Raw genomic sequence first — 71221 nt, forward strand, 5'->3', positions numbered from 1 at the left:
GCCCAGCTCCACGGAGCGGCTCCAAGAGTGAGGCCGCCTCCCCTCCAACTGCTCATCCCAGTCTCGGGTACTGTCCTCTCCCCAGACTCAGAGGAAGCAGTTAATGTTAATGTAATGTAATGTTAAACTGTCATCAGGTATTCCATATTACCTTTTTTGTTGATGCCTTTGTTCCAGGGAGAAAGTAAGAGAATAAAAACACGCATGCAAGGCACTGCACATACCGGAGGCCTCTGAGAGCTGCTGCCAGACCTCTGTGTCCCCCAAAGCAGATGCCCTCTTGTAAGCATCCTGGGGCAGATGTAACACCCCCTGATATCTCCTGCTCAGGTGCATGTGGGTCTCAAAGAACTGGTTCTTATAATGGTCAAACATGAGTGATTTGAGAGTAACGTGCCTTAAAAAGTAAACTAGAATTCATTCCAAGTGATCCCTAGAGTAATGTCCCTCTAACCCACTTGCATTCCAGGATGCTTTCTTGAGTGGAGCAAAGCATTTGGAGTGACTACTTGAGCCCTGGGAACTGTACAGAGCCCCTGTCCCCCACCCCTTGGGGAGGTGCAGCACCAGTATCTGTTGGCCGTGTGCACATCCACTCACTTGTTGCAATGGAAGAGGACTGCAAGGAAGTATTCAGTACATGTATAGTGAAGTCATGAATGAACAGCGGGGTGAATGCTGCCTCCCTTTTGGTTGTTCTTACCAGGAAACAGCCTACAAGACAGGGAATGCATTTAAGCCTGTGTGAAATTATTAACAAAGTTGTGTTCCTATTGCTCAAAATTCTGTGAACTACTTTAAGTATTATCTAATTTCACAGCTTATTTTGAATAATACAACAATGCAAGCATTAGCTGAGAACATCAGTGACTTCATTGCTGAGATTAAAATTGGTCTTATAATGAGGATGCAGGGAATGCTGCCATCTGAGCAGAAACCCTTCTCTCTGAAAATGTTCCCCCTAGCATGTGGAGTGAAGAGACCCCCCTCACCCTAGACAAGGGGGACACATCTTTGTACTCAGCTATCTGCAGTCTCTCAATTGGCACAAGTCCCTTGGAGGGCACCAGTCACAGTTAAATCCTTGTTTGACATAGAGATGGAGGAGGAGCCAGCAGGCTTCACCAGCAGTGCAAGAGGTTTAAGGGATAAGGACGGCGACCTTGCCGACAGCATGTGACAGCCTTGGTGGAATGACAAGAGGAGGCTACGGAGTGAGCATCAGCTAATGGTATGGGGTGGTTGGGATTCAGCCTTTCTAGAACTCCAGTCAGTCCTCCCATCTGGGTTTTCTGCACAGCAGCCTGGGGCACAGAGCTGAAGTGCCAGCCCTCTCGGCTGTTGGCCTCAAGCTGTTCCACCACAGCGTCTCGTAGTTATAATGTCCCCTATGCACCACGTGGGAAAAAATGTTCTATAAAAGTAAATAAATTGGGGTAGGGTGCAATTGTCAGTAAATAGTTAAATAAATTATTATGTAGCAATAATTTTTATTTGTTAATTATACCTCAAACCTGGAAAAACTGGTGGTGGTAGAGGAAAGTGCTTATGTTATACTGTGAAGAAGAGAATACAAAACTCTGGCCACATTATGGTTACAACTGTATAAATTTAATGTATAAAAATGAACAAGCATTAGAAAAGCACTTAAAAAAAGAAATCTGTTCAAGTATTAGGATGATGGGACTGTAGATGCATTTTCTCCCATTTTGGATTTTTAATTTTGCTGTTACATTATTCCTGCAAAAAAGCCAGGCAGGAAAAGTTCCCATCTCCAGGCCATCCCATCTAGCAGATGTCTCAAGGCAGGAATGGCCTGAACTCTCCTACTGAGGCCAACCTCCTCCTGCTCCAGGCTTGGTTCTCAGGCTTTGAGAACCTCAGGGCAGGACACCTTTTTCCACCCCAGAGAGGAAAATGAATAGGTAACAGTTGTGCCCTTGTTTTGAGTGACAGGAGCAGATGGGACCCACACTAGTGCGCTGGCCTGGGAAAGGTCCAGGGCTGGCTTGGTCTGGGCAGCAAGGCTGGAGAAGGTGGCGTGGCCGGGAGGAGACCCCAGGGCTGCAGCCATGCCCTGAGTTACCCTCTGCACCCCTTTCATGGTCTCAGGAACTCTCTGTGGGATGCTTAGAAGGCCTGCTGACACGCTGGATAAGGCCAATGAGAGAGAGGGAATGGAGAAGAGGGACGCCTGGGTTCACAGGCCCTAAGAAAGAATTTAGTTACTTAGATTAAACGTGTCTCATGCATATAGGTCTGGGAAATGCATTATTAAAAATACACAGTCCCATAGGAACACACTCAATGAACTCCAGGGTGCAGAGGGGCAGCACCAGGATACGGGTGATTTGGGGCCCTAGAATGGCTTTGGTTGTGTGTGGTACAAGGGAGAATGTATGCATGGATTACATATGTAGTTTTTTTAAATACACATATAGAGGAAAAGATGAGTCAAGTCTGATGAGATGTCAACAGCAACAGTTCTTAGTTATGGGTGCTGTGGGAAGAGAGCCCTTTAACTGGGCATGGTGGTGCTGGCCTGTAATTTCAGCACTTTAGCAGGCTGAGGCAGGATCACTTAAGCCCAGGAGTCCAAGATCAGCTTGGGCAGCACAGGGAGACCCTCATCTCAATAGATGGATTAGATGGATGGACAGATACAGATATTTAGATAGATAGAGATATTTAGATAGCTAGATAGCCTTGATTGTTGGATGAATGGATAAGCTGGATAGGTAGAGACAAATGGATAGAGATAGATGGATGAATGGATAGATAGAAATAGATTAGATAGAGATAGATGGATCAATCCATTGATTAGATAGGTAAGATAATCCTCGCGTTCAGGGAAGCCGCAGCGAGTGCCACCTAGCGCAGCAGCCTCCGCCCAGACACTCAGTGCGGCAGACCAGGAGGGACGCCGGGGCCCCTGGGGGCCGAGGGCTGGGGTGAGGGAGAGAGGGGGCGGCCCAGAGGAGCAGCGGGCACGCCTCGGACTAGGTGGCGGGGCCGCCTGTTGGCGTGGGTGCGGCGGGGGGAGCGTGCCCTGGATCAGCTGAGGACCGGGCCTCGGGGGCGCCGCCGGGCTGGACTGGCGCTCTTGGCCGGGTTTGCTCGTTTTTTGGGAAATAAGGCCACTGGGGACGGTCACTACCGTTTTCAGGATCCGCTCAGCCCCTCTGAGTGCCCCGCAGGTGGACCCGGCGGCGCTCCTGGCTGTGGCTGACTGGGCTCCGGCGTGAGGAGCGCCCCTGCGGGCTGGGCGGGCGGAGGGCGGCGCGGGCGGAGCCTGGGGGAGGAGGAGCCTGGGACCCAGGCGGTGGGAGCGCCTCCGCCCCCTTCCCGCTGTCGCCCCGCAGGCGCCCGACCCCTGCCCTCGCCGGTGCACCCTAGGCCGGGCCCTTCCCTCAGGTTACGGGCGGTCCCTGAGCCCATGCTTCGTTTCCGCACAGTTGGACAGCCGTGTATTTTTGCCACTGATTCCAGGATGTCCCCGCGTATCTCAGGAACGGGCTGTGTTGGACAAACGCGAGGCGCGGTATTTCTGTCGCTACTGGCGCTGGGGCCCTCGGAGGCTCAGTGATGGCCCAGCCCGCCCGTTTCCAAGAGTACCCCAAACGCGGTCTCCTCCCCACTGAGTTCCCGCTCTCCCAAGACGGCCGACAGCCCCGCCCCGCGGACCCTGCAGACAGACACACTCTGGGCTGAAAAGGGTACCACGCGTGCTTTTTTTTCCATCACGCGTGCGGCCTTGGAAAGTACCTTTCCTGAGGCCTGTGGCTGGCCTGTCGCCTTGTCAATCTGGCCAGACGTTTTTGAAAAAAGATACTAAGCCACTAGATACGAAGTTGCAGCTGCCCTGTGAATAAGCGGACTGGAGGTGACACTGGCTGTAGGGCGCGGAAGGGCACTCGGGCTTGGGCAGGGGCGTCCACCTGCGAGCGCAGCCGTGCGCCTTTGCGGGAGGCTGCAGGGCGCCGGCGGGAGGCCGCCTCTGTCAGGGCTTCCTCAACCCAGCCTGCCCGCGTCGAGCGGCCACTGAATGCGGTTGGCCCGTCACCTTGAAGCTATTTCAAGCACACAGGTGTAGAGAGTGAGCCATATTCCACTATCTCATCTGGCCAGGAGGTCAACTTTTCCATGCTTCTTTTTGTTCACAACCCTCCATGTAGACATGAGATCTGAAAAGGGACCGGCTCTTTCTCGTTCCACATTTTGAGCAGATCCCCGTTTCCAGAAGTTGTGGTTCATGTTTTTAGATGCTGCAGGGCTAATGATTTTCTTCCGTTTCTTGTTCCCCACTCTCCTTCCCTTCCCCTCCGCCAGGAAGAGTGCCTGTGGCCTTCAGACAGCGCCGTACCGCGGCCGGGCGCTTCGGAGGTAAGGGGCCCCAGGAGGTGCGGGCTGGGGTGGGGAGTGAGGGGGCATGTCCCTGCCAAGTCGGGTGGAAGGGGCAGGGGCATTACCACGTGGGCTGATACTTTTGGACGAAGGCATTGCCTGGAACTTTGGTCAAAAGCAGGAGGGGATTTTTCCTAGAATCTTCCAAGGATTATTCGTTCTAGTCTAAATCTCCTTACCAAAAACAATTTGTGAATTACTGATCTTTACATGATTCCATAAGCTTCTACTAATGTGCCTTGGCAAGTGTGGGCATAGTTTATAAATATCATAGCGTGATTCATTCCCACATCTCCAAGTGTAATAATGCAGATTTTAAAATAACATTTTTTTTGCTTTCAAGTTAAAAATAATGGTGTGCGAGAAATCAATATCTTTATGTATGTGTGTAGATATGTGTGTATATTAAATGCATGTATATACACATATATTACACACACATATACATCTATGCATATATGCATGTGTGTGTGTATATATATGTATATAAAAGAGCCGTCTCCTAGAAACTGGGATGGTAGAACAAATGAGAAGATATTGTAAGAAATGTACAACCTGGGTTAATTTTGGAAAAAGAAATTACTATAATCATATCTACTTGAGTACAAAACATTTTTCATGTCAGTGACTAAAAATAACTATAGGAAACTTTTATTCAGATTCCAAATAACTGGAAAAGTCTAGGAGCCAGAAAGAAAAAACAGTCATTGGCTGGGCATGGTGGCTCTTGCCTGTAATCTCAGCACTTTGAAAGGCCGAGGCAGGCGAATGGATCACGAGGTCAGAAGTTCAAGACCAGCCTGGCCAAGATTGTGAAACCCCATCTCTACTAAAAATGCAAAAATTAGCCGGACACAGTGGCAGGCACCTGTAATCCCAGATACTTAGGAGGCTGAGGCAGGAGAATCATGTGAACCTGGTGGGGGGAGGGAGCGAAGGTTGTAGTGAGTTGAGATGGCACCATTGCACACCAGCCTGGGCAACAGAGTAAGTCTCTGTCTCAAAAAAAATTTTTTTTAATAAAAATTAAAAAAAAGAAAATGCAGTCATTTTGGGGGGATTCGTTTAAAAAAGTAATTGGTTGGGCAATAATCTCTAAGTAATGAATAAATCGACCCAATGCTTTGTATCTGCTCTGCATATCATTGTGTGAAGTTATAACTTCTGCTTACTTGGAGTCCTGGCCAATGGTAACTCATGCCTGTAATCCCAGCACTTTAGGAAGCTGAGGTGAGTGGGTCACTTAAGCTCAGGAGTTTGAGACAAGTCTGGGAAACATGACAAAACCCCATCTCTCTTTTAAAAAAAAATTAGCCAGGCCTAGTGGCATGCACCAGTTGTCCAGCTACTCAGGATGCTCAGGTGGGAGAATTGCTTGATTCCAGAAGGTTGAGGTTGCAGTAAGCTAAGATGGCGCCACTGCACTCCAGCCAAGGTGACAGAGCCAGACCCTGTCTCAAAAAAAAAAAATTAAGATGAAAAAAATAAATAAAAATAAAAACTCAGAGCGCCTTGTTACTTTTCTGAATCATAGGTTCTAGGTTCTAGCGCTGGCAGGGACCTGAGAAAGTAGGCAGCCCTGTCCTGTCCTCATAAGTTATGGAAAAGCTGAGGCCTGGGCGAGGCCGCTGATGATTCAAGTGCTGGCCGCAGTGCTCTTCACCCTGTGACTCTTGGAGTTCCTAGTGTGTTCTGTTTGAACCCTTGGAAAATGCACACGTAGCACGCACAGTAACTCCCAGGAGCCCAAGCTTTCAATTACCCACAGCTCTCCATTGCTCAGCCCTCCTGGATGCGCTGGGATTTGGCAAGGTGAGTGGTCTGTCATAAGGAACATAAGGAATCAGAAAAGTAAGCTTTTTTCTGGAATTGGATTTTCCTGCTTTTTCTGGGAGATGGTGTTCAAACTGGTAAGAACACAGACCAAGTGTGACTCTCCTTGATTCTGTTACATTTATGGTCATCATTGCACCCAAACTGCCTTCAAGCCTCTCCTCTTTTCCTTCCAGATCATGCATGCCCTGCAGTCCAGGGACAGGTTCACAGCTCCGTCCTTCATCCAGAGGGATCGCTTCAGCCGCTTCCAGCCCACCTACCCCTATGTGCAGCACGAGATTGATCTTCCTCCCACCATCTCCTTGTCCGATGGTGAAGAGCCACCTCCTTACCAGGGGCCCTGCACCCTGCAGCTCCGGGACCCTGAACAGCAGATGGAACTCAACCGAGAGTCCGTGAGGGCCCCACCCAACCAAACCATATTTGACAGTGATTTGATAGACATTGCTATGTATAGTGGGGGCCCGTGCCCACCGAGCAGCAACTCGGGCATCAGTGCATCCACCTGCAGCAGCAACGGGAGGATGGAGGGGCCGCCACCCACATACAGCGAGGTGATGGGCCACCACCCAGGTGCCTCTTTCCTCCATCACCAGCGCAGCAATGCACACAGGGTCAGCAGACTGCAGTTTCAGCAGAACAACTCAGAGAGCACAATAGTACCCATCAAAGGCAAAGATAGGAAGCCTGGGAACCTGGTCTGATTTCCTCCAATGTGCACTTCAGCTGGAGAAAGAAACCGAGGAGGGAAGCGGCCGCTGGGCCCCTCCTGCGCACAGTGTTGTTCAGTTTTACGTGGTACAAATAAGTAAAACCAAATGAGCAAACATGGCCTTTGTTTCTGATTCCTTTTAGGGGAATTGCATGCAAACTAGACTGAAATGATACAAACTTCCACCTGGTCTGACTGCAAACAGTGTTTGGGGACAGGGGTTGGGATGGGGGTGTGGGCAGGGGAAAACAGAGAAAGGGATGCTTTGAAGATATCATGAAATAAAACCCACAGAGATACTTGGTTTATTTAATTCTGAAAGGAGACTTTGCAGATAAATGAGGCCAGAATGGCCTGTTTTATAATTAATTGAATGAAGAAGGAAGGATTATTATATATTCTTGTGGGGAAGAACCAGCCAGTTTGCTTTTTCTCCTAAGATGTGGAACTTTTATTTTGCTTAAAAAGTATGAATCAAAATTCCTGTTTTGTGTGCCAAGGCATAAAGTGGAAGAGTTGGGTGAATGCAAGGAGCTCCTTTGTGTGTGACGATGTGTGTTCAAAGTTGCACTATCTTAATGTGGAAAATATATACGAGGGAACTGTTTTACGTGAAGTTCTGTATGTCGTCTTTTCACCTGTGGATTGTCATCAGGCCCAAGGAATATCCTGGAGTGGTCCCCAGAATCATCTAAGAACAGATATTTCGGGATGTAGCCTAATATTTTACCAACCTGCGTAAATCAAAAAAGTCATTATTGTTGCAGGAGTTTGCATCAAATAGCAGCGCATCGCTGAAGCTTTTGGAGACTTTTGGATGGAAGATAGGGAAGATTAAGTTCCAGCATTTCTGACTTGTTATTTGAGTTACTCTGCTAATCTTAGGCTGCATATTTTATGAGAAAATGAACACAGGCGTTTATGGATCCAGTATCATGCAGTACTGCCCTCATCCTTCAGCAGTGCAATTTCTTCAGTAATTTAGATATTTTTCACTATAGCATGATGGAAGAATGCCATGTTGCTGGTCATAATAAGCCATTGTATGTCACTAGTATTAGCATAGCATTCTTAGAGGAATGCAGTGCTCAAAACCTACCCAAACTCCTGCAGGATTCTACCAAACCCTTCTCCAGGCCAGCCTTTGTACTGAAGGCAAGAACTGAACGGTCAGAGAACAGTGGAGGGGGCAAGTGATTTAAGAGCACAGGGTAAAAAGCACAACATGCAGTTAAAATGCAACTGGAAAACTGATTTTAAATACCATTAATTTTAATACTCCTGACATTTACAAACATTCATTCTTACGTACAATTAAAAAAATAACTTTTTTCTGCTGATGTAAGCACTGGCTTTTATCAGAGCAGCAGCCAACACGTTCAGCAGACACTGCGCGTGGAGAAGGGCTTATCTGCAGAACGGTCTGCCATGTGGAGGGTGGGCCTCTGTGGCCTCTGCACATAACAAGATGAGCTGGAATGATGATTCTATGACTGATCTATGCAGCTTTAAAGCCAAATCAGTGTGTGTGTTTGTGTCTGTCTGTGGGTCTCGGAGGTGATCCCTCAGTGCGGTGGCTCTGTGCTATAACTGCAGAGACTGTTCCAAACCCCAAGTCCTGTCTGATCCCGGTCTGTTCCCTTCTGCTTCTTACCTCTGTAGGTAGGTCGCTGGTTTTTGTTTGTTTTGAGGATTGGAATTTCCATTACATTCATCCATTCCACACAGTAACATCCACAGAACTAGTCCGACTCTTAAATGCAGAGAAAAAAAGCACGGGCACCAGTTGTCAGCTCATGCCTACAACCCTGTGTGGAAGTATATACAGTTGAAGGCCACAGTGGAGCTTCCGAGACTGTAATAGAATGTATAGATGATATCAATTTTAACAGAAATGGCATAGAATTTGTGAATGCCTATGTGCTTTGTCCTCTTTTCCAAGGAAATTTGCAAATGGATGCATACAGATTAAAGTCTATGTAGTTTATTTTCCTATTAAATATCCATATTATATCACAAGAGAAAGAAGTGTGAACAAGCAACAGTTTATGACCAGCGTATACATAGCAATGGAAAGTTGCATCTTTGCTGTGAAAACACTTTAAAGAAAAGACTTTTTTAAAAAATCCAACAGCTGTTTGGTTGCCACTAGACGCTTCTTATTCAATCATTTTAATAATGCTCAGCTGGACCAGTATTAGTTATATTTGAGTCAGAAAAATGTTGATTTTCAACTTGCTTTATAATCTCCTGCATCTGTCTCCTGCTGTAGCATCATGAAGGTGTCAGGCCTCAGTGAAAAGTGCACATTTTTTGTTGTTAATACTGCAGAAACTGTGTCAGAGGAAAAAGTAAAAAAGTCCTGCAGCAGAGGACTTTGTTCAGCTCCAGAGGCATCTGTTACCATCTGTGTCCAAGTCTCTCTGTGCCTTTTTCTTTTACAAACTGAAGCTGTGGAGCCAATGAAGTAACAGTAGAGATTGTAGGGAAAGAATACCTCAGGAAAAACAAATCCAACTACAAGGAGGCCCTGTTCTTGGAAAAAGTGTTTAGTTATGGGTTAGCACTAGAAGAGACTTGGCTGTCAGCCAGCCAAGCGAAGCTCTCATCCATTCCCATTCGTGTCCTGTTATAATCCTAACCCAAAAAGCAAGCTTGGTTTTGCCATCAGTTAGAAATTACATTTTGAATTGTATATTGTTACATCTCTCTTCCAGTTTAGTTTTTAGTGTCTGATTATGACCTCTGCATTATCTTCAAATGCCCTAATTTAAAAAAAAAAAAAAAAGTTTATAACACCGTGTTCATTAAAACCATGGTTGAATCTTGGGTGTGGGTATCTTTTTGAGTGTTATCCGTAAGGGCAGTCCATGGAATTTGGCCCATCTGATCCGTATCATCAGCTTATTCTGCCATCAGAGGATAGTCCAATAAATTCCAAAGTTTCTATTTGCTCCATAGTATATGGTCTGACTTTGAAAATGACAATGGAATCATACCCCTAACATCCAGGAAACAAATGACAGATTATCCTTAAACTGAAATCGACTGTACAATGCAACTCTTAATGCTGAATGGATTAAAAGGCAGCCCTTTTAGTATTTGTTTAAAGGGACCATGAAAAGTTGACGCTCTTGTGTGTTGTGGATCCCATGTATCTAGACCTGTGTGTTGGTTCCATCATGTACTGCACCCCTTGTGATTCTGCATTAAGAACTGAGGCTCATTACTGTCAAAAGCAAAGCTCCCACACCCCAGGTTCAACCTTGTGCAAGAATTGTTGAGCATGAGAATGTCCTAGACTCAGAGGTACTAAAATTTGTTACCACATCATTGCTTCCTTTCTACAGAATGAATTGAGGCTTAAACTTTACTGTTAATTATACTTGTTCATTTTAATGTGCTTGTTGATATGTTGCTATTTTTCATTTTATGGCTTTCAAAAATCATGTTTTCTAGTTGTATACTTGTCTAGTTTAAAGCTATTTTAAAATATGTACAATACTATTCACAGCATTTAGTTCATTTAATTTTTATTATAAAGCAATCTACTAAAAAGTACAACTGTATTTGAACTTTTCAATAGTTGGTTGTGAGCTAAGATACAAGTCATTAAAGTCTTTTTAAACAAATATTTGTGCTTACTTTTCAACATAATTCCCAGTTCTATACAGAAAAAGATTTCCACCTGTCATGTATCTGCCTCTTTTACCCGAGCAATGGTGATGTAGTTCTTAGACCTAAGGTCTGTAATTGCAATACTTTTAAAGAACGATGTTGCTCTAAGTGCTGTTCGTTAGTTATGAAATCAGATTTTTCTGCTTGTTCTTAATGCTGTGGTCAAACCATAGCACAAAATCATTAAAAATAATCAGTGGCATACATTTGTCCCTTGGGTTTCTGTTTTGTTTTTTCTTTATCTTTCAGCAACAAAGCACATGCCTGGGGGGAAATGCTGTGTGTTTTAAGACCTGTCGCAAAGAAACCCTTCTTATGGCTCCCTAGCTAACTTCTCATTCAGCTTGTCGTCACTCTGACTTTTCAAAAATCACTGCTTCATATTCTACTAGAAGCAATTCTGGTCTGATCATGATTCTTTTCCCAATGCTGGGTTCTACACAGGGCATTCAGACGGTCGTCAGGTCCCCTCACACAAGGAGTTCCCAGGGAAACTGCTCACCCCAGGAGGACTTTCTAGATGCCTCGAAGTCTTTGGGTGGCTGTCACACAGAACCGAAATGCTCAGTCCAAAATATGAACAAGATTCCTAACCTAACAATGACAGCTATTCAACAGTGGAACAGACCAGACCCCTTGAGTGTGTGTTTTAAATTCCTTGGCATTGGAGGTCTCTAGTCATAATGTAACAACAGAAAGGCTCTAAATTTCCTACACCGAGAGACGAGAATAGTATTATCTCTATGCTCTAAATACGTATATGGGTTCACAGATGATGACTGTGTGTGCACAAAACCCCACACAACCTACCAAACTACTAAAGTGGATTTAGCGTGGTGGCAGCATATATAATTTATTTTTTGCATTTGTATGTACTTGTGATGAGCAAATGGAAACTGAAATCTTGAAAATACCATTCAAAACGGTATGGGCCACAAATTCTAATGGTACACCCATTTTAGATTCTGAGTTAAATTCTTTAAGATTATTTTTAAAGGGGGATTCGAAGAGAGCTATAAGAAGGAAGAGAGCAATAGGAAACTTTCCTGTAAAACAGCAAGTAGTCACTGATAAACCACACCATACTCTGGAATAAATTTTGCCATCTCTTAATTAAGCAGACAATTATAGAAATATCAAAGAGAGCCCCCAAACTTGCTAACACTAGTGCAAACTTTGTTCTTGGAGACAGCTCTGCACAGAAGGAATGAGGGGAATCCAGGCTTGGGATCCCGCTTTGCAGACCATAAGCAGCAAATCCAGTAAACCTCGGGGCTTTTTCGTCACAACGGAGACACAGGACTCCTCTCTGCCCCACTGTCCCTGTGAGGCTGTACCAGCTGTCACGTTGGAAGCTGTCTCAGAGCCAAGGATGTGAGAGCTGTTAGCAGAGGAAACAGGCAAATGAGAGCGGAGAGAGAAACGACAACAAAAGGTGCACGCTGAGCTGGTTCCCTCTACCGGCGAAGGGGCTCAACCACACTGAGAAACCATGCAGGCTGCGCCTCTGAAGGACAGGAGGCTGGGACACCCATCTGTGGAAAACAGTCCCCAGGGTTGAGGAGTGCCCTTACAGGATCATCTTCCCAGCCACGCTGGTTGTAGACAAAACAAGCTCAGATGGCTTCTGCGAAAGACCTGAGACAGAAAAACAAAGGCTTGGAAGTGCTTGGAAGCTACTGGTGCATAAAGGAACTGCCCGATCTGGCTGGAGCTGAAGTGTGGGAGCCAAGAAGCACCGTGCTCAGATGCGTCTGGGACAGCGAGGACCAAGCGACAGAGAGAACGGATGAGGGTGGAGGGGATGACGGCAGGGAGAGAGGGCAAGTGCACATGTCCAATGCCCATGCCATTGCTATCTGAACCCCTTCCTTGATGATCTCCCCAGGCATGGGGGAGAGGAATCCACCTGGCCGCCCTCTCCTCCATGCCCGGTGTGTGTGGGGGGGAGCACCACCTTGCCCTGGGCCTCCTTAATGCTCAAAGGTGGCGAATTTGGGGAGTTCTCCGTTGTACTTCAGTGCCACCTGACTGTTGCCAAACCCCTCCAATTTCTGCAGTTAAGCAATCCTGGCTTTCTTTTTTAGACATTCGTTTTGAAAACAGAAGTGTCGACAGCTGAGTAGAATCCACCTGGGCGCCCTCTCCCCCATCCCCTGGGGGGACAGTCAGAAAGGCATGCTCGAAAGGATCCCTCGGAACCTTGCAGAGGCCCACCCAGCCTGGGCCATGGCATAACAGCCCCTATTCTGCTCTCCGTGATGACACATGCACGGCATGAGTCTGTTACTGAGGACATTCGAATTAGATTCCTTCACTACACTGCCTTGTTTTGTTTGAATGGATTCTAATTCAAAGACACATTTTAAAATAGCTTCCAAAAGGTTAAACCTTTGCATCTGTAAAGTTTTGTCTTACTGTCATGTTTCTGTCAAGACTCTGGCTTTTGCCTTAATAATGCAAACCTCATTCACCTTACTTTACACTTTCATGTTAAAAATATCAGAAGTGCAAAAGCTCAGTTGTTGAACATAGAGTAACTAAAAACACACTTTCAAAAGGACTTACTTGTAAGCACATACATTTTTTTTTGTTTTAAAAAAACTGCAGCTGTATACAGCGACTCTTATATAACTTCCTCAGTTTACAAAACCACTTTCATTTACAGAGTTGTATTTATCTCCACTATTACCAGTCATCTGTAAGCACAAAGTGTTCTAGCAACCTACACTAGCACCTAGAGCAAGGCTGCAGACCAACAGGGCCGCTCCACACAGGCCCGGGTGCCAGTGCTTCCAGCAGTAGGTGAGGTGCTGTCTTTGGCGAGGGATTCCCAGGTGATCTGGCTCCTTGAATATTTCCTGCTTATAGCTAAAGGCCAGCACAGGCTTTGAAGCTTAATAGACCTGGGTGGTCTGAATATTAGCCTCACCTCAAGTTAATTAATGTCCCTGACAGGCTTTCAAATCTCATCTATAGAACGGCAACAGGCAATCTCATCTATTACTCGCAGGACAGTTGTGAAGATCCATGGAATGCACACACCATAGCGCCTGACATTTGGGACTCCTCGTGAACAATGGCTGTTAGCGCGCAAACTTTCGTGTTTTAGATTTAATTAAAACATTTTTTGCCCAAATACAACAGATTTGTAAATGCCCTTTGCCTTTAGAATGCCCTCCACACTAAATGACTGGAGCTTAAAATCCCAGTGAAGTAATCCCAGCACTCTCAGAGGCCAAGGCGGGTGGATCACCTGAGGTCAGGAGTTCAAGACCAGCCTGGCCATCTCTACAAAAATAGAAAAATTAGCTAGGCATGATGGCAGGTGTTTGTAATCCCAGCTACTCGGGAGGCTGAGGCAGGAGAATCACTTGAACCCGGGAGGTGGAGGTTGCAGTGAACCGAGATCATGCAATTGACCTCCAGCCTGGATGACAGAGGAGGCTCCGTCTCAAAAAAAAAAAAAAAAAAAAAATCCCAGTGAAATAAACAGGTGCTGATTTTATGCCCAGGAATGAGTACCACGGGGGTTTAGACCACCCAGTGACAGGGGAAAGACCAAGTCACTGGGCCAGAACTTCCTTTCCATGAGTTCAAGACCAGCTTGGCTAACATGGTGAAATCCTGTCTCTACTAAAAATACAAAAATTAGCCAGGCATGGTGGAGGGTGCCTGTAATCCCAGCTACTCAAGAGGCTGAGGCAGGAGAATCGCTTGAACCTGGGAGGCAGAGATTGCAATGAGCTGAGATCATGTCACTGCACTCCAGCCTGGGCAACAAGAGCGAAATGCCATCTCAAAAAATAAATACACATAAAAATAAATAAATAAATTACATCTGCTTCTTCTACTCCATTACTTTAGCTATACAGTTGTTTTAATGAAGCACACTGCAGTGGGGGCAGGGTTTATTACAGCATTTGTAACAAAATGTGAAACCCAGAAGGACTTAGGGACAACATATGGTTCAAAATCATTTGGCTTCTTGCCTTGCTTCCCCCACACCCTCTCCTGCCCTTCCCACTTTCCTCTGGCCTTCCTTGTCTGAAGGATTTGGCGAGAGCCCACATGGATCTGGGCACTGTCACTCACCATTCTCTCCCTTTGCCTAGCTCAGTCCTGAAGCAGCCCTGGAGGCACCCAGGCCCTTGGGCAGCCTCTCCTGCTGATGGGCCTTCTCGTTCTGCATTCCCTCTGCTCACACTGGCCCACCCACCTCCTTTGGGAATATGTGCAAGCACTTAGCCTTGTGCGTTACTGACAATTTCACTCTAAACCCCAGAACACATTCTTCCTGTCTCTCACTCTGACACTTCTTTCACCATCTGCTGGTCTCTCTCTGCGAGGGTTCCAGCCAAGGAGAGCTGGAGATGGGAGTGGCAGGGTGCCTCAACCTGCTGGGTCCTCAGCAGCCTGATGGAGGGGCAAGGCACTTGCTGTTTAACCACCATGAGTACCAAAGGCAAATGCCACACAGCACTTCTAAGTCCATCAGGTGCGTGAGACACTGAACCTGGCACACAGACACTACGAGGGCACAGCCTGGCTGTGCAGCAGGTACTGCAGTGCAGAGCAGCCCACACAGTGTATGAAGGGCCAGGGGTTTTGTTTGCTTTGCATTTTATTGTGGTAAAAATACTTATGAGAGCTACCCTTTTAGCACATTTTTTTTTTTTTCTATTTCCTTGATTCTTTTTTTTTTTTTTTTTTTTTGAGAGAGAATAGGAAAGAGGAAAAAGGAAGAGAAAGAGAGAGAATGGGGAGGAGGGAGAAGGAAAAGAAAGAGGGAGAGAGAATGGGAGTATTGCTTTCTTGCCCAGGCTAGAATGCAATTTAGTAATGGGTATTGAAAAGTTCTTTTATACTGATAATTATACTTAATGATGTAGTCAGGAAGGAATAAGGGAAGAAGATAACAAACAAACAGCCAACCAATATTTAATTTAAACCTATGAAATGCTATGCGATTACTGAAGAGTGATTTACTTCCAATTATATAGTCACCTTTGGAATAGGTGTGAGGTGGTAATGTATGTTTTGTGTATTTGAAGTGGAGAGTTCTATAAATGTTTATTAAGTTTACTTGTTCCGGGTCTGAGTTCAAGTTCTGAATATCCTTGTTAATTTTCTATCTCGTTGATCTATAGAATCGTTAGCTCTTCTTGTTGCATTGATCCTTTTGCCATTATGTAATGTCATTCCTCGCCTCTTTTGATCTTTGTTGCTTTAAAGTCTACTTTATCAGAGGCGAGAATTGCATCTCCTGTTTTTTGTTTATTAGTTTATTTTTACTCTCTGTTTGATTGGTAAATCTTCCTCCTTCTCTCTGAGTCTTTTTGTATTGTTGCATGTAAGATGGGCCCGGATGCAGCATACCGATGGGTTTTGGCTTTTTATCCAATTAAAATATATATAGGTTTAATACCAGCGTTTGATGCTAGCTGGCTGTTTTGCTCATTAGTTGATGTAAATTTTTTATTGTGTTAAAGTTCTTTGCTTTTTGATATATTTTTGGAAAGGCTGATATTGGTTGTTCCTTTATATGTATAGTGCTTCTTTCAGAAGCTCTTGTAAAGCAGGCCTGGTGGTGGTGAACTCTCTAAGTACTTGTTTGTTCGCAAAAGATTTAATTTTTCCTTCGCTCATAAAGTTTAGTTTGGCTGGATAGGAAATTCTGGGTTGAAAGTTCTTTTCTTTAAGGATGTTAAATATTGGTCCCCACTCTTTTCTGGCTTGTAGGGTTTCTGCTGAGAGATCTGCTGTAAGTCTGATAGGTTTCCCTTTATGGGTAACCTGACCTTTCTCTCTGGCTGCCCTTAGTATTTTCTCCTTCATTTCAACCCTAATAAATCTGGCGATTATGTGCCTTGGGGTTGGTCTTCTTGAAGAATATCTTTGTGGTGTTCTCTGTATTACCTGGAGTTGAATATTACCCTGCCTTGCCAGGTTGGGAAAATTTTCCTGAATGATATCCTGAAGAGTATTTTCCAACTTGGATTCATTCTCTTCATCACATTCAGGTACACCTATCAAACGTAAATTAGGTCTTTTCACATAGTCCCATATTTCCTGGAGACTTTGCTCATTCCTTTTCATCCTTTTTTCTGCATTCTTGTTTTCTCGTTTCATTTCACTGAGCTGGTCCTCGACTTCTGATATCCTTCCTTCTGCTTGATCAATTCGACTGTTTAAACTTGTGCATGCTTCGCGAAGTTCTCGTGTTGTGTTTTTCAGCTCCATCAATTCACTTATATTCTTCTCTAAATTGTCCATTCTCGTTAACAGTTCGTCAAACCTTTTTTCAAGGTTCTTAGTTTCTTTGCATTGGGTTAGAACAAGTTCTTTTAATTCACAGAAGTTTCTTATCACCCACGTTTTGAAACCTGCTTCTGTTATTGGAACACACGTGTAATCTATTAAGCCTTGTTCCGTTACTGATGAGGAATTGCAATCCCCTGTAGAGGGAGAGGCATTCTGATTTTGAGTATTCTCTACCTTTATACGCTGGTTTCTTCCCTTCATTATATATTTGTCCGTCTGTCGTCTTTATAATTACCGGCTTTCTAACTGGGTCTCTGACGTCCAACTTGTTGATTCCCTGCGCCGAGATCTGAGCAATCCACTGAGCCGGCCAAAACAGTGGTGTTAAGATTGATGGTGCTTTTCTGCCTGGGAATCTCCGGACTCTGCACCAAGAACTGGCGTGCTAAGGCACCAGCAAAACCACCACGCCGGCCACAAGAGTCGCCCTGGCGACCCGTGGGGCTCCTCCACTGGGAATCTCCTGGTCCGTGAGCAACAAATATTCGTCTGAAAGTGTGGCGTCCTCTCGTTCTTTGCGCTTTCACTGGGAGGTACGTGCCCGAGCTGCTAATCATCAGCCATCTTGGATCTCTCTCCTTTAGCACATTTTTAAATGTGTAATACAATACAGGTTTTAAGGTTGGTAATTTTCATGGAATTCAGAGGTCAACCTCTGTATTTTGGTGAAAACTAACAGATATTAATCAGCACTAAAATTTTCCACAAATGCCAGCTTCTGATCACTTCAGATCTTCCAGTGATTGGCAGCAATTAAATGCAAAATTCCAATCTGAGCCGGCCTCAAGTATGCCACAAGTACAGGGTCAGATGCTATGACCACTGTCTGATCCTCCTCACAGCAGCAAAGCAGAAAATGGCAAGCTCGTTTTGTACCAAGGGGGCAATGGGGAATTTCCTGAGGTCAAATTCTCCTTGGATGTGTGAAATATTTAAGGTTAGATGTAAAGAAACTAGATTTAATAACTGTTTCCATTACTCGCCCTCTAGTATGGATTTGGATGTTTCAAAACAGTGGCCAGGCACAGTGGTTCACACATGTAATCTTTGGGAGGCCAAGGTGGGAGGACTTCTTGAGGCCAGGAGTTAAAGACCACCCTGGGCAACATAGTGAGACCCTCGTCTCTACAAAAAGCAAGCGAACAAAAAACAAAACCGAAATTAGCTGGGCTTGGTGGTGTGCACCTGTAATCCTAGTTACTTGGGAGGCCAGGGTGGGAGGATTGTTTGACCCCAGGAATTTGAATTATGCGGTGAGTTATGATTCTGCCACTGTGCTCTAGCCTAGGCAACAGAGCCAGACCTTGCCTCTAAAAAAAAAAAAAAAAAAAAAAAAAAAAGAAATAGCTACCTAACAGCTTTGCCAACACCAAGCTCACCTAGAAAGTGACAGACATCACTGAACTGGCTCACATAAGTTTCCCATCTCAGGGTCCATCCCAGGTGAAGGGGAAAATGAAGCTGGAGCATGAGAAATTTTAATGAATACATGTTTCCTTTCTACAGTCAGAAACTGAGATCACAGAATAGCGACTATCTTCCCATCCCATCACTTTAAAGACAAAAAGATGAAAAGAGTTCTAAAAGAAGCTGAAAGCCAAAGATGAAAGCACCAGCAGAGAAGGAAGGTAAGGAATATTTATAATAAATTGGCTTGAGTGGGCTGGGCGTGGTTGTGCACTCCTGTAATCCCAGCACTTCAGGAGGCCGAGGTTGGCGGATCATGAGGTCAAGATATTGAACCATCTTGGCCAACATGGTGAAACCCCATCTCTACTAAAAATATAAAAATTAGCTGGGCATGGTGGTGTATGCCTGTAGTCCTAGCTACTCGGGAGGCTGAGGCAGGAGAATCGTTTGAACCCGGGAGGCAGAGGTTGCAGTAAGCAGAGATTACGCCACTGCACTCCAGTCTTGTGACAGAGTGAGACTTCATCTCACAAAAGAAAAAAAAAATTGGCTTGAGCTTCTGTCACCAAAAATACAAGGGATTTCAGAAGTCCCAAAGCCTGGCCTTTTATCTACATAATTGGCACCGAAGGAAAGCACTAAACTGAAAGTTGAGATCCCAATTTTAAATCCGGTTCTCTTGTGCTTCTTTCTTCAACTAAAAATATTGGTTCTAATGTGACCGATGAAATGTCAAATTCATTGGTTCTATAAGCCTAGGGTTTGATTTAGGATGCAAAAAACTATTAATCTAAAATGTGTTTGAAATACAATTAATATTTCTCAACAAAAGTTGCATTAGGCTTTGTGGACATATTTGTTCAATAATATTCTCAACTTTTTGTTGGAATGTGAGACTTTTATTTTGGGACCAAAAGAAATGAGGAATGCAAACTGTGACCCACCATATCATGCATCTTCTTGAATAATGAGAGCATAAGAAGTGCATGTTGATGCAGCACTATGGCAACAAAGCCCTGTAATTCCAGCTCCAGGCTGCAGCTGAGATCAGCCAGGCTGGTATGTGAGGACTTTTGGCACCCTTAACATAAGAAGGAGAACCACAGTCACCACTATTCTTAGAGAAGCAAAGCAACTGCACTAATTAAGTCACCATATTAAGTGTCCAAAGAAAATACTGACTCAAAAGGAATAAAATACACATTAGTCAAACTCTGCTTCAGCCATTACTATAAAGTCACAAATCTTGTATATAGAGGAGCACAGACAGTAAGGCTGAAATACACATGTATGTGAAAATGCCATGTGCTCATTTAAAAAAAAATGCAGGTTTTAAAGAGTTAAACATCTAATTGGTGTAAGAGAAGATACAGAATTGCCAGTATTTATTACATGCTTAGAATAGCCTTTATGGAACTATCAGAGGATAAGACTGACTTTTGCCATGTATTTGATTAAAAAGTGAGGGGAAGTTCATTTTATCAAAATAAAAAGGATGAAGTTTAGGTTTTAGTGTTGTTGCTCTAAGTATTAAAAATGGCCTAGTACCAGTCAAATGCAGCTCTGAGTTCACTGTCCTCCTCTTTCTGGAGACAGTGTGCCTATCCTCCCCTAGGGACCACAACAGGGAGGTCCACACAGAAACGTCAAGCAGAATGCATACCTGGCATGCTCAGGGCAAATTTGTCTTTTTCTTTCTCACTTCAAAGTTTTTCTAACATTTAAATTATTTAAAATATAAAACAGAAGCAGCTGGACAGAGGGAGGGAGAGAGAAGGAAAAGAAGAGAGGTTATGTTCAATCCTCACTTTCAAGGAGAGTGAAAATCGGCTTTGGCAGCAGGCAGGACGTGTCTAACTGTACTCAACTTTTCCTATTGAGCATGTTGTCCCAGAGAAAAGACACTGAAACATGCTTCTCCATCAGCACCCTTCCTCTGTAGAGACATGATACTCTTGAGAATGCCTCTGGCTGCCTGTGCATCTCTCCACTACGATGTCCAATCAAGTCATCAGAATAAACAACAGGCTTCACGTTATACTCTGCCCTGGTTTCTGAAATCAGGATGCCTTCTTTCTACTAAGAAAATAATTCTTATAATAATTGCCACAGGATAATTATGATCTATAATTATTGTTAGTGACTGTCAATGATGCATAAAGAATAATACAGCTTGATTTTCAAAGCCTAACCCTGAAGAAGCAAGACAATTAAAAGCTTGTTTTGACTAAAGTGAACAAACTTGACACAAAAGTCACAAAGGAAAAAATCTACAGAGTGAAAATATTATCAATTGGCCTGACTCAGCATTTCTCAAACACAAGTTACAAGCTCCAAGTGCAGGAGAGAGATTTTTCAAGAACCAGAAGGCCAGGCCAAAATCATGACTGCAGATGAATTCTGGGAAGGAGCGTGGTCCCCCAGACCATTCAAGCCCAGAAGGGAAGAATGAGGTCTTGACTCTTATTGTCCTCAGGGAACACAATGCAGTCCCTTCTGCAATCTCGTTTAATACTAACTTGATACTATGTAACACACAAATGATCCAAAAGAGAACATTAACATCTGCACAATTAATAAGTAAAATTCCCCACCTCTGGCTCTACAGATTTCTGGCTTAGGTGCTTGAATTCCAAGGCAGGCAGCGAAGAGGCTTCCACTCCTGCGTGCGCAGGTGCCACTCAGGCATGTGGGCTAGTATGATCTGATGCACTGAGACCTTCATGCTCATAAGGATAATGGAGTAGTGAGCTTTCAGTACCAAAAAATATAAGTGGCTTGCAAAAAAGATATTTAAACAGGTGCAGACAACTTTGATAACATTTCATCTATTTTATTTTAGGCCTTATGGAGACTCAGTTTTGAAAATCTGAAATAAATGAAGGCTCCCATTTCAAAAAATGAACTGTAGGCAACAGAAAAAAATGTGTCCACATTACCTAACAAGTTATATTTTCAGAAGGAATCTTTTAATTCAGAAATGCATATCTCACAAAAACATCTTCTCAACATAGTATCATTTCAGAAAAAGCAGGAAAGATTACTCATTTTTTTTGCCTCATTTGCTAAAAATCATCTTCTGCCCATTTCATCACCATTACTGTCTTCTACAGTAGCCTGGTTTACATCTGAATCGGTTAAAAAATCCTGAATGACCCAAACCCAACACTAAGAACACAGAAAGAAGCTCAATGTGTCGAATACACAATTTCCTTCTTTTCTTCAAGCACTTTTTTTCTCAAACTATAAAGATCTTTAAAATTCCTGGAATTATCTTCTAAGATCATTGAAACAAGAGAGCCAGAATCTATCTCCATTTCATCCTGAGCATAAAGCACTTGTAAATAAGTGGAGACAGAGTCTGTGACAAATAAACACAAGATTATATTTGAAGGTATAATTTTATTGTTTTCACTACTGGGAGGTAGGTAATCTCAATACAAGCATTCTTTTTCTCCTTTCTTGAAATCTGTAAGCAGCATCCTGTTGTATGCACAAAAGGCTGTCTCAGTAAAACACACTTTTTGATGCGGTTGGTTTTACTCTTATTCCTGAATAAATTATGCTTTTACCTAATCCAGCTGTCATTTCAAATATCAATTTGCTTAGCAAACCCTTTTTGCGCATTTTATATAGGCGAATCTCAGTCACAGCTCCCTCCCCACCCGGTCCACACACCTCGCATAAATGCAGACATGAGTTTAGCCAGGCATGGTGGTGTGCACTTGTAGTTCTAGCTACTCAGGAGGCTTAGGTGGGAGGATCATCAGAGTCAGGAGTTCAAGACTGCAAGTGAGCTATGATCGTACCACTGCACTCTAGCCTGGGTGATGGAGTGAGACTCTGTCTCAAAAAAATAAATATAAATGTAGACATTCATGAGACATGGGGCTGCTTCTGCTTTACTCCCAGTTCACAGAGGTTATAGGTGAATTAATCCCAAGTATCAGATGTACTGTAAATGAAACGAGGTCTATTACATGTAGCAAACTATATTTACTATATATATTCTCAATTATTTAACTTGACATATTGGTACTATATTGTTGGCCTGCTATTAATACTCCAAACTCAACAGATTACAGGGGTCCCCATTTAAACTATTTGAAGCTTGTTTAAGGACTAGGTTAGCAATATGCTAGCAACAGCATTTTTGTATCATTCCTGGTGCCAGGTAATACTACAGAACTTCCCATATCTCCAGAGAATTTTTTACTAGAGAATTTCAAATCACTCAAGCGGTACCTCATTGTCTATAATCAGATAAACACAACGTGATTATGAAACTGGATGGCAACAAAACTCAAATGGACTGAACAAAAGACGTCTACACAGAAAAAGCAAATTTTAGTCTCAGGATTATTAGTAACTTCTAAGAACCTCCAATTTATCCCTATTAGGAAATATGCAACGTGAAAAGTAAAAGGAAATTGTTTTAGAAGAATTCCACGTAACACAAGATTTTAACATAAGGCAGTCTCCAGTGGTTAAAAGGAAAAAAGAAACAAGAAACGTGTTTAATATCTTAAAAAATAGCAATTGAATCTGCAAAAATGTCAATTATTCCATACTTAAAATATGTTAATCATGTCTAGATTTGAAAATGTGGCAATAATGAGAAGTAGTGCATTCAACCCTCTGTATCAAGAGACAACGGTGCTGCCCGCCCAAGACTGCAGAGAACAGAGACACAGCTGCTGCTCTCAGCACTCTCCCCGGCCCCCATGAAGAAAGATTCCAATCACAGCAATTCATTTAAAAAGTATTCTAATAATAATTAGACTCATTAACTGCAAACTTTTTTTCCCCTTTAAACTATTCTCTAAATTTGGCCAAACTAAGTACTTGATACAAAAATCCTGGCAAAGAGCAGGGGTCCCTGCAGGACTGTGTGGCAAACTCTCTGACATTCTCTTGCCTTGGCAGGTAAGTCAAAACAAGGACAATCTAAAAAGAGGCCATTCCCTCCTCCAATTAGCAATTCAAGGGTTAGAACTGAAATAATTATGAGCACAGGAAACAGACACATACATACTCAAACATACCCCCACCACCACGGCAATGCTCATAGCTGACAATGGCTGAATTTCATTACAAGCAAATGATTTGGCAGCTTTGTCATTAAAAAAGAAAATCAAGTAGAGGGCTGGGCACAGTGGCTCATGCCTGGAATCTCAGCCCTTTGGGAGGCCGAGGTGGGTGGATCATTTGAGGTCAGGAATTCGAGACTTGCTTTCCCCCCACCCCCGCCAAAAAATCAAGTAGAATGCTCAAGCGAGGGTATTTCCCTTCAATGTCAGACAAAAATCAGCAGCCACAATTTAAAAGTTTACTCCATAATGAAATCAGCATTAATTCTGAAACTAAGACACTGGGAAACTGCATTGGTTTGCTGCGGCAAGGACCGTGCCTACCCCAAGGAGTTAGCCAACTCCATGACAACCTGACTCCATTTTTAGTCTCCCAAACCTTTTTCTGTTTGAGAACCATGAGCTTGAGTTGCTGCTGAAAAATACTTGATTTTAACAATAAATTTAAGGTGTAAAGATTTTTTACCTTTCCTCTGAAAGATTAGTTGAAAAGGACACAAATGATTCACAATCAAGGTTACGTTTGAGGTGATCACCACCAATACACACGGTTGAAAAGTACCATCACCATATATATATTTGCTTTAAAAAAATTATGACAAACTTCAGGTAAAAATAATTTTTAAAGGATCCAATTTTCATTTACATACAACCAATACATCTTATTTACATATAAATGACTAAATCTTTATTCTATTTTCTTCATATAAGGTATTTTAACTGGTAGGTAACTGTCTATTCTGTTTCTATAGAAAGACTAAATATCCTCTTATTCACAGGCAGTTTTGATGATGCTAGTTTGTCTCCAAATTACATACTGAATACAGTTAAAACCTTAATGAAGAACATAAAAATTAAGATCCAGTATTAAGAGCCTGTTTTATGGGTCACATTGGTTATTCAAGGAGTCAACTGCCTAGTCTGCATAAATTACAGCTGCAACAAAACAGAAATCAAGTGTGCTTCTGAAGACCTTGAAAAAGAAGTCTGACTTCTAAGTCATTACCTCCTGCTTAATACTGTTATCGATGGGAAATTCTTATATTGGGTTCATTTCTTTCCTTATAAAAACACTGATTTTTCTAGTGATATTTAACTTTAAAAAGGTATTTTACTCTTTAACCCTCAGAGAACTAGTATATTTCGGCAACTAACCAAAAAAAGAAAAAAAAATCAGACATGTATCTTTGCCCATAGTTTCCAAGGGTAAAGGTACAGGAATTTTTCTATACTGTTATGTAAGGCACTTATTCCACTTTTTTCTTAAAGGAAACTTTTTCTTTGGTTTCTTGTAACTTTTCAGTGAGTCTATCTTTTGTTTCTTCCATTTTCTCTGTGATAAGCTCCTTTGTCTCTTCCATCCTGTCCTGTAGATACTCCTTGACAGGTGGTGGTGTGGACATATAGCCATGACTGCGCAGATACTTCACAGTGAAGGATGTTCCTCCCAAAGTCACGGTATACCGGGCAGGTGTTGCAATCTTAAGCAAAAAGCAAACAGAAGCAAATCAAAGCCTGTTTATTATTGCCATCTTAAGCAAAGACAAGTTAAAATTATTGGTAATAACCAATTAGCCAATCACAAAGCTAATGTAGTAACATCCCATATGGTTTTCCCTAACAAGAGACACTTTTGTAAACTCATTTCATGAACGTTTGTCCCCTACACAATCCTGACCCAGATAACAGAATCATAGCACTGACGTCCCTAATCAAAGGCTAGTAAACCTGTGGGGTAGGTCAATCTGGAAATCAGAAAGAGGGCTCAGTATCACTAACAATAACAAAGAAGCACATGTTTCTATTCCTTAAAACCCCTGCCATCCTGCCTGCCAAATGCTTTCTATCTGGAGCTGAACTAGAACTGAACATCTTCAAACGGTGAGAGGCAGAGCGTGAATCCACTCTCTGCTGCATTTAGGTTAGCTTCACTTCAAAATCCCTTTCCTTTGACTTTCCCAGACCTATGCTACCTTCTCATCACAATCTACTCTGAGTCTCAAATCTTAGTCAGTCATTTACATGAGGCCAAAAGTGGTAAAATGGCACACCTGCCGCAGACATGCACAGGTTTAACGTTAATCAGAGCTTTAAGGACCAATACTAAATAGCAGATGACTAGTCAAAGAGAACCATAAAAGCAAAAAGGCTGCATCACATTCTGAGTCAAAAATCAGGCAGGGTGCAGTGGCTCATGCCTGTAATCCCAGCACTTCGGGAGGCTGAGGTGGGTGCATCACTTGAGTTCAGGAATTCAAGACCAGCCTGGCCACCACGGTGAAATCCAGTCTCTACTAAAAATACAAAAATTAGCCAGCCGTGGTGATGGGCACCTGTAATCCATTACTTGAGAGGCTGAAGCAGAAGAATCCCTTGAACCCGGGAGGCAGAGGCTGCAATGAGCTGGATTGCACCACTTGCTCCAGCCTGGGTGACAAGAGTGAAACTACACATCAGAAAAAAAAAAAAAAATTATAGGTGTTGGCAGGTACAATAGCTCACACCTATAATCGCAGCACTTTGGGAGGCTGAGGTGGGAGGATTACTTAAGCTCAGAAGTTCAAGACTAGTCTGGGCAATATAATGAGACCCTGCCATCTCTAATAAAAGAAAAAAAAAAGAAAAGAATAATTAGCTGGGAGTTGTGGCATGTGCCTATAGTCCCAGCTACTTGGGGGCTGATGCAGGAGGATTGCTCAAGTCTGGGAGTTCAAGACTGCAGGGAGCCGTGATTGTACCACTGTACTCCAGCCTGGGCAACAGAGCAAGACCCATTCTCAAACAAAACAAAACAAAACAAAACCCATAGGTGTGCTGTCTAACAAAACTCTGAAAGAGCTGTCTGCTTTATCTCTAATTTCTCTCCTAAACTCACATTAAGCAAGCTTTCACCCCTACCTCTTCACCAAAACTGCTTTCAAAGTCAGTGACCTCTACAAAACTAAATCCAGTTGTCAATTTGGAATCAGCCCCTGGACCAGTGGAACCGCCTGAGACAGCTTTCACTTCCCTTCACTTGGCTCCAGGTCCTCAATTTGCTGGGGTTCCTTCTAGTTCATGGCAGCTTCTCATTTTTGCCAATTCCTCCCCATTCACCCACCTCTGAACATGGTGTGACGACAATCAATCCCTGGACCTCTTATTTTCTCCACCTATCTCACTCTCTTGGTTGTCTTTAGTGCCATCTACACATTGATGGTTCTTAACTTTAATCTCCAGACTGAACCTTTCCCCTGAATTCCAGTATCTACAACCACCTCCACTTGCATGTCTAATAGGATCTCAAAACTTAATGCAGACATGAGTCACTTAATAGGGATGCTGAGAAATGGGTCATTAGGTGATTTTGTTGTGTGAAACATCACAGAGTGTACTTAGACAAACCTAGATGGTGTAGTCTTCTGCACACTCAGGCTACAAGGTATAGCCTATTGCTCCTAGGCTTCAAACCTGTACAGCACACTACTGCGCCGGATACCGCAGGCAATTATAAGACCAGGGCATTTGTATACCTAACCTATCTAAATATAGAAAAGGTATAGTAAACATATGATATTTGTAAAACATGGGACCTATGGGACCATCACTGTCTATGCAGTCCATAGTTAGCCGAAATGTCAATGGGTGGCACATGACTGCATGTTCAAAACTGACCCTCGGATCTACAACTGTCCTACTTCAAACCTGCTCCTCTCAAAGTCTTCCTCATCTCAGAAAATGGCAATTCAATTCCTCCAGTTGCTCAGCCCAAAAAATTATAAGAAAGCTTCAACTCCTCTTCCTTTTCCATAATTTATATCCAAATCATCAGAAAACCGCAGCAGCCATGACTTTAAAACATATCCAGAATCCAACTACTTCCTGCTACCACTTGGCTTCTGGCCATTATTGCCTCTCACCTTAAATACTGTAAGCACCTCACACAAGGTCCCTTGGCTTTTCCCCTGGTCCTGCAATGGTCTGTTAATATAGCAGCCAAAGTAATTTTGATGGAACAGAGGTAGGATGCTTAAAATCATCCAATGGCTTTCCATGTCCTCAGAGTGAAAGCTGAAGTCCTTGTAAGGGCCTACAGGACTGCCCTGATCTGATGACAGGCCATTCTCTGCCCTGTTCACCGACTCCAGCCACACTGGCTTCCCCACATCCCTCAAATTCTCCTGGGATCCTGAAGCCTCAGAACCTTGCCTTTGGGGTTTTCTGTTTGGAATGCTCCTCCCCCTTGGAGGAGCAACTCTCTCACCTTCTCAGCAAGGTGTGCCATCTCCCATTGAAAAACAAATAAATACCACAAACACACCCCCTCCCTGGTTTCCTTTCTCAGCACTTACCATCATCTACACACACATACTTTGTGTGCACACACGTTTTTAACTTTATCTTGTCTCCCCACCCCACCACCATTCTCTACACTATCAGCTCCACAAGGCAGGTATTTTTCACTGTCTTCTTTGATTAGTTTATTCCCAGTACCTAGAATGGTGCCTGGGCATATTTCAAAGAGATTATGAGGTAGTCAGTGCATACATCCTGCAGCCAACTGCCACCAGACCATTCATGCCATACTGCATTTTGGGACTTTGTCTTGATGAAGCAATCAATCTGTGTTTGTTGTTCTATTTGAGAAACTGTGGGTTACAGATAATACACAAGAGAATCCCCTCCATATTTCCTACATTACAGAGGAATAGTGAGGGGGAAAACACCACTGGCACTCATCTCCCTACCATGAAGCCTACAGCTTCATTTCCAACCCCAACTCTACAAACATGCACCAAGCATTGTATTCACCTACAGAACACAATACCAGGCACAGTGAAAAAACGAGAAAGAAGACATGATTCTGAATTCCTGGGAGCTCCTAATCAAATAAAGAAAACAGGCCGGGCGCGGTGGCTCAAGCCTGTAATCCCAGCACTTTGGGAGGCCGAGGCGGGTGGATCACGAGGTCAAGAGATCGAGACCATCCTGGTCAACATAGTGAAACCCCGTCTCTACTAATACAAAAAATTAGCTGGGCACGGTGGCGCGTGCCTGTAATCCCAGCTACTCAGGAGGCTGAGGCAGAAGAATTGCCTGAACCCAGGAGGCGGAGGTTGCGGTGAGCCGAGATCGCGCCATTGCACTCCAGCCTGGGTATCAAGAGCGAAACTCCGTCTCAAAAAAAAAAAAAAAAGAAAACAACACCTAGCACAGACTGTGCTATCAACTGTTATGCTGTGGGAGTGGGATAAAAGCAATTAAATTAGGGAAGGTATACATTATCACGGTAGTTTGACATATTTGAGTTAACATTATACCTACCATAACTAGAAACTTGATAATTTATTAATTTAATATACTTTAATGTAGAAAAACTCAACATTAAGTGTTAGCCCTCTCATCAAAATTATAATAAAAGAGGAAATCTACCAAAATTTCAGAGGATGCTAGTAAGGATGACAGAATAAAACAATGCTACTTTTGACTAATGCTATAAAACTGTAATTCTTAGATATTCTTATACAACAGAAGTAAAATAAAATAACATCTAGTTTCTAAGTGTTTTCAACTTTCTTAGGTAAAAGTTTCCTAGACCCTCATAAATATTTGTCAATTCAGAGAATGATATTAATATGGCTAAATTCCACAATTTATAGTGAATCTTCCCTTCCAAAATAAAAACACACAGGCATAGAAGCTATAAAGATGATGTCTGAATCCAGAGAATAGTTATAAAGATTTCAACTTCTAAAATAAAACATATGTTGGGTTAAGATCTAACAAAAAACAGTTTATCATGTAAGACATAAGACAATTTGGGTTAAACCTATTTTAGTTGCTAAGAAAAGATGAACTATTACAAACAGTAAAATAAATGCTAAATTTTGCTAACAAGTCAGGTAGCACACAGATCACTGAATAAGGAAAAACAAATATAATTATGCCTTAAAATAATCCTATCTCCATTTATCAATGGGAGCAATGTCAAACAGATGACCCCTACCATGGAAAAACACAAAAGCCTACCAATTATCTGATCACAGCAAGTTATGAATGATCTACCAATTTTTAAGACATTTCTTCCTAAAACCACATTTTACTTCCACTTTAAAATTTTGTTATTTTACATTAGTCACCAGACACATCAGAGATGAAATACAATGTTTTAAGTTACAAAACAAGATTGGGAGCTAACATGGAGTCTCATGGGGAAGTGAGCAGGTCTCCGGTGAGGTCTGAGGAGCAATGGGTTCGTGGCAGTACCCACCTTAAACATGGCGTACGCTGTCAGTGCATTTCCACTCTGGGAGTTTTTCAGGATGTTTACCACACTGTCAGGTAACCCAATGAGTTCTAGAAAAGGAACGAGATTCACTCCTCTACGAGAAAAAAAAAAAAGGTTATTTTCACATATATAAACTTAAAGCTATTTTCCAAACTTATCTGAAAATACCAAAACCACACTATAATTTTATTAATTACATTTTGCTTAAAAGTTGACTGTGCATTATCAAGCCCTTTACCTTCACCTTAAGAGAACATCTTACTTGATGTACAATATGCAACATGCACACAAATATCACATCATGCGGTGCCTTACTGCCTACAACTTCTATTTGCTTCTGCACGTGGGCATCCCAGTTAGTATGTTTAGAAAAATAGAAGCATTTATTAGAGTAAAATTGACAGCTTTAAGTAAACTAGGAGAAAGGATGAGAATCATTTGCCTGGTCTTAGTTTCCTCAACCTTAGATTGCTCCAACTCACATTTTAAGACCTAAGATTTTTACCTCTAAAATTACATGTAATTTTGTGTAAAACTGCATTATAAATGCAAGAGATATTTTAACATCACTTATTATTATGAGAATGTGTTATTATGCAAAAAAATAAATGATACTATGGGTTTGATGAAAACTTCAATTACTCTAAAATGATGCTTCCATTCTATTAACAGACTTAAGGCAGGAGAAGAAGCAATTACTGTATATTGTGACAAATATCTGGAAGGAGGAGAGGCAGAGAAAGTCTCCAACCTGAGCCACGACTTATTTCCACTTTCCTGATTATTAACATTCCTGAGCCCTGGTTTCTTTATTTCCAGTTTCCTGATTATCTACATTCCCCATCCCTGGCTTCTTTATTTCCAGCTCTGAGGGCAGAGAACAGGGTGCCAGGGCCTCCAGTGGGGGCAGAGGGGTCCCTCACCACTGCTCCAGGCTGCCCCAGGGACCAGTGGGTCCAAGGAGTCCAGGAGAGTCCTGGGGGAGAGAGGAGAGTCGGAGACAGCAAGGCAGGGTGAGACCAGGTGGGTGTGAGGATAAAGGCCGGGGGGTCAAAAGTCAAGGTCACACACACTTACATGTTTGCCCTTGTTCACTTTGTTGCCCTTCTGCCCAGGGTCCCTCCCCTCCCTCTGGAGAAGGCAGACAAGATATTAGAGGAAGGAGATGGGTGGAGCAGGGGTGGGGGGGTGCCACAACAGGGGTCAGGGGTCAAACCCACCTCAGCCCTCTCATCTGGAGAGAAGATTGATCGGGGTCTGTCAGGTCCCTAGTTTGTCTCCATCCTCTCCAGCCACATCTGGAGGCCCAACAGGACCAGGAAACCCCAAAGGACCCTGCAGCCCGTGGCAGCCAGTCAGACCAATGAGGCCCATCTCACCCTGTGAGACAGGAGGCAGAAGTCATGGCCAGAGGTTGACCCTCACCCTCAAACACGCTTCACGGCCCATCACCCCTTGGCTCACAGACCCGTCCCCAGTACCCTCACGAGGGACCCCACTCTCACTAGGGAATGTTTCTCTCCTGCTGCTCCAGGGGAACCCTACGGGCCTGGAAGCCCTTGTGGGATCAAGAGGTACCCCGATCCTGCTGTATGTCACTCCCCAGGGGAGTCCTGTGAGAGATGAGTAAGACCCCCAGGAAGGAGACCCCAGCCCACCCATGCCAGGGCCTCAGAGTACAATTCCCAAGAGAAGAGTCTAAAGTCAGCTGCTGATTCTCGCTGACCCTGGACTCCCTCTGCCCTGTCCCACAGCCCCTGCCTAGATCCAGAGGCCACCTTCACCCTGTCTCACCCACTGCCTTTCCTGGTTCCTTGGAAGCGTGAGGCCTGGGGACAGGGAGAGGGGCTCAGAGAGATGTGTGTGGGGAGTGACACAAGGGTGGCAGTCAGGAATGGTGTCAGCGAGGGGGTCAGGTCGCTTGACACTTTGTCCAGGCAGGGGTCTGGTAGTCACACTCACAGTGATTCCTGGGGGTCCTCTCTCTCCTGGGAAGCCCCTGAGACCAGAAGGACCATGTTTCCCTCAGGCCCCAGCGGGACCAGGGTCACCCTACAAAAGGAGTGGTGAGGAGCCACTGCCATGCCCTCAAATTAAACAGAGATCTCTGGCCCCTCAAATCCCCAGCTATCTGTACCAGGTCAGGTGAACCAGGGGCAGGGGTGTGTGACTGAGAGAAGAGGGGCACACGGACTAACTCCAGGTTCTGGGGCCCGTTCTCTCTGGGGACAGACCTAGCTGAGGTTCCACCACTCCTGGAGGGCCAGAGGGCTGGTCTTCCCTTGGAAACCCTGAGAGGAAGAGAGGAGAGCACAGTGGGAGCAGGTGTGGACACTGTGGGGCAGGTGCCCGGGATCCCAGAGGAAGGGCAGGGCCACAGGGAGCCCCGGGCCGTGGATCTGGGCAGCACCAGTGCAGGCTCCACTCTGCCAGGAAGACATCCCCATGGCCCTTCCAGACAGCTCTGGCGTTTGAGGATCTGAGGGGCCTCTGAGGATGGGTGGCCAGGGGTATCACTCTCCACTTCTCTCTGGCCTGGGTGTTGTGGCAGCCCGTCCTTCCCAGGTGGTCCTGGAAGGGGTTCAGCTGTCAACTGAACTCTAGGCTAGAAGGAGGGCAGGGAAGAAACACTCCGAGAACTAAGGTGGATCAGAGATCAGAGGCCACTCACTGGGGTCCTTCAGGGCCAGGAAATCCATTAGGACTCTGAGGTGCAAGGAGACCCTAGGGACAGAGGTTGGCGGAGTCAGGAGAACCAGGCAGGTGCTGGGCAGGAGAATTCAGCTTCCTCCCTGGGGTGAGGAAGGAGGGGCTCCCCCAGGCTCCTCCTTCCTGAGAGCAGTCTTTCCCCAACTCTAGTACTGGGATCCCATTTCCCCGTGCCTGCAGCTCCGTCAAGCCCTTCAGGGTCACTGTGATCCAGCCGCTGCCCACCTGCCAAGCTCAGCTGCATCTGTCCCAACGCTCCACCAGGACCATCTGCACCCCTTCTCCACCAGGACCAGCTCCCCCACAGGCCTTTGGCTGCTATCCCACGAGGCACAGCACCCCAGTCCCCCTGCATGCCTCCTTCCTCCTGCTGCTCCAGGGTTCGTCCTGCACAGGCAGTGATTCTGCAACCAGACTGCCCTCGCTCAGCCCCTGTTTCTGCCCGTCACTGGCTGTGTGATGACCAAGCCGCCCTGTGCCTCTGTAAAGCCTCACCTACAAAACAGGACCATCCATGCCCACCTCACAGGATGGAGAGGACATGCCAGCACAGCGCCGGCACGGCACGTGGCAAGTGCTGGGGAGGTGGGCTCTGGAAAGCGCGGGTCTCACTGCTGCTTGAGGCTCCCTTCTTGGGGCTGCCACTGTTCTCAGTCTGGGCATGTTCACTCTGCTGGGATCTGCAGCCACTCTGTGCCCCATTTCCATCCAACTCCTCACCATAGGACCTTTTTTTTTTTTTTTAACTTTTTCTATACCCGCCTCAACCTATCGGCATCCCAGAGGTGTTGTATACAGAGAGGGGAGCATAACAGATGTATGACCATCTTCAATTAACTGGCTGATGTCAGCTTCCACCCTGACCCCAGTGCCCTCATCCCTAGATGGCCCAGGCCAGATCCCTCCTCCCAACACCTTCTCACCTGTGAGCACAGGGGTTCCAGGGTCTCCAGTCGGTCCAGTGTGTCTCTTCAGACCCTGGAACCACCCTGATGCTGCTGCTCCCTGGAGAGCATGGAAAAAGTGGGCACCCAAGTCACACCCACTCTCTCTCTGGGAGACCAGGGAGGCCATCACCACCCGCTGTTCTTTATCAGGGAAACAGAGTCAGAGAGAGAGAAGGTGAAAGAGGTTGGTGTTGGGGTCTGGGTCCAGAGGAGAAGTGGGCACCAGTGAGGCTGAGTGGGGCTGGCGGATCCCAAGAGCTGTTGCAGGACACGGAGTCCATGGGGTACAGAGCGTGACGTGATCCAGGGCCAGCATGACACAGAGCATAGATTGTCATCCTGCAGGGATCAGGCATCTAAGGAAGCACAGCATTGGAAATGGGGAGCCTGGGCCCTCTGGGGAGTGAACCAGTGCTTAGGGGCTCTGGAGTGGGGGGTGATTAGGACGGGGAGTTGGGACCAATGTTGGGTTTCTACTCAACCTGATACCTTTCATTCCTATGTCCCCTTTGAACCCCAGAAACCCATCATCCTCCCCTGGGAAAGATGGAGGTGAGAGGACCCACCAATAGAGGGCTGGGGTTCCCAATGTAGGATTCTGAGAACATGGGAGGGAGGGTGGGCTCAGGAGCTGGAGGGCAGGTGGGAGGAAAGGCAGTGAGGAGCAGCGATGGCAGGAGTGAGGTGCTGGGAGGCTGGGGTGCGGGGCTCACCTTTGCACCCTCATAGCCCTTCAGACACTGAATTCCTTCCACACCCTGGAATCAGAGTGGGGCAGAGGTAGAGTGGTCAGAGGATGGGACTGGGTTGGAAGGAGCCAGCTCCTGAGACCCCATCTTGCTCTTCTGAACTCAGTCCTTCATCCTCATCCTGGCAGTCGGTTACCTTGACACCTCGAGGTCCTGAGTACCAGGTAGACCCTGGAAGAAAGAGAGGCATTTATGAAGGGACCTCTATTGCCACTGTGGGAACTTCTATGGGTGGGAGAAATGGCAGTCACAGAGCTGGGGTCTGGATAGGGCTACAGGGCTCAAGAGTTTCAAATACTGTCACAGCCACGTGAATGATGAGACAAGGAAATCCCAATGACTTTCAGCTCTAGAATCTAGGTAGAGACTCCTTCAGGGGGTGAAGGGCATGAGTGATCACACTTGGCTTCCTTTAGTTGCAGGGGGCCCTTCCTTCCTGGGGTGAACCTGGGGCTAGGGAATAGAGAATGGGACCACTGTTCCCTGTCACCTTCTCTGGACTCATCCCTCTGCTGCTTCCAATCCAAATTCCCATGACCAACTGACCATGGAGAGGCACCATCAGCGACTCTTCAGTGTAAGGGTCACTGAAGGAGCTTTGAGGTCCTGCATGGGGTGGAGGGCCAAGGGGAGCTGGGTTCAGAGGTGCAGCCTATTCACTGGGGGTCTACGTGAGCCACACATGCCGGGGAGACCGAGTTTTCCTTGAGGGCCCTGCAGGCAGTTGAAGGGTCTCAGGGTCACTAGAGGGGTCCCATCTGGAAACAGATAAAGTCCCAGCAGACATTTAGCGCTCTCCCTACACCCTCCCTCCCAATCCAGTCCTCAAAATAACTTAGTGACTCACCTCTCCCTGAGGGCTGATGTCACCCTGGGGTCCGGGGAGACCCCACACACAGGGAAAGAGAACACAGGGGTCTCCCAGGGGTGTGTCCCCGGTCCTACAGTCAGCCTCACTCAGCATGAGCAACGAGGGCCTGAGACCCTTAATTTCCCATCTGCATCCACAGTCTGACCCATTGTGGAAGCTGAAGAGTAGTCACTAAAGCCTGGGAGTGGGTGGGCAGGCACTCACCTGTGTCCCCGGAGTGCCCTGTGGTCCACGAGGCCCTGGCTTTCCCTGGGGTCCCTAGAAACAGGAACCAGGCATGGGTCAGAAGGAGGTGGTGAGAGAAAGAACTTAGGGCAGAGAGCTGAGTCCCAGCACAAACAGCCAAGAGGGCAGGAGGCATCGAGGGACCTCAGGGGACAAGGACCGGGGTGAGGTCTCCCGTCCATCACTCTCCACACTCTCTTTGGGATATGGGGACCATCCATGCCTGAAACACAAGATGGGTGTGAGCAGCCGGAAGGTGGCCTGGAGGGACCTATGGTTCTGAGAGGCGCAGCCATTGCCAAGGGTGGGATGGTTAGACATCCAGTTCATCTTCAAACCAAGCAAACAGCTGACCCAGCCCCACAGGGCATCAGGCTGTGGATCTGGGAGCTTGTGGTTTTTGGTTCTGTGTTTCTTGAGGATTTTATAGCTATGCTTAGAGCCTCGGAGAATTACACCACATGGCCCTTCTAGGGCAGCTGGGGGTGAAGGCTGAAGCAAGTCTCAGGGGTCAGAGAAGGGGAGTTCATGGGGAGGGAGGAGGAAGGCAGCTAGGAAGGTGGGGCGTTGGAGTGCTGCTCAAAGAGTCACATCAGAGTTGGAAATCAGGGCGTCACTTCCGTGGAGCCCAGTAATACCAGGCGGGTCTTTGTGGCCAATCAACCCTCCAGGCTCCTGCATTCAGGATGAGGGAGGAGACAGCATGAATGGCTAAAAGTGTGTTTCTTTAGTGCCCAGGTCCCTCTCCTGGCTTCCTCAGAGCCCCTTTCTCAACCCGATCCTTTGGACACACTGATTTCAGGCAGCCAGCAAGCCCCAATCTCCCTGGAGGGGAGGGCATGGTGAAGCAGCCTTGCCTTCTAGACCTCCCCTCACCCAGCCCCTGCCCTTGCCACTGCACTCACCTGCTCTTCATCCTCACCCGGGGGCCCAGGTATCAGGTGATAATGGCCATCAGTATCACCCTGGAAAATGAAAGAACACATAAGAGGGGCCTCAGAGCCCCCAACACAGGCAGTCTTGGACCCTCCTTAATAAGCCATCTGATTACACTCACTGAGCTCCTGCTGAGCCCCCCATCTCCCTTTTTCTACCAGTCCCCACTCCCATAGCGACCCACCCCCAGCACGACACCCACCCCCAATGCACTCACCCTCTGTTACTTCTCCCCGGGAAGTCCTAGAGGCCCATCAAAGCCCAGGTATCCCTAGGAGGAAAAGGGTCAGCTAGAGGGAGGGCCCAGATGAAGCATCTTTCTGTCAGGGAGGCTGGAGAGAAGATTCAGACAGCAGGTGTTAGTGGAGTGGGGATAAGATCAGCCACACTCACCTCTCGCCTGGACTGTTGCAGTAGCCACTTTCATTCTTCCTCTGCTGGGGCCTTTTTTCCACTTGGCAGCCTGCCAGGCCCTGTTATAATGTGGGCCCTACACAGAACCTTTGGGTGGTGAGCACCCCGAGTCATTTCTCAGTCCTCCAGGGCCCTATGTGCTCTGAGGACCTCCTCAGCTTCACCTCCTAGCACCTTCCCTGTCCCCTAATGCCCACCCTACTCCAGCTCCACTGGCCTCCTCCTGTTCCTTGTTTGTGCCAAGCACCTCTGTCTTGTCTCAGGGCCTTCGCATCTGCTGTGCCTGCTGCCTGCGACACTCTTCTTGCTTCTGCACATGGTTTACTCCTTCATTCAGGTCTTGCCCTAAATGTCACACTTCATAAAGGGTGTCCGTGAACCCACCCCATCTGAACTGTCGTCCACATGGATCTGTCATTTCCTGTCTCCCTTCTTGCCTGATGTGCCTCTCACAGTGAATTATCTTTTACTGTTTCTGCTTTGTCCTCTCCCTCTGATTGACTGCCATCACCATGACTCCTGAGTTGAAGTAGGTCACAGAGAGAGGGTGGCTTTGTCACCAGAGCCATAGGCTCTAGCTCTGTCACATCCTTGCTATGTGTCCCTGGGCAAGTTACCTGGCCTCTCTGGGCTTCAGTTTACTCATGTGTAAATACAGATAGTGCATCTCTCTTAGGGCCGGATCAAGATTAGCATGGATGCATGCCATGTCCCTGGTATGAAGTAAGGCCTCTGTAGATGTCAGCCACTCTTCTCATCCCTTGCTTGGGTGGGTAGGGGTGACAGTCCAACTAACTCAGGCTTGACATGGAATAAAATACTCACTCCTAGCAACAGGCCTCTCTCCTGACAGGCCACCTAAGCAGCACATACCTGCCCTGTGACATACTCAACCCTCTCTCTGTGCATCAATGTGGCAGGTCAACTGCCAGGTAGAAATGCCACATGTATTTCCTCCCATCAAACAAAATCTGCCCCTAATCCGGCTGGGGTTTTGTTTTATTAGACCTATGGCAGCGAGGGGCCCTGCTGCAGAGTTACCTTCTCCTGTTGGCTTAGTTCTCTCTAGAGAACGCAGAGGGCCTCAGTAAGGGGGAAGGAAATGCCCTGGTCTATTACTTTTCAGCACACATTCCCAGAACATTGATCTTCTGCAGCCAAGGAGAAGATCAATGTCCAGTCTGCCTCCCCTTCCCCTACTGCAAAGGCAAGTTTCGCACCTGAGTGGAGCGCGAATGCTGCCTGCACATCCTGAACAGCCCTGGAGTGCGGCCTGCGCAGTTTCGGCTCCAGTCAGGAGGACGACGGGCTGCACCACAGCCTGACGGCCGATGGGACTCCGAAGCTCCCCCTGGCGGCCACCTCTGCTGCGCCCCAGCCGAATCCAGATCAGCACCCAAGCGACAGCCCAAAGGTGAGGCAACCACAGCCCAGCCCCTGCGCTCCCGAGGAGCCCCCATCGCCTCCTTCCATCATGCGTGTGCCGTGTGCCGTGTGCCGCCGCTGCTTCAGGGAGCCCTCGCTCCTAAGAAACACGTTAGGCCGGCGCGGTGGCTCTCGCCTGTAATCCCAGCCCTTTGGGAGGCAAAAGCGGGCGGTACACGACGTCAGGAGTTTGAGACCAGCCTGGAGAACAAGTGAAACCGTCTCTCTACTAAAAATACAAAAAAATAGCTGGGCGTGGTGGCGGGAGCCTGTAATCCCAGCTACGTGGGAGGCTGAGGCAGAACTGCTTAAACCAGCTGGGTCAACAGAAAGAGACTCCGTCCCAAGAAAAAAGGAAAGAACCACATGAAGGTGCTCGCCAGCAAGCTTGGCCCACTACGTGCCCAGTTGCCTGGCTCCGGGCCTGCCGGGACCCCCAGCCTGCGGACCAGGGCTGCTGGCCTGTGAGCCGTTGGGCCCAGCGCTCCTCTTCAACGGACACCCAGCCCCGGCAGACCCGAGAGCCCCCGCTCTTCTTGGGCTACCTGAGCCTGTGAGCTGGTGAGGGCCGGCCAAAGGCGACGGTGCTGAGCCCCGGCAGGCTGCGGCTTCGGAGGCTTCCGCCCACTGTCCTCTGCTCTCCCGGCCTGGTCTAGCCAGCCCCGCACGGAGGAGCTAGAGGAGGCGGTGGAGGCCGAGGAGGAAACCTGTCCGGGGCAGGTGACCGGGCCCTCTGGCTTCTTCCCTGTACCCGCGCCTCGGTGAGGGGCCAGGGCACTCTGCGTCTGCGGCCAGTCCCAGGTAAGATCGACCGCCAGGAGGGAAGAGAATGGGCAGTGGATTGGAGGGACTCGGCCTGAAGGAGGCTGGGGCGCCCCGGACAAGGATTGTCCATTCTGCAGAAAATCTTTCTGCTCAGCATGTCACCTCACAGAGCATCTGCGAGGGTCTGCAATGCCACTACGCGGGCACCCAGCCCAGCTGGCGCAAGTGTCACCTACAGCGCCACCACTGGGCGTGGAGGAGCCGGCCGGCCTTGGGCCACCCGCGGAGCCACTGCCCCTTTCCCAGTAGGATTTGACTCGCAACCTGGGTGGAGGGAGCTGCAAGCTCCCAGGTTCCTGTGCTGGGCGGGGGCGGTTGGAAGCCTTCCAGCCCCGGGAGGACCCTGTAGAAGGGGAGAGGCTGTGAGGCTGAAACCCTGGACCTGTCCCTGTGGGCAGGGCGGGAAGGTACGGCCGGCGGGGCTGCGCTCCACTGCTGCCTCTTCTGCCCTCTTACCACTGGAGCCCAGCAGCTCATGGCCTTGTCCCTTCAAGTGCACCACAGCTGCCGGGCTAGGGGCCGCAGTCTATCCCAGGCTGACTCGTTCCTCCCCGCCCCACACATGCCCGAACAGGAGAGACCCCTCCCAGTCCTTCACAGGAAGAAGAGGGGGCTCTGGGCTGTAGAGATGGGGAGAGGCAGGGCTGGCGGGGCTGGAGGGGGTGCAAGAATGGTAGGGAGCCCTCTTAGCGGCGATTAAGCTTGGTCAGTTTACCTGCGGGAGCAGAGGTAAGGGTAGTTGGGTAGATTTTATATATAAAATTGTGATTATATGTATAATCACTATACATACACACACACATATATATCCAGATACATATAAATATGTAAATTGTGATTTAAAATGTGAAAGGAAAATTAATTTTGGGACACCAAAATCACTAACCCAAGGAAAAAGTCAAGCTGGAAACTATGTTAGGCAAACCTGCCTCCCATTTTTTTTTTCCTAAATAAGACAGCTACAAAGATGAAAGCTACATACCACACTCATAATTCATCCCCATGGAAATTCCCTGTGGATGAAGGACAGACAGAACTCAAAGTCATCCCTCTGGGGCTCACCTGAGACAAACGCATATATGATTGCTTCCTCTGCCCTATTGTTGATGTAAAAATGCAGATTCACTGAGCCAGGCTACATGTGTGCATTCAGCAAAAGGCTGGTCATTTGTAGGGACATGAATGTACCTGGAAACCATCATTCTCAGCAAACTGACACAAAACAGAAAATCAAACACCACATGTTCTCACTCATAGGTGGGTGTTGAACAATGAGAACACATGGACACAGAGAGGTGAGCATCACACACTGGGGTCTGTTAGGGGGAACTAGGGAAGGGACAGCGTAGGGTGGAGAGTTGGGGAGGGATACCATGGGGAGAAACATCAGATATAGGTGATGGGGAGGAAGGCAGCAAACCACATTGCCATGTGTGTACCTATGCAACAATCTTGCATGTTCTTCACATGTATCCCAAAACCTCAAATGCAATGAAATATATATATATAACAACAACAAAAAAAAAAACCTCAGTTTTGGTTTGTCATTTGTTAAGGCCATTGCTTGGGAAAAACAAAACAAGAGGAGGAGGAACAAGAAGATGATAAGGAGAACAAAACACAGACTAGAAGGAAGGAAAAAGAACAGATGAGGGAATTAGGCCTATAATGACACCTTCCCCCCACCTTCATGAAATTTGAATAAGTCAACTATCAACAGCAAAAAATGAAGCAAGAAGACACACAAATAGTCAATCCCTAAATTGCAGGCAGATCATCTGAGGTCACGAATTCGTGACAAGCCTGGCCAACATGCTGAAACCCCGTCTCTACTAAAAACACAAAAATTTGCCAGACTCAGTGACTCGGGCCTGCAGTCCCAGCTACTCAGGAGGCTGAGGCAGGAGAATGCCTGGAACCCGGGAGGCAGAGGTTGCAGTGAGCCAAGATAGCACCACTGCACTGCAGCCTGGGTGATAGAGTGAAACACCGTCTCGGGGCGGGGCGGGGGGGAAGTGAGATAATGCTGCCACTCACACCTGGCTCAGGTGCCAGCAGAAGGAGGGTGCCCTCTAAAGACTGTAGGAGAAGGGGAAGACTCCTTGTCTTGGCTGTTCCTTCACCACTTCCACTGAGGCCCGAGGTACAGCACCCAAAGCTTCCTACCCACACAAGGCCTGGCCGGGCAGGCGCCACAGTGCTCCTACTCCTACTTCTCCTTCCCGGCCCCCAGACTTGCTGCTGCTGATACTGCTAGCCCCAATGCCAATATGACCACTGCTGCCGTCGCCCTCAATGCACTGGTACACCCTACAAGGCTCCTACCACCTGGCCACCGCAGCATCCCTACCCCTGCCCTACCCCTGCCATGGCTGTCCTCCTATCATTCCAGGGCACTGCATCTCCGTAGCTGACACCAACCAGCGAGAGGCGAGTGTCAGCCCCAGGCCATCTGCAGGCACCAACCTCCAGCGTGCATCAGGTGACTCCTCCTTCTGGCACGGAGCAGCTGGGTGGGAAAAGCCAGAAAAGCCTAGGGGAGGATGCAGGCAGTGGTAGCGTTAGAGCCTTGTCAGGTTGACCACTGGGTGGCAGGGGCCGGTTTCAGTGAAGGCACTCATATCCACCCTCCAAAGTCCAGCCTCTCCTTTAGGCCCAAGCTGGCGAGGAACTGGGGCCTCGAGTGGGGACTGGGAACACCACATTGCCCGGCTCCCCACTCCACAGGAACCACTGGTTCCACCAGGACTGTGCTCCTCGGGGTGCAGAATCAGCAGGAACCGGTTCTCTATCCTGATGCCTCCACCCATAGAGCCCTGTCCCCGGTGGTATCTGCTACTCCATGTCCGGTGTGCCCAGGCATCCCAGGAAGTCTCCACAACACAGAACAAGAGGGGGCAGGTCCCAGAACCACGGCGGGTGTGGGGGTCCTGCAGTGCTCAGGATTCCCATGGAAACGCTATGCGCTCGCTGCGCGCCAGCAGGAACAGGAGGAGGTGGCCTCTAGAGTCTGGAGTCCGGGGAGACGAGGAAGGCTCCTTCCTTGGAGGCCACTGCTGTTGCTACAACCTCTGCCGCTGCAGCAAAGCAGCCTCTGATAGCTCCCCTAAGCCACTGCCGACAGTGTAGCCCCGGGATAGCGTCCCTAACACCCACCCCACGCCGCCGCAGTGTAGCACCCAATAGCACCCCCAACCAGTCCCTGCCTCGGACACTGCAGCACCAGATAACGCCTCCAACCTGCCCCCTGCAGCACAGCCCTGGATAGCGCCCCCAAACCGCTCCCTGCTGTGAGCCATGCAGCCACGGATAGGACCCCCAACCAAGCCCCCGCCATGGGCAGTGATGCCTCGGAGAGCACTGCCACGGATCCTTAAGGCCCCCAACACGCTGCCCACGACCGGCAGTGCAGCCCCGGGTAGCGGGATAGCATTCCCAACCATCCTCCAGCTGCGGTTCCCCTTGACGCCCGGGACAGTGCCCCTAACCCCTCTGCCGGCAGTGTAGTCCCCGATAGCACTCCAAACCTGATCCCTGCCACAAGCACAGCAGCAGCTGATGGCGCCCCTAACTTGCCCCCACTGACACCTGGCGGTGGGTATCGCCTCCAAACTGCCCCTTGCTGCAGGCGGTATTCCCGATAGCGCACCCAACTCACCCTCTATTAAACACAATCTGGCCCTCCTTTAGCACCCAAAACCCCAAATACACACCTCCCTGAACCCCCATACCCTCCTGCCCCCCCAACCACTGGCAACGTAGCATCCAATACAGCCGTAACCTATCTCCAGCCACCAGCATTGCAGCCCCAGATGTAGGGCATATTGGGAGCCCGATGTAGGGCTGATGGCCCCACAGAGTCGTGGGGTAAGCCTTATGCTGTGCTGAGGTGCAGGATCCGAGAAATAAAGAGACAGGACACAGAAGTACAAAGAAAACGCAGCTGGGCTTGAGGGGCCACGCCACCTATAAGCGGAGTCAGGCGAGGCCTCGAATGTCCAGAAGCATGAGTATTTATTGTGTATAGGTTGGGGGGCAGGGCAGTGAGTGAAATCATCTTTAAGGATAGTGATAGGGTCGTGAGCAATAAAACATGGGGTCCACCCCCATTAGGTCACCTAGGCCAGGAGGTGGACAGTGCGCAGGAAGGGGCCTGTTCCCATGAAGTCAAGGGCCGTGTGCAGTAAGGGGTCCACCCCCATTAGGTCACTGAGGCTTGAAGGTGGGCCGTGCGCAGTGAAGAAGGTGCAGTGTACAATACTTCTATCTGTGGGAAATTACTTCTAAGAAGATTTATAGGAGGATGCTGTAAGTCACATAGCAGTGACAGAGCTGTCAAGGTTACCGCCACCTTCTGGCAGCTTCCAATGAGTTCTATGGGAAGATGCTTTTCAAGCAGCACAGTAGCAAGAGCTGATAAAGTTCACAGTCACCAAGGTGGATTGCCGTTCTGAGGGCAGCCTTCCACAAGAACTGGAGCAAAGTCCTACAACTCCTTTATCAGGAGGAGTGGCTCTCCCCTCAAGCCTGCCATACAGCAGGTATCTTTACGATACTGAACGCTGACACCTGGGTCATGGATTCTTGTTCTGGTTTAACTGTTTTCCCCTAAATCATGCTCTGCACTGTTTGCTCTAGGCATTCCTCCAATTATAAGCTGCTTATTCCTTAATTCATGCTCTGTACCGTGTCCACTTTAGGCATTCCTCCGATTATGAACTAAGATATAATTATAGGTATATATGTAGGGAAATACTCCTTAGGCACTGATACTATCAACTATTATGTGATTATATATAGAGGACTATATAAAGGGATTCTTCAAGCCCTATTTCTATAAACTAATATATGATTATGTAAAGGATTATATAAAAGGAAATAGCTGAGTAGTAACACTATAAAGTGAGATATTCCTCAAGCTCTAACCGTGCCAGGGTTCTGCTTAGCTTTCATTCCTCTGTGCCTATATGAGGGGTTACCCACACCAGACAGCGCCCTACCTCCCCCCCACCACTGGTAGTGTAGGACCCAATAATGCTGCAACCTATCCGCAGCCACCGGCATTGCAGCCATGGACAGTGCACCCAACAAGCCTCCCGGTGCAGGCAGTGCAGCCCCAGATAGAGCCCTCAACCTGCTCCCCACCATAGGCAATGCAGCCAGACCAGTCAGCACCCTGACCAGTTCCCCCAACCCCCGTACTGCCGGCAGTGTAATTCCAAAAACGCCCCTAACCCGTCACCTGTCACACGCAGCATAGCACCCAAAAGCGACCCCAACCAGCCCCACTGCTGCGGGATAGCACCGCCCATCCGACCCTGACGCAGGCAATGCATCCCCGGAGAGCGCCCCAACCTACTCCTGGCCCATGGCAGAGCAGCCCCGGATAGCGCCCGCAAGCTCCCCCATGGCTCCCAGCTGTACAGGATGCATTGTTGTGGCCGGCCCATCAGGCGTGCGTTGTACTCCCTTCAAGGCTCGCTGCAGCATCTCCAAGGCCTGCGGCTGGCACTGGGGGGCCCTGGAGGGGGCGCTTAGCTCTTTGGCTTCCTTCCGGAGTCCCTGCCGGGTATCGAACGCCTGTCTCTTTATGCCACCCCAGTCCCAACAGCAGTTCTCCATTGCCGGCCACCAGGAGGTGGCTAAGATTCGAAGTCGTCTATGCCAGCGGCTGTCATCCGGGAGGCTGCTGAGCATACCGGGTCAGGTCCGAGCAGCAGGCACTTGCAGAGCAGTCAGTGGAAACCTGGGGCAGGGTGGGGCAGCACGCTCCAGGGGGCCTGCTTACCAGACCAAGGGCCTTGCCCGCCTGCAGGTTGCATCCGAGAGAGCTCAGCTCAGGGCCATTTCTGGATGGGGGGGCCTCATGGGCTGGCTTAGGTGCTCATCCGCTCTGGTCCACAAAGGCTCTACTGGGATAGGTGCTCCTTTCAGCGGCTGGAGACTGGAGTGCCCGTGGTGGCGGTTGCGGCAGGACCTGGTTACGTGCGGGCGCTTTGCTACAGAGCAGCGGAAAGCGAGTGGGAACTGAGGTGACTTGAAGTCAGTCCCTCAGCCTGGGAGAAGATCTTTGGCTTCAGGATGTGGGTGGGGAGGTGGCTACTGGGGGCCTGCAGGAGATGCATGGCTAGCTGGAGGGAGAGTCGTGGCCAGGACTGCAATGGCTTCTCAAACCCGCGGTACTAAATCCAGCAGAAGGATCTGGGCGTGATCCACAAAGCTGCCATCCCAGGTAATGTGAACAAGGTGGACCAGATCCTCTTACTCAGGACGAACGAGATAAACTACAGAGACAAGAAGAGGTAACAGCCGGGGCTGGGGGCTGCAGAGGTGGGCATGCGTGCTGATGCCTAAAGGCTCTGCTGGGCTAGATGCTCCTTTCAGCAGCTGGAGACTGGAGTGTCCGTGGCGGCGGTTGCAGCAGCACCTGGTTACCTTTGGGTGCTTTGCTCCAAAGCAGCGGAAAGCGAGTGGGAACTGAGGTGACTTGAAGCCGGTCCCTCAACCTGGGAGAAGCTCTTCGGCTTCAGGATGGTGGTGAAGGGGTGGTATCTGGGGGTCGGCAGGAGATGCATGGCTAGCTGAAGGGAAAGACGTGACAAGGATGACGATGGCGTCTCGAACCCCCAGTACCGAATCCAGCAGAAGGATCTGGACTTGATCCAGAAAGCTGCCATCCTGGGTGATGTGAACAAGGAGGACCAGATCCTCTTACTAAGGATGAACGAGATAAACTACAGAGACAAGAAGAGGTAACAGGCGGGGCTGGGGGCTGCTGATGTGCGCATGCGCCCTGGTGCCTAAAGGCTCTGCTGGACTAGATGCTCCTTTCAGCAGCTGGAGACTGGAGTGTCTCTGGCAGTGGTTGCGGCTGGATCTGGTTACCTGCGGGTGCTTTGCTCCAGAGCAGGGGAAAGCGAGTGGGAACTGAGGTGACTTGATGCCGGTCCCTCAGCCTGGGAGAAAATCTTTGGCTTCAGGTTGGGGGTGGGGGGGTGGTTCCTGGAGGTCTGCAGAAGATGCATGGCTAGCTGGAAGGAAAGTCGTGACGAGGATGATGATGACTTCTCAGACTGCCGGTACTGCATCTGGCAGAAGGATCTGGGTGTGATTCACAAAGCTGCCATCCCGGGTGATGTGAACACGGTGGACCAGATCCTCTTACTCAGGCTGAATGAGTTAAACTCAGCAGCTGGAGACTGGAGTGTCCCTGGCGGCGGTTGCCGCAGGAACTGGTTACCTGTGGGTGCTCTGCTCCAGAGCATTGGAAAGCCAGTGGGAACTGAGGTATCTTGAAGCTGGTCCCTCAGCCTGTGGGAAGATCTTTGGCTTCAGGATGAGGGTGGGTAGGTGGTTCCTGGGGGCCTGCAGGAGATGCATGGCTAGCTGGAGGGAAAGTCGTGATGAGGATGGCGATGGCTTCCCAAACTCCCAGTACCGAATACGGGAGAAGGGTCTGGGCGTGATCCAGAAAGCTGCCATCCTGGGTGATGTGAACAAGGTGGACTAGATCCTCTTACTCTGAATGAGATAAACTCAACAGCTGGAGACTGGAGTGTCCCTGGCAGCGGTTGCCGCAGGACCTGGTTACCTGCGGGTGCTTTGCTCCAGAGCAGTGGAAAGCCAGTGGAAACTGAAGTGTCTTGAAGCCTATCCCTCAGCCTGTGAGAAGACCTTTGGCTACAGGATCAGGGTGGGGAGGTGGTTCCTGGGGGCCTGCAGGAGATGTATGGCTAGTTGGAGGGAAAGTCGTGACGAGGAAGGTGATGGCTTCTCAAACCCCAAGTACCGAATCCGGCAGAAGGATCTGGGCGTCATCCACAAAGCTGCCATCCCGGATGCTGTGAACAAGGTGGACCGGATCCTCTTATTCAGGCTGAACAAGATAAACGACAGAGACAAGAAGAGGTAACGGCCGGGGTTGCGGAGGGGGAGCTGCTGAGGTGTGCATGCGCGCTGGGTCCTAATGGCTCTGCTGGGCTAGATGCTCCTTTCAGCAACTGGAGACTGGAGTGTCCGTGGTTGCGGTTGCGGCTGCACCTGGTTACCTGCGGGTGCTTTGCTCCACAGCAGCGAAAAGCGACTGGGAACTGAGGTGATTTGAAGCCAGTCCCTCAGCCTGGGAGAAAATCTTTGGCTTCAGGATGGGGGTGGGTAGGTGCTTCCTGGGGGCCTGCAGGAGATGCATGGCTACCTGGAGGGAAAGTTGTGACTAGGATGGCGATGGCTTCTCAAGCCCCAAGTACCGAATTAGGCAGAAGGATCTGGGCATGATCCACAAAGCTGCCATCCCGGATGATGTGAACAAGGTGGACTGGATCCTCTTACTCAGGCTGAATGAGATAAACAACAGAGACATGAAGAGGTAACGGCCGGGTTTGGGGGAGGGGGGAGCTGCTGAGGTGTGCATGCACGCTGGGGCCTAATGGCTCTGCTGGGCTAGATGCTCCTTTCAGCAACTGGAGACTGGAGTGTCCGTGGCTGCGGTTGTGGCTGCACCTGGTTACCTGCGGGTGCTTTGCTCTAGAGCAGCGAAAAGTGAGTGGGAACTGAGGTGACTTGAAGCCGGTCCCTCAGCCTGGGAGAATATCTTTGGCTTCAGGATGGGGGTGCGGAGGTGTTTCCTGGGGGCCTGCAGGAGATGCATGGCTAGCTGGAGGGAAAGTTGTGACAAGGATGGCGATGGCTTCTCAAACCCCTGGTACTGAATCCGGCAAAGGATCGGGGCATGATCCACAAAGCTGCCATCCCGGGTGATGTGAACACGGTGGACCAGATCCTCTTACTCTGGCTGAATGAGATAAATTCAGCAGCTGGAGACTGGAGTGTCCCTGGCGGCGGTTGCCGCGGGACCTGGTTACCTGCAGGTGCTTTGCTCCAGAGCAGTGGAAAGCCAGTGGGAACTGAGGTGTCTTGAAGCTGGTCCCTCAGCCTGTGGGAAGATCTTTGGCTTCAGGATGAGTGTGGGGAGGTGGTTCCTGAGGGCCTGCAGGAGATGCATGGCTAACTGGAGGGAAAGTCGTGATGAGGATGGCGATGGCTTCTCAAACTCTCAGTACCAAATATGGGAGAAGGATCTGGGCGTGATCCACAAAGCTGCCATCCCGGATGATGTGAACAAGGTGGACTGGATTCTCTTATTCAGGCTGAATGAGATAAATGACAGAGACATGAAGAGGTAACGGCCGGGGTTGGGGGTGGGGCTGCTGAGGTGCGCATGCGCGCTGGGGCCTAATGGTTCTGCTGGGCTAGATGCTCCTTTCAGCAACTGGAGACTGGAGTGTCCGTGGCAGCGGTTGCAGCTGCACCTGGTTACCTGCGGGTGCTTTGCTCCACAGCAGCGAAAAGCGAGTGGGAACTGAGGTGACTTGAAGCCGGTCCCTCAGCCTGGGAGAAAATCTTTGGCTTCAAGATGGAGGTGCAGAGGTGGTTTCTGGGGGCCTGCAGGAGATGCATGGCTAGCTGGAGGGAAAGTCGTGACGAGGATGGCGATGGCTTCTGAAACCCCCGTTACCGAATCCAGCAGAAGGATCTGGGCGTGATCCACAAAGCTGCCATCCCGAGTGATGTGAACAAGTTAGACCAGATCCTCTTACTCAGGCTGAATGAGATAAACTCAGCAGCTGGAGACTGGAGTGTCCCTGGCAGCGGTTGCCGCAGGACCTGGTTACCTGTGGGTGCTTTGCTCCAGAGCAGTGGAAAGCCAGTGGGAACTGAGGTGTCTTGAAGCTGGTCCCTCAGCCTGTGGGAAGATCTCTGGTTTCAGGATGAGGGTCGGGAGGTGGTTCCTGGGGCCTGCAGGAGATGCATGGCTAGCTGGAGGGAATGTCGTGACGAGGATGGTGATGGCTTCTCAAACTCCCAGTACCGAATACGGAAGAAGGATCTGGGCGTGATCCACAAAGCTGCCATCCTTGATGATGTGAACAAGGTGGACCGGATCCTCTTATTCAGGCTGAACGAGATAAACGACAGACAAGAAGAGGTAACGGCAGGGGCTGGGGTGGGCAGCTGCTGAGGTGCACATGCTTGCTGGGGCCTTATGGTTCTGCTGGGCTAGATGCTCCTTTCAGCAACTGGAGACTGGAGTGTCCATGGCGGCGGTTGCGGCTGCACCTGGTTACCTGCGGGTGCTTTGCTCCACAGCAGCGAAAAGCGAGTGGGAACTGAGGTGACTTGAAGCCAGTCCCTCAGCCTGGGAGAAAATCTTTGGCTTCAAGATGGAGGTGGGGAGGTGGTTCCTGGGGACCTGCAGGAGATGCATGGCTAGCTGGAGGGAAAGTAGTGATGAAGAAAGCGATGGCTTCTCAAACCCCAAGTACTGAATCTGGCAGAAGGATCTGGGCGTGATCCACAAAGCTGCCTTCCCGGGTGATGTGAACAAGGTGGACCACATCCTCTTACTCTGGCTGAATGAGATAAACTCAGCAGCTAGAGACTGGAGTGTCCCTGGCGGCGGTTGCCGCAGGACCTGGTTACCTGTGGGTGCTCTGCTCCAGAGCAGTGGAAAGCCAGTGGGAAGTGAGGTGTCTTGAAGCCGGTCCCTCAGCCTGTGGGAAGATCTTTGGCTTCAGGATGAGGGTGGGGAGGTGGTTCCTGGGGTCCTGCAGGAGATGCATGGCTAGCTGGAGAGAAAGTCGTGACGAGGATGGCGATGACTTCTCAAACTCGCAGTACCGAATACGGTCGAAGGATCTGGGCGTGATCCACAAAGCTTCCATCCTGGATGGTGTGAACAAGGTGGACTGGATCCTCTTATTCAGGCTGAACAAGATAATCAACAGAGACAAGAAGAGGTAACGGCCGGGGCTGGTGGGGGCTGCTGAGTTGCGTATGTGCGCTGGGACCTAAAGGCTCTGCTGTGCTAGATGCTCCTTTCAGAAGCTGGAGGCTGGAGTGTCCGTGGTGATGGTTGCGGCTGCACCTGGTTACCTGCGGGTGCTTTGCTCCAGAGCAGCGGAAAGCCACTGGGAACTGAGGTGACTTGAAGCCGGTCCCTCAGCCTGGGAGAAGATCTTTGGCTTCAGGTTGTGGGTGAAGGAGTGATTTCTGGGGGCCTGCAGGAGATGCATGGCTAGCTGGAGGGAAAGTCGTGATGAAGATGATGATGGCTTCTCAAAGCCCCAGTACCAAATATGGCTGAAGGATCTGGGCGTGATCCACATAGCTGCCATCCCGGGTGATGTGAACACGGTGGACCAGATCCTCTTACTCAGGCTGAATGAAATAAACGACAGAGACAAGAAGAGGTAAGGGTCAGGGCTGGGGGGGGGGGGAGGGGGGCGGGGCGGGGACTGCTGAGGTGCACATGCGCGCTGGGGCCTAATGGCTCTGTTGTGCTAGATGCTCCTTTCAGCAGCTGGAGACTGGAGTGTCCCTGGCGGCGGTTGCAGCTGGACCTGGTTACCTGCGGGTGCTTTGCTCTAGAGCAGTGGAAAGCGAGTTGGAGCTAAGGTGTCTTGAAGCCGGTCCCTCAGTCTGGGAGAAGATCTTTGGCTTCAGGATGGGCGTGGGGGGGTGGTTCCTGGGGGCCTGCAGGAGATGCATGGCTAGCTGGAGGGAAAGTAGTGATGAAGATAGCGATGGCTTCTCAAACCCCAAGTACTGAATCCGGCAGAAGGATCTGGGCGTGACCCACAAAGCTGCCATCATGGGTGATGTCAACAAGGTGGACCAGATCCTCTTCCTCAGGTTGAATGAGCTAAAGGACAGAGAGAAGAAGAAGAGGTAACGGCCGGGGCTGGGGACTGTGCAGGGAGGCCTGGGGATATGGGAGAAGCCCCCATTCCTGGTTTCGGGGTAGAGGAGATATGGTGTAGGGTGAAGGCATGTGTGGGGTGGAAGTCAGGCTGGGGGTGGAGTTGGGTGGGCGGATGTGGGGCACTGATGGGGGTAGAGTTGGGAGGGGGACTGTGGTAGGAAGTGGAGTTGGGTGGCGTCGGATGTGGTGGGGGACTGGTGGGGGTAGCGTTGCTGAGGGACTGTGGTGGGGAATGAAGTGGAGTGAGGGTTGAATGGGGTGAGGAACTGTGGTGGAGGGTGGGTGACGGCATTGAATGTGGTGGGGGATATGGTGGGGTAGAGTTGCATGGTGGACTGTGGTTCGGAGTGGAGTGGAGTGGAATGATGGTTGGATGGGGTGTGGGGCTGTGTGGGAGGTTGAGTGGGATGGGGGTTGGATGGGGTGGGGATACTGGTGAAGGATAGAGTTGGGTAGGATATGGGTGGAATGCAAGGCGGGGTGAGGTGAGTGCTATCACCAAGGGCACTGGGCTCTCTACCCTGGCAGGCTCAGTAGCACCTGTGATGTGGAAACCTTGCCCTGGGGATGGAGCACCCAAGCCATCTTTATGAGCAGAAAACAAAAACAACACTTAGCTGGTTTCTGATCCATTCATCATTCCCCTTACAGAGCACTTTATAAACCATTTAAAGTGATTTAACTAACAAAATTAAGTATATGCATCACGTTATTTTTCATATGCACAATGAAAGAAATAATTCCCATAGTATGTCAATTTCTAGGTGGAAAATTATTCAGATACAATTCAATATCCATTTTATTTTTATTTTATTTTGAAATAGAATCATGCAATTAGTTTTTCTCAGTACTGCTTAAAATAGCAATGCATTACAAAGAACCCGTATAATGGATGTCATAAATAAATGTCATCGCATTCACAGGATGGTGTAATAAGGAACCTTTGAAGGTGTCAATAGTTAAGTCTGTATCTGTTGCATCTGTATGTTGGTGTATGAAATGTACTTTGGTATATCAATGAGTTCAATTACACATACACATAAACAGACAATGTGTCTTTGTTAGCCATACATATAATATGGCAACATTTGTTCTTTCTTGGCATGTTTATTATAAGTGAATGATTTTTTTTCTTATCTGTGATCTCTGCAATGAGCATGTATAAAATGTCTAGTAAAGGTTTAGGATTAATGATGAGATATCATCTCATCCCAGGTAAAATGGCTTTTAGTAAAAATAAAAAGACAAATAATGAATGCTGGCAAGGATGTGGAGAAAGGGGAACTATTCTATGCTGTTGGTGGAAATGTGAATTAGTAAAATTGTAAAAAATGTACACTGCATACCACAGACTGGCTAAGTTTGCTATCAATAGATTACAACAATTCAAAGATCTTCCCTTCAAATTATTTTATTTGATACTATTTTTGACTATTACACATTAATCAGAGACAGCCTAATTGAATTAACAATTATGATCATGATAGATATGTAAGTTCCTGAGTACTTAAAGCTATGTGATGCAACTCTTCAGGTGATTTTTCAGACTTGATTAGTTTGAGTATTGCACTACCTCTGCTATACTGATACTCTATGGATCCAATATCCTTTGCAAAGATAGGCATTTAAATTTATTACATTGTTAACTAATCTTATCTCCCAACAACTTTTCATGTAATGCTCTGAGAGATGACTGTGAATCACTGAGCTTCCAAATACAAAAAAAAAAAAAAAAAAAAAAAAAATCAAGTTCTCCAAAAGAAGTGTATATTTGTGTCTGGGTCATTTCCCTAAAACCTCATTGTTCACTGCAAGGTTCTTTGAACTGACTGCACCATGGACTACACCATAGTGACCCCTGTGACCCACACATACACCTCCAGATGGCCTCCTAGAGCCAGAAAGCCTAAGGTCACAGAAAAACCATAAAAGGAGAAGAACAGCTACTCCTGCAGTGCCTGATTAACTGACCTTGTGGCATTCCATCGTTGCTCCTGTCTCAACCATTCCTGCCTCAACTGATAAGCCAACCTTGTGACACTGGACCTTGGACCTTGTGACACTCCCTGCCCAGTGACACCCCTGCCCCCTGGTTTGCAAAAACTGCCCTGAACTGTAACTTTTGTAACTTTCCACTTTTCCTACCCAAAACCTGTAAAACCAACTCCTATCCCACCGTCCTCCTATCCCACTCTCTTTCTGGACTCAGCCCACTAGCACCTGGGTAAATAAACAGCCTCGTTGCTCAAACAAAGCCTGCTTAGGTGGTCTCTTCATTCATAGCGTGCCTAACATTTGGTGCCAAAACCCAGGACAGGGGTACTCCTTTGGGAGACCGGTCCTCTGTTCCCACTCTCCCTCTGTGAATAGGCCCATCTGCGACTTCAGCACATCGATCCAGCCCAACAACCCTCCTGCCACTTTCACATCAGGTAAACAGTCTCTCCCTTTCTTTCTTCCTTTAAATCCTTTTCCTTCTAAGTAGAGAGAAAAGAGACAAATCTCCCCTTTCTCTTTCTTCCTTTAAATCTTTTTCCTTCTAAGTAGAGACAGAGAAGACAAGTCTCTCCTTCTCTCTCTCTCTTTTCCTTTAAATCCTTCTCCTTCTAAGTAGAGAAAGGGAGAGAATTGTCTCCCTTTCTCTTTATTCCTTTAAATACTTTTCCTAATAAGTAGGGGAAAAGGAGACAAGTCTCTTCCTTTCTCTTTATTCCTTTAAATCCTTCTCCTTCTAAGTAGAGACAAAGGAGACAAGTCTCTCCCTCTCTTTTCCTTTAACTCTTTCTCCATCTAAGTAAAGACAAAGGAGGTAAGTCTCTCCCTCCAGTCTCTCCCTCTCACTCTGTTCCTTTAAATCCTTCCCCTTCTAAGTAGACACAAAGGAGACAAGTCTATCCCTTTCTCTTTATTCCTTTAAATCCTTTTCTTTCTAAGTAGAAACAGAGGAGACAAGTCTCTCGCTTTCTTTTTCTTCCCTTAAATTCTTTTCCTTCTAAGTAGAGACAGAAGAGACAAGTCTCTCCCTTTCCTTCTTCATTTAAATCCTTTTCCTTCTAAGTAGAAACAGAGGCAAGTGTCTCCCTCTCTCTCTCTTTTCCTTTAAATCCTCCTCCTCCTAAGTAGAGACAAAGGAGACACTCTATCTGTGCACTCAGAAACTCCAACGTTGGTCATGGACTTAGGAAACAGTCTTTCCTTGGTGTTTGGTCAATAGCAGGATGCCTGCCTTGACCACTCACCCATGGTACAGCCCAGGACTCAGTCAGAGATGCCTACTGAAAACAGTGGTAGCTGCTCTCCTCTCATTCTCCTCATCTCTACTCCTTTCCTTAAAACTTATCTCCTTTGCCATGGGCAATATTCCACCCACTATTCCTCTGTCTTCACCTCTAGCCTGTGTCCTAAAAAATAAAACCTAAAATCTCTTCCACTGTCACCCAATCTGAAACCTAAACATCTCCTTTTCTGCAACATGGCCTGGCCCCAATACAAATTAGACAATGGTTCCAAATGCCAGAAAACAACACTTTCAATTTTTCTATTCTGCGGGACCTAGGCAATTTTTGTCAATGAATGGTCTGAAGTGTCAAACGTCCAGGCATTTTTTTTAACACTTCAATCTCTCCCTAATCTCTGCTCTCAATGCTACCTGTCTCAAATTTTCCTTCTCTCCCTTCCATCCACCCCTCCTGTTTCCGCCAGTAACTTAGAATCCTCCCTGTCCATCAACCTTTCCGACCTTTCTCCTCCCCGCCTGTCTGAACCAGGCCCTAATCCAGGCCCACCCCACCCCATCCCCCAGAGCCTCCCTTCTCTTCCTCTGCCTGCAGCCCACCTCCTTATTCCCCTCCTATTACCTCCTCACCTCATATCTGGTCCAGCTTACAGTTTTGTCCCGCAGCTACCTCCCCTGCCCCTGTTCAACAACTTCTCCTTCACAAAGTGACTGGAGAGGAAGGAATAGTCTGGGTATACATTCCTTTTTCTCTCTCTGACCTCTCTCATATCAGTCAGCACCTAGGCTCTTTCCCATCAGACCCCACCAAATATATACATAATCTTCAATACTTAACCCAGTCTTATAATCTCACCTGGAGTAACTTAAATGTCATCCTTACTTCTACTCTCCCCACTAAAAACACTTAATATGCATTTTATCACCCAATCAGTCTCTGACATTACAAAAAAGCTACAGAAATTAGAATCTGGCCCTCATACCCCACAACAGGAATTAATCAAACTCATCTTCAAGGTGTTTAATAATAGAGAAAAAGCTACCTGGCAGCAGCGCATTTCAGAACTACAAATGCTTGCCTCTGCCATAAGACAAACCCCAGCCACACCACTGGCTCATAAAGCACCCAGACTGCAGCGCCCAGCTGCCTCTCCCAGACCTTGCTTCAAGTGTCAGAAACCTGACCACTGGGCCATGGAATGCAAGCAGCCCAGGATTCCTCCTAAGCCCTGCCCCATCTGTGTGGGGCCCCCACTGACAAGCTTCTGGACCAAATCCTTCCCAGATCTCCTTGGCTTGATGACTGAAGACTGATGCTGCCTGGACATCTCTGAGGCCCCCTGGGCCATCACAGATGCTGAGCTTCAGGTAACTCTTATGGTGGAGGGTTAAGTCCATCCCATTCTTAATCAACATGGGGGCCACCCACTCCATGCTGCCTTCTTCTCAAGGACCTGTCTCCTTGGCCTCCATAACTGTTGTGGGAATTAACAGTAAGGTTTCCAGGCCTCTAAAAACTCCCCAAGTCTGATGTCAATTAGGCCAGCACTACTTTCCACATTCTTTCCTAATCACCCCCACTTGTCCAGTTCCCCTGTTAGGCCGAGATATCCTAGCAAAATTGTCTGCCTCCTTAACTATTCCTGGGCTACAGCCACACCTCACTGCTGCCCTCCTCCCCAAACCCGTACCTCCCTTAATACCTCCCCTCTTGTCCCTCTCCCTTAATCCTAGAGTGTGGAACACCACCTCCTCATCCCTTTCTGGTCATCTACAGCACCCCAACTGCCATCCACTTGCAAGATCCCGCCCGGTGGGTACACCGCTCCAGGGTAAAGCTGTATCCACCAGACAAGCAGCCTAACTCTTCCACCCCCTCTTGGAAGTCACAAGTACTCTCCCCAACTTCTTTAAAACTTACCTGAATTCCAAAAGAAACTTAAGTGCCCTGGCTCCTGTCTAACTTGCTGCTTCACCCTCTTCCTCCATTCTGTTTGCCAAGACATTTCCTGTTTCCACCCTCCGGTTGCCACCCTTAACTCTCTTCTAAAGTGGATAAATGACCTTTTCCAAGGTACCCTGTGTGACTTCTCCCCCAGTAAAGTACAACTGTTTACTTTCCTCGTCATTCTTTGTCTTCCTATTCCTCCTGCTCCCATGGCTGCCCCACATAATTACATCTCCCCTTCCTATTACTCCCAACTACCTCTACAAAACCCTTAACATAACCCATTGTTTGCTAAACCAGTCCAACCCAACGCTAGCAAAAGTTTGCTAGCTTTGCATCTATCAGTTACAATTTACACTGCCACTCCCATCCCTGCAAAACCTTGGGTTCTTATTTGCATAACCTGTCACCCTTGCTATGAAGGAAAAAACCCTTCCTTAGCCAGGAATTGTTGGCCATGCATTTCCCTCTCCTCTTTCCCCTGGCCTTCAGCATTGACATAAGGAACTTGTACACCTCATGCCTGGGGATCTTTTCACAATTCTTGAAAAAAGATAAAGGTTGAAACGGGCATTTGGGTGATGAAGGGATTTTCTGGGGAAGTTGGAGGAAGTTCAGGGATTTAAGAAATCTATTGAGGATACAGGGCCCAATTTTGGTGTGGAGAATTCGAGCTCAGAGATCCCAAAACTGGCATAAAGTGGGGTAGAGAGGGAGACAGTGAGGCAGGAGGGGGGAATTTACAGTGGATATGGATTTTAACTTTTGTTCTAAGTCTGATTTCTGCTTTTGAGTCTTATTAAGAGTCTTTTTAGGTAGTCACACTGCTTTTTTGAATTCTTTCAATTTGAGTATTTTGTGATAGTTAATTTTATGTGAAATGACAGGATCACAGAATGCCCAGACATTTGGCTAAAGATTATTTCTAAGTGGGTCTATAATGTTGTTTCTGGGTGAAATTAGCATTTAAATAGGTGGAGTCAGTAAAGAAGATTTTTCTCCCTAATGTGAGAGGGTGTCATCCAACCTGTTGAGGGCCTGAGTAGAACAAAAGGTGGAAGATGGGGAATTCACTCTCTCTTCCTGACTGCTTGAGCTGGGACACTGGTCTTCTGCTTTCAGACTGAGACTTACACCATCGCCTCTCCGAGCTCTCATCTTCAGACTGATCTACACCACCAGCTTTGGGGGCCTCAAGCTTGCAGACAGCAAATTATGGGAATTCTCCATAATTGCACAAGCCAATTCCTCTTAATAAGTCAGTCTCCTTCTCTCTATCTATCCATCCTAATGGTACTGTTTCTCTGGAAAACCCTGACTAATACAGAGTCTGGTACCAAGAGTGGGGTCTATAGAAACAAATACATAAAAATGTGGAAGTGGTTTTGGAATTTGGTAATGGGTAGAGACTGGAAGAGTTTGGAGGTACATGCTAGAAAATCCTACATCGTTGTGAATGGACCATTAATGGTGATTCTGGCGAGGCCTCGGAAAAAAAAAGAGAGCTGCAGAGAAAGCTTTCATCTTCTTATTTATTTATTTTTTGAGATGGAGTCTCACTCTGTCGCCCAGGCTAGAGTACAGTGGCATGATCTCAGCTCACTGCAACCGCTGCCTCTTGGTTCCAAGCAATTCTCCTGCCTCAGCCTCCAAAGTAGCTGGTACTACAGGCACATGCCACCACGCCTAGCTAATTTTTTGTATTTTTGGTAGAGATGGGGTTTCACCATGTTAGCCAGGCTGATCTCAATCTCCTGACCTCATGATCCACCTGCCTCAGCCTCCCAAAGTGCTGGGATTACAGGTGTGAGCCACTGTGTCTGACTTCTTTTTTTTATTTTATTTTACTTTAAGTTCTGGATATATGTGTAGAATGTGCATGTTTGTTACATGGGACACTATTGGTGGGAGTGTAAATTAGTTCAACCATTGTGGAAGACAGTGTGGCGATACCTCAAGGATCTAAAACCAGAAATATCATTTGACTCACAAATCCCATTACTGGGTATATACCCAAAGGATTATAAATTGTTTTACTATAAAGACACATGGACAGGTATGTTTATTGCAGGACTAAAATATTTACAAAAGCAAAGAGTTGAAACCAACCCAAATGCCCATCAATGATAGATTGGACAAAGAAAATGTGGCACATATACATCATCTTCTTAAAAAATACGTAAATAGGGCCGGGCGCAGTGGCTCACACCTATAATCCCAGCACCTTGGGAGGCCAAGGCGGGTGGATCATGAGGTCAATAGATCGAGACCATCCTGGTCAACAAGGTGAAACCCTGTCTCTACTAAAAAATACAAAAATTAGCTGGGCATGGTGGCGCATGCCTGTAGTCCCAGCTACTCGGGAAGCTGAGGCAGGAGAATTGCTTGAACCCAGGTGACGGAGGTTGCGGTGAGCCGAGATCGCGCCATTGCACTCTAGCCTGGGTAACAAGAGCGAAACTCCGTCTCAAAAAAAAAAAAAAAATACATAAATAGGCCAGGCTCAGTGGCTCACACCTGTAATCCCAGTACTTTGGGAGGCTGAGGCCAGGAGGATCGCTTGAGTCCAGGAGCTCAAGACCAGCCTGGGCAAAATGGTGAACACCATGATATATTTTGGGTATTTGTCCCCACCCAAATCTCATGTTGAAATGTCATCCCCAGTGTTGGAGGTGGGCTTGATGGGAGGTGTTTGGATCATGGAGGCAGATCCCTCATGCTCCCTAGGGTTTGGGCCATCCCCTTTGTGATAAGTGAGCTCTTGCACTGAGTTCACATGAGATGTAGTTATTTTTAAATGTGTGGCAACCCCCCCAGTCTCTCTCACTCTTGCTTTCACAATGTGATATGCCTGGTCCCCCTTTGCCTTCTGACATGGTTGTAAGCTTCCAGAAACCTCCCTAAACACTAAGCAAATGCCAGCACCATGCTTCCTGTAAAGCCTGCAGAACTGTGAGTCAATTAAACTTCTTTTTTTAATACATTACCCACTCTGAGGTATTTATTTACAGCAATGCAAAAGTGGCCTAATACACCCTGCCTTTAAAAAAAGTGAAAAAAAAATAGCCTGCATAGTGACATGTGCCTGTGGTCCCAACTGCTTGGAGGCTGAGGCAGGAGGATCACTTGAGCCCAGGAGATTGAAGCTGCAGTGAGCTATGATTGCACCACTGCACTCCAGCCTGGGTGACACAATGAGACCTAGTATTGAGGGAAAAATAAATACATGAATAATCATGTTACAGAATGTTGGTAGAAATATGGATGACAATGGCCATTCTGATGAGGTCTCATATGGAAATGAAGAACTCGTTAAGGGACAGTGCAGAAAAGGCAGTCCTTATTATAAAGTAGCAAATAACTTGGCTGAATTGTGCCTGTGTTCTAGAGTTTTGTGGAAGGTAGGACTTGTAAGTGATGAAATTGGATACTTAGCTGAGGAGATTTCTAAGCAAAGTGTCGAAGGAGCAGTTTGGTTTCTCCTGACTGCTGATAGTAAAGTGCAAGAAAAGAGAAATGAATTGAAGATGGAATTGTTAAGCAAAAAGAAACCAAAATTTAAAGATTTAGAAAGTTTTCAGCTTGTCTATATCACAAAAAATGAGAAAGTGTGTATAGAAGAGAAGGCTAAGGGTGTGGTGGATTGGCCATCTGGTAAGATTAGCCTCCAGCTTGGATGGAAAGAGTGAGACCAGAGTCCAGCAAAGCCCTGTAGGTGGAACCATCACCTTGGTTCCCATAAGTGAGTGCTGGCTACCTTGAGCCCCAGGGTGGGGCAATTGCCACCAGGCAGAGCCCCCAGATACCACTCCTGCCCCAGCAGAGCTGCAGATGTGGGCCCACTGCTCCAGTGGGTCCAGAGGGCAGAGCACAGAGCCAAAGAGAAACATTCTTGAACCCTAGGGTTAAATGGAATTTGCAGAGCCTACTTAGTCCTGAGTTTGGCAAGTGTTTTTGTTTTCTCCTTTTACACCAGAGGTCTCTGATGCACACATGCTCCACCAAATCCTCAGTCAGGCCAGGAAGTATCTGAGCTTGAGTCCCTCTTTTATTTGCTGGAGCTGCAGGTATAGAGCAGCACGGTCCATCTTGTACCCGGCATTGTTCAATCCAAATGTCAGTTGGGACAGGAGGAATAACCCAGAGCCCTGGAAGCAACTGGGTCCCAATGATCAGTACAAGCTCTGCAGTGAATATGGATTCCAGCAAACTGAAAACAGAAGGCCCAACCTTCTAGATGAAATGTTTCACCATAAAGCTATTTAGACTGGAGGACTTTCAGAAGCTATATGCACAATTTCCCCCTTACCCAGGAAATATTCTTCTTCTAAATGCTTGAAATCACATTGATTATTGTGAGGATTACACTAATTAATAAATACCTGAAACTTGGGAGGAAAGTAAGATCTAATGGAATTTACCTTGCTAGGTTTTGAAGTTGCTTGGGTCCCACCATTCATTCCTTCTTTCCTGTTTCTGCCTTTGGAATGGGAATGTCTATTATATTCCTGTCTCACTGTCAGAGGAGTTTGAACCAGAGTGACTCCATTTTGAACAAAGGCTGGGTAAAATGAGGTTGAGACCTGCTGGGCATTATTCCCAGAAAGTTAGGCCTCTTTAATCACAGGAGGTTTATGGTTAAGAGAAGAGGTTAATAATATTTACTGAACAGACCCAGGACTAAACAGATCCAGGAAATATCTTAAGAACAATTAATTTAAAAATTGTTTTCTCTTTAAGGATAATACAGATTCTCACAGAAGACAGTCGTTACACAAAGACTAGCCATCCTTTATTACAGCCCTTACAGTAAGTATGGCACATCTGCTTCATGGCTTTTTGCTTTACAGGCACTGTAACTAAGATGGGCACATTCCTACTCTTGCTTTTGGGAACACCCTGCTCTGTCTCTGGAGTAACCATTCTTTTATTCCTTTAATTTCTTAATAAACTACTGTCACTTTATTCTGTGAACTCATCCAAATTCTTTCTTGCATGAGGTCCAAGAACTCTCTCTTGGAGTCTGGATCAGGACCCTTTTCTAATAATAATTCTGTTGCATTTTGGAAATACATAACTTGCTTGGTTTCACGGGATCACAGCTGGAGAATTTTGCCTGGGAATGACTCGTACCTTGAGTCTCACCCATATGTGATTTAGATATTTATCTTTTATTTTCATTTTTTGGAGACAGGGTCTCACTCTGTTGCTCAGGCTGGAGTGCAGTGGCACAATCTCTGCTTACTGTAGCCTTCACCTCCTGGCTCAAGTGATCCACTCACCTCAGCTGGGACTACAGGCCTTATTAAAAACAAGTAGTTTAGACAGTTCCTCTTCAAAGAGTTCGCTTTGTTACAAACAAGGTGTTCTTCCCCAAGAGGTTTTTACTTCTTCGTACTGTCTGTCCTGAAGTCTTATTAACCTGTTCTTTGTCTAAAGTAATCTTGCCTGCCAATCTATCAGCCCCTCCTGCCCTGCTGTGCTCAGGCATGCCCTCCAAGAAATCACCCCCTCTCTGCTTTAACAGCTTTCCCAGCCAAGACACTGATCTTCCCGCCTTCCCACTGTTGTAACCACATTCCTGCACTTTTGAAGTTAGCCAACCGGGTTCAGCTTAGATTGTGCCGTCCAACTCCAGCCAGTGGAGGCAGGACACAGTAATGGGGACAAGCTGCATTAAAAATAATAAAAACCCCTGCTTTCCTTTGTTCTGGGTGCTTCCGCCATTGCTCCGTATGCGAGACACTCCCTCCTGCAGGAGTAAATTGGCCTTGCTGAGAAAATTTGTGTTTGAGTGCTATTTCTTTAGCAGCATTGAAAATTTATTTCTAACAGGCCTACACCACTACTACTGGCTAATTTTAAAAAATGTTTGTAGAGATGGAGTTTTGCCATCTGGAACTGGCTCATCTGGAACTCCTGAGATCAAATGATTCTCCCGTCTCTGCCTCCCTAAGTGCTGAGATTACAGGTGTGAGTCATCATACCCAGCCTAGATGATATTTAGATGAGTCTTTGGACTTTAGATTTTAGAGTTGATGCTGGAATGAGTTAAGACTTTTGGGGTTATAGGGCTCCCCCCACCCCCACATCTATATCTCTCTCCATGCAAGCACCGAGGGAAGTTCAGATGAGGACAGGGCCAGGAAGAGTACCCTCACCAAGAGCCTGACCATGTGGGCCCCTGCAACTTTCCAGAATGATGAGAAATCAATGTTTGTGGTTTATGTCATCACCTGTGGTAATTTGTTTATTTATTTATTTATTTTTTGAAACAGACTCTCACTCTGTTGCCCAGGCTGGAGCGCAGTGGTGCAATCTTGGCTCACTGTGACCTCTGCTACCTGGGTTCAAGCAATTCTCTGCCTCAGCCTCCCAAGTAGCTGGGATTACAGGCACCTGCCACCACACCCACCTAATTTTTTTAATATTTTTAGTAGAGACAGTATATTTTTACCATCTTGACTAGGCTGGTCCAACTCCTGACCTTGTGGTCCACCTGCCTGGGACTCCCAAAGTGCTGGGATTACAGGCATGAGCCACCTCACCCAGCCTGACCTATGGTAATTTGTTAGATCAGCCCAAAGTGACTAAGACACTTCCCCTAGGTCCCAATAGTTATTTGTTTAGGATGAAAGTTCTCTAAAAATCCTTTCAAATGCAAAAGGTTTTCCAAACCAAAGGATCTTTCCAGAGGTATACCTTTTGTAAATGTGACTTAAAACCAATAAGCCTGTTTATGGCTGAACCATGGATACCCCAGGTGTCCCCATGAAAGGTGCAGAAGCTGCTGCCCCCATGGGCCAGTGTCAACTCCCAAAGATAGCCAGAGAGAAAGAAAGCACAGACCCTGGTTGTCACAGGCAATACAAACAGTGTTTGTGGAAATTTGGGTCTCCGGTCTCCCACAAACGAGCTGCCTCCAGTCCCACAAACCTGCTAATCCATATACCAGGCCAGTAATAACTGAGGTGGGACTTTCCTACTCAAGGCAATGAGAGGACAGAGAACAGGCATCCCTTATGGGCTGAGAGACCTTATTGAGACAAAGTCCCATGAGAACTGGGACAGTTGGACAGAAAAGTATTGCTCATGCAGCCCCTGCCTGACAGCCACTTCCAGACTCAGGCCAGGGACCCACACTCCAGCCAGCAGAAAGCCAGGGAGAGAACACTCCCACCAGATCCATGCCATGCTGTTGGGACACAATAAGACAGAAGAAGAATTTTGTTGGACTTTTAAGAAATTGGTGACCCACAGCAAAACTGGTCCAAACAGATGCTGGTCCACTGAGAACCGTTAGCTCACCCGTGTGTGAGGCCGGGTGGAGCAGAGGCCGCCGTGAGAACCGTAAGCTCACCCGTGTGTGAGGCCGGCTGGAGCAGAGGCCGCCGTGAGAACCGTAAGCTCACCCGTGTGTGAGGCCGGCTGGAGCAGAGGCCGCCGTGAGAACCGTAAGCTCTCCCGTGTGTGAGGCCGGCTGGAGCAGAGGCCGCCGTGAGAACCGTAAGCTCACCCGTGTGTGAGGCCGGCTGGAGCAGAGGCCGCCGTGAGAACCGTAAGCTCTCCCGTGTGTGAGGCCGGCTGGAGCAGTGGCTGCCGTGAGAACTGTAAGCTCACCCGTGTCTGAGGCTGGGTGAAGCTGTAGGGTGCTGGGACCTGTGGCTGTGCTCTTCCCTGTGACCATCCTTCTACAACAAATGACAAAAAAGACAGAGGAAAGCAATGGCTGTCCCTGGGAGGAAAGGACCCAACACACGAGTGCTGAAAACCAAGTTCACAAGTCACCCAAAGAACGAGCCCTTCCAAAGGTGTTCTACTAACTCATATTTGGATTATTTTGAGCTGAAGGTAATGGAGGATCCACAGATGCCTAAAGAGTTCTCTGTCCTCTCATTTTCTGCCTGAAATCAGATCATAAATGTCTCTTTGTGAAGGTGGCATAAATTACCTCATGAAGGTATCTCCCCACCCCCACCAATAAGAGAGTGGTTCTTATCACCACAGTCAGCACCAAGATGAGTCTACATAAACCAGCCTTTCTGCAATAGCATTGTCTTCCATCACCTTCCCCAAATTCTCCCCAGTCACTTCCCCGTGCCTTATCCTCCCTCAAGGTCAAACCCTCTTCTTTGTTAAAGTTATCAGCCCCTGAGTCTCACTGCTTCTTTGAATTCCACTTCTTTTCTGTGAATTCCTATGAACATACACACTAATAAAAAATGTGTACCTTTTATTTTACTATTTTTTTTTTCAGTGTAATTTGTGGGTCCCCATTAACTGAACCTAAGATGGTAGAGGAAACACTTTTCCTCACCACCAATGTATCTCTCACTTAATCTTTAACCTATGAACAGGTACCAAGATTATCATTATTTCACTGATGATGAAACTGAGGCACAGATAATGTAAAAATCCTGTCCGAGGTCTCATACAGCTAGTAACCGATGTAGTTGGGACATATTAAATAAAAGATGATTAGCACATTCGGTCAAGTCAAGTTAAATTAAGGTTTTTCCTAGTGTTCTAGGAAGATTTTGAAAATAAAGCCATGGCCCCATTCTTTAAGTATTTATTTAATTGGCAACACTCATTACCATCACAAAATTACACACATCAGTGTCCAGAAACGTAACTCGGATTCTGTCTTACAGTTAACCAAAACTGATTAAACGGTTTTCCAAAATCATTATTGTAGCCATGCAAAGACAAAAGCAACCTCTTGTCAAAGCAGAATAGCCACAGAAAACAAGAGCTTACCTCAAAATCAACCAGTAACTCCTGAAAAACATCCATCCAGGAGGAAAAAAAAAAAAAAAGGCATGGCTTTTGGGAAGAAGACATGAATTTGAGATCTGGCATGAGGAAGTGTGGAGAGGGAAATGGGTCTAAAATACTATTACATTATAAATTTAACACTGGCCAAGTGCCATGTGAAAAGACAGATGAAGGACTATGAAGAAATTCAAACTGATTTATTCAGACAGTGAAGACTGAATGTGTTTGTAAAAGCTTGATACACGGACAGTTAAATATGTTGATCACTGCATTTTGTTTGTAATGGCTGGTCATTGATTTATCTTAAAACCGTTGTTTAAGGCATTACGGTATTTTTCTGCAACAATTAATATGAGGATTTGTGCTACAAGAGTTAAAATATATGCTATTATTTGTTTGGCTTTTGTTTTGAGACTGAGTCTTGCTCTTGTTACCCAGACTGGAGCGCAGTGGTGCCATCTCGGCTCCTGCTGCCTCAGCCTCCCATGTTCAAGCAACTTAACCTCAGGATCCTAGGAGAGTGGCTGGAACTACAGGCACGCGCCACCCCGCCTAGCTAATTTTTGTATTTTTAGTAGAGACGGGGTTTCACCATGTTGGCCAGGCTAGTCCTGAAGTACTGACTTCAGCTGATCCGCCTGCCTCTGCTTCCCAAAGTGTTGGGATTACAGATGTGAGCCACTGTGCCTGGCCTATCATTGCATTATTTAAGCATCTTTTAATTTTGATAACATGTAAATTTGTTGAACCCTGATGCATTCAGTAACTCCGCCCCTGAATCCTGTTCCAATTTAAAAAATAAACCCTCTTGTCAAAAACTTGATTAAACTTCTGATGAACTAGTTTTCTACTTTTCTCTTATCAGGCTTAAATTTTTACTGCATATCTTCACTGTAACCATGGCCCGAGTTGGTTTTTTTGGTTATATACTTACAGTGAGTCACAATGCAAGGAATAACGGCATGTGTTCCCTCACAGCCCCTGCTGTCCTGCGCCCCTGCCATCACGGATACAGCCGAGCCCCACTGTTAAGCTCCACCCAGAACAGGGACAAACGGCCTCGCCCAACGGCACAGGACGAGCCCTAGCTCAAACCGTTCCGGAGGGCGCCGACGGGGTGGGGGGGGGCCGACTGCGGTCTCCCGCGCCGCGCAGTTAGTCAGCGCGGACAGCAGGGGGCGCGCTGCCCTTGGCAAATGAAGCGCCTTAGGCCCAGCGCCCAGCGCCCAGCGACAGCCTGCGCCGCGTGGGGCGGGTACCGGGACGGGGCGGCGCAGAGCCGTGGATTGCGGAGACAACCCCAAGCGATGGCTTGTCCCAGCAAGGCTGCTTCGGCCAGGGCCCGGTGAGGCTGCTCCCGTTGTGCTGTAGTCTCGCAGCCCAGAGCTCCCTGAGAGTGAGGAGAAAGCCCTGGCTCCCAGGGTGGGTCCGCTTGGTCCCGGGAACGCGGCCGTCACCCCCATCAGTGACCAGGTTGGAGAGCGCGGGTCGCCGGAGCGCAGTGGGGGCGCTCTGGGGGAGGTGTTGGCGGCGCTCGGGGACTGCCCGGGGCACCGCGTGGTCCCCGACAGTGGCGCCGATCCGTGGCGCCCCAGCCCCAGCCCTGCCTGCTCCCGGCCACGAGGACTCAGGATGGTAGGCTTGGGGGCGGCCTGGGGCCTTGGAGACGTGAGCGAGGTGACAGGGACGCTGGGGCTACCTGCCTCTCGCACCGCGGCGACCGAGTGCCCTCGTAATTTGAAGAAGAGGGAGACAGAATCGGAGCCCAAAGCATCTAAAGGCCGCGCTGGTGGATCGAAGCCACAGGGAGGAGATGACGAGGCGGCGCTCCTGTTTAAAAGAGCCTTCCTTCGATGCCTGCGAGTACGCGCCTTGCAGCGGCCCACCCGGAAGCTGCAGGACAGACCCAGTTCCCCGGATTCCTCTTCCTCTGGAGCCCTTACAGCGTCCACACAGCAGGCAGCTGGGGAGGGAGGATCCCTCATACCGCCGCCACGTGTGGAGGCCGCCCAGTCTGGAAGCCTCGTTCCACACAGGAACCAGTCTCTCCAGGAGTCACCACACCCAAGGAAACCCATAGCATAGCTCCCTTCCATTACTTAGTGATGGTTCCTCCCAAATCAGCTTCCCTTGCCAGCCAGGAGCTGTTTTCACCATAGGCACTATTGCCTAGTAGGCGGCTGACACAGTCCACCTTCCCCTTCTGCCAGGAAAGCAGGTAGGAGGCCAACTGCATTCAGTTCAAATAATGCAAAAAGGGAAACATTGTTAAACTTTTGCACATGAATATTGATTTTATTAAAATCTAGAGATTTTTTTATTTTTGAGATGGAGTTTTGCTCTTGTGGCCCAGACTGGAGTACAGTGGGGTGATCTTGGCTCACTGCAACCTCCACCTCCTGGGTCAAGCAATTCTCCTGCCCCAGCCTCCCAAGTAGCTGGGATTACAGGCATGTGCCACCACGTCAGGCTGGTCTCGAACTCCTGACCTCAGGTGATCCACCCACCTCGGCCTCCCAAAGTGCTGAAATTACAGGCGTGAGCCACCGTGCCCAGCCTAAAATCTGAAGATATCAAACCTAATTGTATCTATATTCCATTCTTTTACAAACTGGAAAAAAAAACGTTATTCTACAGAACATGAAAACAGAGACATATCTCAACGGCAATACATGTTAAGGGCTTTAATTCAATTCCTGTTGTTGAAACCCAAAAACAAACAAAAACAGAAAACCTTTGTGAAAGCTGCTGCTAACAAAATGGAGCCGCTTATATCAAACTCCAGCAAAATGGAGTGGGAGGAAGGCCATGAAGAAGCCCTCATACCCACATGCCTGAAACAGGACTTATCCCAAGACGTTCCTGCAGGGAGACCAGCATCAGGATTTATTGCAAGGACTTCTCGAGGTCGCGGTATTCCAGATCCACCACCGGCATGCAACACTGTCCTGGCAACAGCTGCCTCTACCGACACACAGAGCCAACTCCTTCAGTGAGCTCTATCACCTAGGAGGCTTGTTTCAAAACAGCTCATGTGCACATCTATTTGTCTTTAAAAGATTCTTCTTTGACTGGGTGCGGTGGCTCATGCCTGTAATCCCAGCATTTTGGGAGGCCATGGTGAGTAGATAGCTTGAGGTCAGGAGTTTGAAACCAGCCTGATCAACATGGCAAAACCCGTCTTTACTAAAAATACAAAAAATTAGCCAGGCAGGAGAATCACTTGAAACCAGGAGGTGGAGGTTGCAGTGAGCCGAGAGCACACCAACTGCACTCCACCTTGGGTGACGGAGCAGGACTCTGTCTCAAAAAAAGAAAAATATTCCTCTTTGCCATGACATTCCTGGATATGCCCTGATCCATCATCATAGCACACACATCCCGAACTGCAATCCCTTGCCTAGTCCAAAGCAATCCCATTTATTCTGGAGATCCCTATCTGAGCTTTTTAGGCTGATGCCTGTACACTTGCTACATGTGGTAACTCACAGTTACTAATATCTCAGAAAAACTTTTCTCCAAGCCAAGGAGGCTAGCAGACTTGGCCCTCCGTGCCCAGGCAGGCTTGCCACTTGGGAGGGGCTGGGAGCTACCACCCTGTCAAAGGCAGAGGCCTTGGGACCACGTGGTGGCATTCCAGACTTACACGTGGGGAACCAACAACTTCACAGCATGGAAACTTCCAGTGGGCAGCAGTTGCAGGCTATTCTGACCCTTTCTGAGATGGCTTTTGGGGAACGTGGTCCAGGTGGTGAATATTACACACCCAGCCGATGCAGGTCTGAGGACTGAGGCCATTCTTGGGCAGGGGCAGGAGATGGAGGATCGTCAGCCGTCTGGACCTAGGCAGGGGATATGAGGTGGCACACCATCCAACCTGAGCAACTCATGTCCCTGCACACTGGCTCCTTCCCTCAAGGTTGGCAGAGGATTCCCTGTCCAATGCTGTAACTTTTCTAGTGTTGGATGTACCAGACATGCCTACAATCTACTGCAAGACTAGTGGTTGGTGAGACCTGGAGGTCAGAAGTTTGGGCCACATGATTCCTAAGGGACACCCTCTTCTGATATCCATTATTCAGTCCAAGAAGCCCACAGGGAACTGCCAAAGCCCTTCAAATTACTTTCTGCATAGACGTATCAGATCATTCTACTGAAGGGCAACCCTGTGGCATGACTGACAACCATGACATTCTCACCGAATCGAGCTACACCTACCTGAGGGCTTTCTCTCCTCTCACTTGACGATGGTTAGAACCGGCTCTCCAGTAGGAGGACTGACACACACAGTATCACAAGTATCCTCCCTATGTTTCCAGCACAAAGTTTAGACTGCTCCACGTAGTGCCCAAGGCCTTGAGTTGGCTCATGTGTTTTTTGGTTTTTGGTGTTTTTTTTTTTTTTGAGACAGAGTTTTGCTCTTGTTGCCCACACTGGAGTGCAGTGGCATGATCTCAGCTCACCACAACCTCCACCTCCCAAGTTCAAGTGATTATCTTGTCTCAACCTCCCAAGTAGCTGAGATCACAGGTGTGTGCTACCACATTCAGCTAATTTTGTATTTTTAGTAGAGAGTTTCTCCATGTTGGTCAGGCTGGTCTCGAACTCCCAACCTCAGGTAATCCACCCACCTCGGCCTCCTGAGATTATAGGCATAAGCCACCTTGCCCAGCGGCCCATCCATTTAAGCATCACCTCCCCGACCCTCCAAGCAACAGGATGCCTCCTGCAGCCATGCAGAACCAAATGTGTTTACCCTACTGCAGCGCTAGCCATTTCTCTCTTCCTCCACCTGAACATCCTGCTCCAGATCCTTTTCCCCTCCCCACTCACATCTCCAGCTGGCCTGTTCGGTGCTGTCATGTGGGCGCTGCCAGCCTGCAGAGTCCAGGGGGTTCCTGGCAGGCAGGGCTCCTGTTTACCCATGGGTCTGCTAAGATGAACATGTGACACATGACTAGTCACAAACCGAAACCTCTGCTCCACGAGGCCCTCGTGAGATGCCACACTCTAGGAAGCTGTGTGGCTACTTCTTGCTTAGGAACTTGGGTGCTGGAGTCACCCCTTAAGATCTTCCCATTCCCAGAGGCCAGCAGCATTGTTCCCCTCTTCCTCCAACTTCAGGTTCAGATTTAGGCCTCTGTCCAGTCCGGCTTAGTGACGGTGGCCCTGCCCCACAGGCTCCGCACTCCTGGCTTTGAAGCTGGAGTTCCAGATCTTTACAATAGTCCCTTCCTTTCATCCTCTAGGTCTTCATCTTCCATCTGTGTCACCTGTCTCACACTCACTGCTTTTTGTTTTTTTTTTCCGAGACAGGGTCTCACTCTATCACCCAGGCTGGAGGGCAGTGATGCAATCTTGGTTCAAGGCATCCCCCGCCTTCTGGGTTTAAGCCATTCTCCTACCTTAGCCACCTAAGTAGCTGGGATTATAGGCGCACGCCACCATGCCCGGCTATTTTTTCTATTTTCAGTAGGGCTGGGATTTCACCATGTTGGCCAGGCTGGACTCAAACTCCTGACCTCAGGTCATCCAGCTGCCTCAACCTCCCAAAGTGCTAGGATTACAGGTGCTTTTGTTTTAGATCTGCTGTGGGCTGTGGCTAGTGCAGTGACTGAATGGTACAGAGAGGCCCGCCCAGGCAACCCCCAGGATACAATGTGGCTTGTGGTGCATCCAGTCCAGGCACTCACTGACGCCATCTGTATGGACTTCTAGGCCTTCATCTTCTCATGTCCTCTACAGGGGGTCTCTACAAGTGATTTAGCTTCACTCCACCCTGAAGCCTTCACTCGCAGGAAGAGGAAGCCATTTGTAGGGCTGAAATGGGGAAGTCCGGGCAGAGAAAGAGGCAAGAAGCAGTTGGGGTGTGTATTTCTTGACTCTGGGTCCTCTGTCCTGGCTCCTGCAGTCTTTCTGCTCTTCTTGTCCATTTGATGCAATCACGTGCATGCACTATTTCATTTGCTCCGCACAGTCCTGGGAGGAGTGCAGTTTAACCCATTTTACAGAGGGGCACAAAGAGGCTAGGCCAGCAGCTGAAGTTCACCCCGCTGCTGAGTGGCCCCCTGTGCTGACGTGCACAGCCCCTGCTCATCCCACCATCTGTTGGGGACACAAAGCGCTGTTTCAGATGGCCTGGTGCCTCCTGAGATTACCCAAGCTTGAGGCCACTGATTTGGGCCTTTGCTTATGTTTTCAAAAAGCTGTTCTATGTATACACTGCCTCCATGGAAAAAAGCAGTGACGAATGTGGTTCCTACTAGAAAAGCTACGGGATGTACTTTTCCAGGCCTGTGTCTAAAGTCTTGGGTCAGGATGATAGAACCCATTGTAAATGGCTTAATAAATCAGGCAAACCCTGTTGAAGCTGTGGTGTAGTCTAAATATTTCTAGTTTTCTCCAGTAACATTTGGCTATTGGAGACATCATGATCTTTTCATGCTTTAATAATATATTTAATTGTAAAAAACAACGACAGAAAAAACCACCTTGCTTTCCACAGTTGGTGCTGTGAAAGGAAAATCAAACCTCGGGACCTCCCAAACTCACTATGCCTAAGGGGAAAGGTAAGCTTGGAAGCTGAGTCACCAAAATACTGACTTTCCTTTTGTTCCTCAATAGAATAGCTACAGATAGAAGGCCGTGTGTCTCTCCAGGTGGCCTCTCTCACCCA

At 47.8% G+C, this 71221-nt stretch overlaps 1 protein-coding gene, 1 long non-coding RNA gene and 1 other non-coding gene across 3 annotated transcripts; 1 reads left to right on the plus strand and 2 right to left on the minus strand.

Moving 5' to 3' along the window:
* The first annotated feature begins 4045 nt into the window (after positions 1-4045).
* Positions 4046-7069, plus strand: LOC135276041 (low-density lipoprotein receptor class A domain-containing protein 4-like). The gene is made up of 3 exons (XM_064379001.1): positions 4046-4087; positions 4330-4383; positions 6414-7069. Exons 1-3 carry the CDS (start codon positions 4046-4048, stop codon positions 6942-6944), a joined length of 627 nt encoding a protein of 208 aa, XP_064235071.1. The 3' UTR covers positions 6945-7069.
* A 16902-nt stretch (positions 7070-23971) lies between these two features.
* On the minus strand, positions 23972-31096 carry LOC110567615 (uncharacterized). The gene is made up of 3 exons (XR_010343593.1): positions 30943-31096; positions 29705-29816; positions 23972-24935 (listed from the first exon to the last, which is right to left on the minus strand). It is a non-coding gene; the product is annotated as an uncharacterized LOC110567615 (transcript).
* A 2282-nt stretch (positions 31097-33378) lies between these two features.
* Positions 33379-37097, minus strand: LOC135276042 (uncharacterized). Its single transcript, XR_010343594.1, has 5 exons — positions 36553-37097; positions 36129-36188; positions 35203-35256; positions 34092-34298; positions 33379-33436 (listed from the first exon to the last, which is right to left on the minus strand). It is a non-coding gene; the product is annotated as an uncharacterized LOC135276042 (long non-coding RNA).
* Between the last annotated feature and the right edge of the window lie 34124 nt (positions 37098-71221).

Source organism: Aotus nancymaae, unplaced genomic scaffold (assembly GCF_030222135.1).
Source record: "Aotus nancymaae isolate 86718 unplaced genomic scaffold, 86718_ANA_hifiasm-v0.15.2.pri h1tg000020l, whole genome shotgun sequence".
NCBI lineage: Eukaryota > Metazoa > Chordata > Mammalia > Primates > Aotidae > Aotus > Aotus nancymaae.

What these genes read in the sequence shown, in the direction of transcription:
- LOC135276041 (XM_064379001.1), top strand. Translation starts at nt 4,046, where the DNA reads ATGCGGTTGGCCCGTCACCTTGAAGCTATTTCAAGCACACAG. An exon ending in AAGCTATTTCAAGCACACAG is followed by an intron (nt 4,088 to 4,329) that starts GTGTAGAGAGTG and finishes CCCCTCCGCCAG; the next exon opens with GAAGAGTGCCTGTGGCCTTC. An exon ending in CGCGGCCGGGCGCTTCGGAG is followed by an intron (nt 4,384 to 6,413) that starts GTAAGGGGCCCC and finishes TTTTCCTTCCAG; the next exon opens with ATCATGCATGCCCTGCAGTC.